The 69,635-nt window shown below is 67.4% G+C and overlaps 1 protein-coding gene across 4 annotated transcripts; it reads right to left on the bottom strand.

Moving 5' to 3' along the window:
* Positions 1 to 30,334: 30,334 nt before the first annotated feature.
* Positions 30,335 to 68,286, bottom strand: NFAT5 (nuclear factor of activated T cells 5). 4 transcript variants are annotated; one of them, XM_048515610.1, is made up of 12 exons: positions 54,089 to 54,215; positions 48,613 to 48,725; positions 44,650 to 44,711; positions 43,608 to 44,190; positions 38,712 to 38,904; positions 37,407 to 37,597; positions 34,775 to 34,947; positions 33,918 to 34,052; positions 33,747 to 33,799; positions 32,254 to 32,386; positions 31,348 to 31,428; positions 30,335 to 30,615 (listed from the first exon to the last, which is right to left on the bottom strand). In XM_048515610.1, the coding sequence occupies exons 4-12, from the start codon at positions 44,159 to 44,161 to the stop codon at positions 30,350 to 30,352; spliced, it is 1,779 nt and encodes a 592-aa protein (XP_048371567.1). In that variant the 5' UTR covers positions 44,162 to 44,190; positions 44,650 to 44,711; positions 48,613 to 48,725; positions 54,089 to 54,215; the 3' UTR covers positions 30,335 to 30,349. The 4 variants fall into 4 exon arrangements, with proteins under 4 accessions (XP_048371567.1, XP_048371565.1, XP_048371566.1 ...); XM_048515608.1 differs by lacking the exons at positions 44,650 to 44,711; positions 48,613 to 48,725 and adding an exon at positions 67,951 to 68,286 and having other exon boundaries at positions 31,348 to 31,425; positions 54,089 to 54,214; XM_048515609.1 differs by lacking the exon at positions 48,613 to 48,725 and having other exon boundaries at positions 54,089 to 54,217.
* Between the last annotated feature and the right edge of the window lie 1,349 nt (positions 68,287 to 69,635).

Here is a 69,635-nt window from a genome sequence, read left to right as displayed (position 1 = left end):
CCCCCCCCCCCCCACCCCCCCCCCCCCCCACCCCCCCCCCCCCCCACCCCCCCCCCCCCCCACCCCCCCCCCCCCCCACCCCCCCCCCCCCCCACCCCCCCCCCCCCCCACCCCCCCCCCCCCCCACCCCCCCCCCCCCCCACCCCCCCCCCCCCCCACCCCCCCCCCCCCCCACCCCCCCCCCCCCCCACCCCCCCCCCCCCCCACCCCCCCCCCCCCCCACCCCCCCCCCCCCCCACCCCCCCCCCCCCCCACCCCCCCCCCCCCCCACCCCCCCCCCCCCCCACCCCCCCCCCCCCCCACCCCCCCCCCCCCCCACCCCCCCCCCCCCCCACCCCCCCCCCCCCCCACCCCCCCCCCCCCCCACCCCCCCCCCCCCCCACCCCCCCCCCCCCCCACCCCCCCCCCCCCCCACCCCCCCCCCCCCCCACCCCCCCCCCCCCCCACCCCCCCCCCCCCCCACCCCCCCCCCCCCCCACCCCCCCCCCCCCCCACCCCCCCCCCCCCCCACCCCCCCCCCCCCCCACCCCCCCCCCCCCCCACCCCCCCCCCCCCCCACCCCCCCCCCCCCCCACCCCCCCCCCCCCCCACCCCCCCCCCCCCCCACCCCCCCCCCCCCCCACCCCCCCCCCCCCCCACCCCCCCCCCCCCCCACCCCCCCCCCCCCCCACCCCCCCCCCCCCCCACCCCCCCCCCCCCCCACCCCCCCCCCCCCCCACCCCCCCCCCCCCCCACCCCCCCCCCCCCCCACCCCCCCCCCCCCCCACCCCCCCCCCCCCCCACCCCCCCCCCCCCCCACCCCCCCCCCCCCCCACCCCCCCCCCCCCCCACCCCCCCCCCCCCCCACCCCCCCCCCCCCCCACCCCCCCCCCCCCCCACCCCCCCCCCCCCCCACCCCCCCCCCCCCCCACCCCCCCCCCCCCCCACCCCCCCCCCCCCCCACCCCCCCCCCCCCCCACCCCCCCCCCCCCCCACCCCCCCCCCCCCCCACCCCCCCCCCCCCCCACCCCCCCCCCCCCCCACCCCCCCCCCCCCCCACCCCCCCCCCCCCCCACCCCCCCCCCCCCCCACCCCCCCCCCCCCCCACCCCCCCCCCCCCCCACCCCCCCCCCCCCCCACCCCCCCCCCCCCCCACCCCCCCCCCCCCCCACCCCCCCCCCCCCCCACCCCCCCCCCCCCCCACCCCCCCCCCCCCCCACCCCCCCCCCCCCCCACCCCCCCCCCCCCCCACCCCCCCCCCCCCCCACCCCCCCCCCCCCCCACCCCCCCCCCCCCCCACCCCCCCCCCCCCCCACCCCCCCCCCCCCCCACCCCCCCCCCCCCCCACCCCCCCCCCCCCCCACCCCCCCCCCCCCCCACCCCCCCCCCCCCCCACCCCCCCCCCCCCCCACCCCCCCCCCCCCCCACCCCCCCCCCCCCCCACCCCCCCCCCCCCCCACCCCCCCCCCCCCCCACCCCCCCCCCCCCCCACCCCCCCCCCCCCCCACCCCCCCCCCCCCCCACCCCCCCCCCCCCCCACCCCCCCCCCCCCCCACCCCCCCCCCCCCCCACCCCCCCCCCCCCCCACCCCCCCCCCCCCCCACCCCCCCCCCCCCCCACCCCCCCCCCCCCCCACCCCCCCCCCCCCCCACCCCCCCCCCCCCCCACCCCCCCCCCCCCCCACCCCCCCCCCCCCCCACCCCCCCCCCCCCCCACCCCCCCCCCCCCCCACCCCCCCCCCCCCCCACCCCCCCCCCCCCCCACCCCCCCCCCCCCCCACCCCCCCCCCCCCCCACCCCCCCCCCCCCCCACCCCCCCCCCCCCCCACCCCCCCCCCCCCCCACCCCCCCCCCCCCCCACCCCCCCCCCCCCCCACCCCCCCCCCCCCCCACCCCCCCCCCCCCCCACCCCCCCCCCCCCCCACCCCCCCCCCCCCCCACCCCCCCCCCCCCCCACCCCCCCCCCCCCCCACCCCCCCCCCCCCCCACCCCCCCCCCCCCCCACCCCCCCCCCCCCCCACCCCCCCCCCCCCCCACCCCCCCCCCCCCCCACCCCCCCCCCCCCCCACCCCCCCCCCCCCCCACCCCCCCCCCCCCCCACCCCCCCCCCCCCCCACCCCCCCCCCCCCCCACCCCCCCCCCCCCCCACCCCCCCCCCCCCCCACCCCCCCCCCCCCCCACCCCCCCCCCCCCCCACCCCCCCCCCCCCCCACCCCCCCCCCCCCCCACCCCCCCCCCCCCCCACCCCCCCCCCCCCCCACCCCCCCCCCCCCCCACCCCCCCCCCCCCCCACCCCCCCCCCCCCCCACCCCCCCCCCCCCCCACCCCCCCCCCCCCCCACCCCCCCCCCCCCCCACCCCCCCCCCCCCCCACCCCCCCCCCCCCCCACCCCCCCCCCCCCCCACCCCCCCCCCCCCCCACCCCCCCCCCCCCCCACCCCCCCCCCCCCCCACCCCCCCCCCCCCCCACCCCCCCCCCCCCCCACCCCCCCCCCCCCCCACCCCCCCCCCCCCCCACCCCCCCCCCCCCCCACCCCCCCCCCCCCCCACCCCCCCCCCCCCCCACCCCCCCCCCCCCCCACCCCCCCCCCCCCCCACCCCCCCCCCCCCCCACCCCCCCCCCCCCCCACCCCCCCCCCCCCCCACCCCCCCCCCCCCCCACCCCCCCCCCCCCCCACCCCCCCCCCCCCCCACCCCCCCCCCCCCCCACCCCCCCCCCCCCCCACCCCCCCCCCCCCCCACCCCCCCCCCCCCCCACCCCCCCCCCCCCCCACCCCCCCCCCCCCCCACCCCCCCCCCCCCCCACCCCCCCCCCCCCCCACCCCCCCCCCCCCCCACCCCCCCCCCCCCCCACCCCCCCCCCCCCCCACCCCCCCCCCCCCCCACCCCCCCCCCCCCCCACCCCCCCCCCCCCCCACCCCCCCCCCCCCCCACCCCCCCCCCCCCCCACCCCCCCCCCCCCCCACCCCCCCCCCCCCCCACCCCCCCCCCCCCCCACCCCCCCCCCCCCCCACCCCCCCCCCCCCCCACCCCCCCCCCCCCCCACCCCCCCCCCCCCCCACCCCCCCCCCCCCCCACCCCCCCCCCCCCCCACCCCCCCCCCCCCCCACCCCCCCCCCCCCCCACCCCCCCCCCCCCCCACCCCCCCCCCCCCCCACCCCCCCCCCCCCCCACCCCCCCCCCCCCCCACCCCCCCCCCCCCCCACCCCCCCCCCCCCCCACCCCCCCCCCCCCCCACCCCCCCCCCCCCCCACCCCCCCCCCCCCCCACCCCCCCCCCCCCCCACCCCCCCCCCCCCCCACCCCCCCCCCCCCCCACCCCCCCCCCCCCCCACCCCCCCCCCCCCCCACCCCCCCCCCCCCCCACCCCCCCCCCCCCCCACCCCCCCCCCCCCCCACCCCCCCCCCCCCCCACCCCCCCCCCCCCCCACCCCCCCCCCCCCCCACCCCCCCCCCCCCCCACCCCCCCCCCCCCCCACCCCCCCCCCCCCCCACCCCCCCCCCCCCCCACCCCCCCCCCCCCCCACCCCCCCCCCCCCCCACCCCCCCCCCCCCCCACCCCCCCCCCCCCCCACCCCCCCCCCCCCCCACCCCCCCCCCCCCCCACCCCCCCCCCCCCCCACCCCCCCCCCCCCCCACCCCCCCCCCCCCCCACCCCCCCCCCCCCCCACCCCCCCCCCCCCCCACCCCCCCCCCCCCCCACCCCCCCCCCCCCCCACCCCCCCCCCCCCCCACCCCCCCCCCCCCCCACCCCCCCCCCCCCCCACCCCCCCCCCCCCCCACCCCCCCCCCCCCCCACCCCCCCCCCCCCCCACCCCCCCCCCCCCCCACCCCCCCCCCCCCCCACCCCCCCCCCCCCCCACCCCCCCCCCCCCCCACCCCCCCCCCCCCCCACCCCCCCCCCCCCCCACCCCCCCCCCCCCCCACCCCCCCCCCCCCCCACCCCCCCCCCCCCCCACCCCCCCCCCCCCCCACCCCCCCCCCCCCCCACCCCCCCCCCCCCCCACCCCCCCCCCCCCCCACCCCCCCCCCCCCCCACCCCCCCCCCCCCCCACCCCCCCCCCCCCCCACCCCCCCCCCCCCCCACCCCCCCCCCCCCCCACCCCCCCCCCCCCCCACCCCCCCCCCCCCCCACCCCCCCCCCCCCCCACCCCCCCCCCCCCCCACCCCCCCCCCCCCCCACCCCCCCCCCCCCCCACCCCCCCCCCCCCCCACCCCCCCCCCCCCCCACCCCCCCCCCCCCCCACCCCCCCCCCCCCCCACCCCCCCCCCCCCCCACCCCCCCCCCCCCCCACCCCCCCCCCCCCCCACCCCCCCCCCCCCCCACCCCCCCCCCCCCCCACCCCCCCCCCCCCCCACCCCCCCCCCCCCCCACCCCCCCCCCCCCCCACCCCCCCCCCCCCCCACCCCCCCCCCCCCCCACCCCCCCCCCCCCCCACCCCCCCCCCCCCCCACCCCCCCCCCCCCCCACCCCCCCCCCCCCCCACCCCCCCCCCCCCCCACCCCCCCCCCCCCCCACCCCCCCCCCCCCCCACCCCCCCCCCCCCCCACCCCCCCCCCCCCCCACCCCCCCCCCCCCCCACCCCCCCCCCCCCCCACCCCCCCCCCCCCCCACCCCCCCCCCCCCCCACCCCCCCCCCCCCCCACCCCCCCCCCCCCCCACCCCCCCCCCCCCCCACCCCCCCCCCCCCCCACCCCCCCCCCCCCCCACCCCCCCCCCCCCCCACCCCCCCCCCCCCCCACCCCCCCCCCCCCCCACCCCCCCCCCCCCCCACCCCCCCCCCCCCCCACCCCCCCCCCCCCCCACCCCCCCCCCCCCCCACCCCCCCCCCCCCCCACCCCCCCCCCCCCCCACCCCCCCCCCCCCCCACCCCCCCCCCCCCCCACCCCCCCCCCCCCCCACCCCCCCCCCCCCCCACCCCCCCCCCCCCCCACCCCCCCCCCCCCCCACCCCCCCCCCCCCCCACCCCCCCCCCCCCCCACCCCCCCCCCCCCCCACCCCCCCCCCCCCCCACCCCCCCCCCCCCCCACCCCCCCCCCCCCCCACCCCCCCCCCCCCCCACCCCCCCCCCCCCCCACCCCCCCCCCCCCCCACCCCCCCCCCCCCCCACCCCCCCCCCCCCCCACCCCCCCCCCCCCCCACCCCCCCCCCCCCCCACCCCCCCCCCCCCCCACCCCCCCCCCCCCCCACCCCCCCCCCCCCCCACCCCCCCCCCCCCCCACCCCCCCCCCCCCCCACCCCCCCCCCCCCCCACCCCCCCCCCCCCCCACCCCCCCCCCCCCCCACCCCCCCCCCCCCCCACCCCCCCCCCCCCCCACCCCCCCCCCCCCCCACCCCCCCCCCCCCCCACCCCCCCCCCCCCCCACCCCCCCCCCCCCCCACCCCCCCCCCCCCCCACCCCCCCCCCCCCCCACCCCCCCCCCCCCCCACCCCCCCCCCCCCCCACCCCCCCCCCCCCCCACCCCCCCCCCCCCCCACCCCCCCCCCCCCCCACCCCCCCCCCCCCCCACCCCCCCCCCCCCCCACCCCCCCCCCCCCCCACCCCCCCCCCCCCCCACCCCCCCCCCCCCCCACCCCCCCCCCCCCCCACCCCCCCCCCCCCCCACCCCCCCCCCCCCCCACCCCCCCCCCCCCCCACCCCCCCCCCCCCCCACCCCCCCCCCCCCCCACCCCCCCCCCCCCCCACCCCCCCCCCCCCCCACCCCCCCCCCCCCCCACCCCCCCCCCCCCCCACCCCCCCCCCCCCCCACCCCCCCCCCCCCCCACCCCCCCCCCCCCCCACCCCCCCCCCCCCCCACCCCCCCCCCCCCCCACCCCCCCCCCCCCCCACCCCCCCCCCCCCCCACCCCCCCCCCCCCCCACCCCCCCCCCCCCCCACCCCCCCCCCCCCCCACCCCCCCCCCCCCCCACCCCCCCCCCCCCCCACCCCCCCCCCCCCCCACCCCCCCCCCCCCCCACCCCCCCCCCCCCCCACCCCCCCCCCCCCCCACCCCCCCCCCCCCCCACCCCCCCCCCCCCCCACCCCCCCCCCCCCCCACCCCCCCCCCCCCCCACCCCCCCCCCCCCCCACCCCCCCCCCCCCCCACCCCCCCCCCCCCCCACCCCCCCCCCCCCCCACCCCCCCCCCCCCCCACCCCCCCCCCCCCCCACCCCCCCCCCCCCCCACCCCCCCCCCCCCCCACCCCCCCCCCCCCCCACCCCCCCCCCCCCCCACCCCCCCCCCCCCCCACCCCCCCCCCCCCCCACCCCCCCCCCCCCCCACCCCCCCCCCCCCCCACCCCCCCCCCCCCCCACCCCCCCCCCCCCCCACCCCCCCCCCCCCCCACCCCCCCCCCCCCCCACCCCCCCCCCCCCCCACCCCCCCCCCCCCCCACCCCCCCCCCCCCCCACCCCCCCCCCCCCCCACCCCCCCCCCCCCCCACCCCCCCCCCCCCCCACCCCCCCCCCCCCCCACCCCCCCCCCCCCCCACCCCCCCCCCCCCCCACCCCCCCCCCCCCCCACCCCCCCCCCCCCCCACCCCCCCCCCCCCCCACCCCCCCCCCCCCCCACCCCCCCCCCCCCCCACCCCCCCCCCCCCCCACCCCCCCCCCCCCCCACCCCCCCCCCCCCCCACCCCCCCCCCCCCCCACCCCCCCCCCCCCCCACCCCCCCCCCCCCCCACCCCCCCCCCCCCCCACCCCCCCCCCCCCCCACCCCCCCCCCCCCCCACCCCCCCCCCCCCCCACCCCCCCCCCCCCCCACCCCCCCCCCCCCCCACCCCCCCCCCCCCCCACCCCCCCCCCCCCCCACCCCCCCCCCCCCCCACCCCCCCCCCCCCCCACCCCCCCCCCCCCCCACCCCCCCCCCCCCCCACCCCCCCCCCCCCCCACCCCCCCCCCCCCCCACCCCCCCCCCCCCCCACCCCCCCCCCCCCCCACCCCCCCCCCCCCCCACCCCCCCCCCCCCCCACCCCCCCCCCCCCCCACCCCCCCCCCCCCCCACCCCCCCCCCCCCCCACCCCCCCCCCCCCCCACCCCCCCCCCCCCCCACCCCCCCCCCCCCCCACCCCCCCCCCCCCCCACCCCCCCCCCCCCCCACCCCCCCCCCCCCCCACCCCCCCCCCCCCCCACCCCCCCCCCCCCCCACCCCCCCCCCCCCCCACCCCCCCCCCCCCCCACCCCCCCCCCCCCCCACCCCCCCCCCCCCCCACCCCCCCCCCCCCCCACCCCCCCCCCCCCCCACCCCCCCCCCCCCCCACCCCCCCCCCCCCCCACCCCCCCCCCCCCCCACCCCCCCCCCCCCCCACCCCCCCCCCCCCCCACCCCCCCCCCCCCCCACCCCCCCCCCCCCCCACCCCCCCCCCCCCCCACCCCCCCCCCCCCCCACCCCCCCCCCCCCCCACCCCCCCCCCCCCCCACCCCCCCCCCCCCCCACCCCCCCCCCCCCCCACCCCCCCCCCCCCCCACCCCCCCCCCCCCCCACCCCCCCCCCCCCCCACCCCCCCCCCCCCCCACCCCCCCCCCCCCCCACCCCCCCCCCCCCCCACCCCCCCCCCCCCCCACCCCCCCCCCCCCCCACCCCCCCCCCCCCCCACCCCCCCCCCCCCCCACCCCCCCCCCCCCCCACCCCCCCCCCCCCCCACCCCCCCCCCCCCCCACCCCCCCCCCCCCCCACCCCCCCCCCCCCCCACCCCCCCCCCCCCCCACCCCCCCCCCCCCCCACCCCCCCCCCCCCCCACCCCCCCCCCCCCCCACCCCCCCCCCCCCCCACCCCCCCCCCCCCCCACCCCCCCCCCCCCCCACCCCCCCCCCCCCCCACCCCCCCCCCCCCCCACCCCCCCCCCCCCCCACCCCCCCCCCCCCCCACCCCCCCCCCCCCCCACCCCCCCCCCCCCCCACCCCCCCCCCCCCCCACCCCCCCCCCCCCCCACCCCCCCCCCCCCCCACCCCCCCCCCCCCCCACCCCCCCCCCCCCCCACCCCCCCCCCCCCCCACCCCCCCCCCCCCCCACCCCCCCCCCCCCCCACCCCCCCCCCCCCCCACCCCCCCCCCCCCCCACCCCCCCCCCCCCCCACCCCCCCCCCCCCCCACCCCCCCCCCCCCCCACCCCCCCCCCCCCCCACCCCCCCCCCCCCCCACCCCCCCCCCCCCCCACCCCCCCCCCCCCCCACCCCCCCCCCCCCCCACCCCCCCCCCCCCCCACCCCCCCCCCCCCCCACCCCCCCCCCCCCCCACCCCCCCCCCCCCCCACCCCCCCCCCCCCCCACCCCCCCCCCCCCCCACCCCCCCCCCCCCCCACCCCCCCCCCCCCCCACCCCCCCCCCCCCCCACCCCCCCCCCCCCCCACCCCCCCCCCCCCCCACCCCCCCCCCCCCCCACCCCCCCCCCCCCCCACCCCCCCCCCCCCCCACCCCCCCCCCCCCCCACCCCCCCCCCCCCCCACCCCCCCCCCCCCCCACCCCCCCCCCCCCCCACCCCCCCCCCCCCCCACCCCCCCCCCCCCCCACCCCCCCCCCCCCCCACCCCCCCCCCCCCCCACCCCCCCCCCCCCCCACCCCCCCCCCCCCCCACCCCCCCCCCCCCCCACCCCCCCCCCCCCCCACCCCCCCCCCCCCCCACCCCCCCCCCCCCCCACCCCCCCCCCCCCCCACCCCCCCCCCCCCCCACCCCCCCCCCCCCCCACCCCCCCCCCCCCCCACCCCCCCCCCCCCCCACCCCCCCCCCCCCCCACCCCCCCCCCCCCCCACCCCCCCCCCCCCCCACCCCCCCCCCCCCCCACCCCCCCCCCCCCCCACCCCCCCCCCCCCCCACCCCCCCCCCCCCCCACCCCCCCCCCCCCCCACCCCCCCCCCCCCCCACCCCCCCCCCCCCCCACCCCCCCCCCCCCCCACCCCCCCCCCCCCCCACCCCCCCCCCCCCCCACCCCCCCCCCCCCCCACCCCCCCCCCCCCCCACCCCCCCCCCCCCCCACCCCCCCCCCCCCCCACCCCCCCCCCCCCCCACCCCCCCCCCCCCCCACCCCCCCCCCCCCCCACCCCCCCCCCCCCCCACCCCCCCCCCCCCCCACCCCCCCCCCCCCCCACCCCCCCCCCCCCCCACCCCCCCCCCCCCCCACCCCCCCCCCCCCCCACCCCCCCCCCCCCCCACCCCCCCCCCCCCCCACCCCCCCCCCCCCCCACCCCCCCCCCCCCCCACCCCCCCCCCCCCCCACCCCCCCCCCCCCCCACCCCCCCCCCCCCCCACCCCCCCCCCCCCCCACCCCCCCCCCCCCCCACCCCCCCCCCCCCCCACCCCCCCCCCCCCCCACCCCCCCCCCCCCCCACCCCCCCCCCCCCCCACCCCCCCCCCCCCCCACCCCCCCCCCCCCCCACCCCCCCCCCCCCCCACCCCCCCCCCCCCCCACCCCCCCCCCCCCCCACCCCCCCCCCCCCCCACCCCCCCCCCCCCCCACCCCCCCCCCCCCCCACCCCCCCCCCCCCCCACCCCCCCCCCCCCCCACCCCCCCCCCCCCCCACCCCCCCCCCCCCCCACCCCCCCCCCCCCCCACCCCCCCCCCCCCCCACCCCCCCCCCCCCCCACCCCCCCCCCCCCCCACCCCCCCCCCCCCCCACCCCCCCCCCCCCCCACCCCCCCCCCCCCCCACCCCCCCCCCCCCCCACCCCCCCCCCCCCCCACCCCCCCCCCCCCCCACCCCCCCCCCCCCCCACCCCCCCCCCCCCCCACCCCCCCCCCCCCCCACCCCCCCCCCCCCCCACCCCCCCCCCCCCCCACCCCCCCCCCCCCCCACCCCCCCCCCCCCCCACCCCCCCCCCCCCCCACCCCCCCCCCCCCCCACCCCCCCCCCCCCCCACCCCCCCCCCCCCCCACCCCCCCCCCCCCCCACCCCCCCCCCCCCCCACCCCCCCCCCCCCCCACCCCCCCCCCCCCCCACCCCCCCCCCCCCCCACCCCCCCCCCCCCCCACCCCCCCCCCCCCCCACCCCCCCCCCCCCCCACCCCCCCCCCCCCCCACCCCCCCCCCCCCCCACCCCCCCCCCCCCCCACCCCCCCCCCCCCCCACCCCCCCCCCCCCCCACCCCCCCCCCCCCCCACCCCCCCCCCCCCCCACCCCCCCCCCCCCCCACCCCCCCCCCCCCCCACCCCCCCCCCCCCCCACCCCCCCCCCCCCCCACCCCCCCCCCCCCCCACCCCCCCCCCCCCCCACCCCCCCCCCCCCCCACCCCCCCCCCCCCCCACCCCCCCCCCCCCCCACCCCCCCCCCCCCCCACCCCCCCCCCCCCCCACCCCCCCCCCCCCCCACCCCCCCCCCCCCCCACCCCCCCCCCCCCCCACCCCCCCCCCCCCCCACCCCCCCCCCCCCCCACCCCCCCCCCCCCCCACCCCCCCCCCCCCCCACCCCCCCCCCCCCCCACCCCCCCCCCCCCCCACCCCCCCCCCCCCCCACCCCCCCCCCCCCCCACCCCCCCCCCCCCCCACCCCCCCCCCCCCCCACCCCCCCCCCCCCCCACCCCCCCCCCCCCCCACCCCCCCCCCCCCCCACCCCCCCCCCCCCCCACCCCCCCCCCCCCCCACCCCCCCCCCCCCCCACCCCCCCCCCCCCCCACCCCCCCCCCCCCCCACCCCCCCCCCCCCCCACCCCCCCCCCCCCCCACCCCCCCCCCCCCCCACCCCCCCCCCCCCCCACCCCCCCCCCCCCCCACCCCCCCCCCCCCCCACCCCCCCCCCCCCCCACCCCCCCCCCCCCCCACCCCCCCCCCCCCCCACCCCCCCCCCCCCCCACCCCCCCCCCCCCCCACCCCCCCCCCCCCCCACCCCCCCCCCCCCCCACCCCCCCCCCCCCCCACCCCCCCCCCCCCCCACCCCCCCCCCCCCCCACCCCCCCCCCCCCCCACCCCCCCCCCCCCCCACCCCCCCCCCCCCCCACCCCCCCCCCCCCCCACCCCCCCCCCCCCCCACCCCCCCCCCCCCCCACCCCCCCCCCCCCCCACCCCCCCCCCCCCCCACCCCCCCCCCCCCCCACCCCCCCCCCCCCCCACCCCCCCCCCCCCCCACCCCCCCCCCCCCCCACCCCCCCCCCCCCCCACCCCCCCCCCCCCCCACCCCCCCCCCCCCCCACCCCCCCCCCCCCCCACCCCCCCCCCCCCCCACCCCCCCCCCCCCCCACCCCCCCCCCCCCCCACCCCCCCCCCCCCCCACCCCCCCCCCCCCCCACCCCCCCCCCCCCCCACCCCCCCCCCCCCCCACCCCCCCCCCCCCCCACCCCCCCCCCCCCCCACCCCCCCCCCCCCCCACCCCCCCCCCCCCCCACCCCCCCCCCCCCCCACCCCCCCCCCCCCCCACCCCCCCCCCCCCCCACCCCCCCCCCCCCCCACCCCCCCCCCCCCCCACCCCCCCCCCCCCCCACCCCCCCCCCCCCCCACCCCCCCCCCCCCCCACCCCCCCCCCCCCCCACCCCCCCCCCCCCCCACCCCCCCCCCCCCCCACCCCCCCCCCCCCCCACCCCCCCCCCCCCCCACCCCCCCCCCCCCCCACCCCCCCCCCCCCCCACCCCCCCCCCCCCCCACCCCCCCCCCCCCCCACCCCCCCCCCCCCCCACCCCCCCCCCCCCCCACCCCCCCCCCCCCCCACCCCCCCCCCCCCCCACCCCCCCCCCCCCCCACCCCCCCCCCCCCCCACCCCCCCCCCCCCCCACCCCCCCCCCCCCCCACCCCCCCCCCCCCCCACCCCCCCCCCCCCCCACCCCCCCCCCCCCCCACCCCCCCCCCCCCCCACCCCCCCCCCCCCCCACCCCCCCCCCCCCCCACCCCCCCCCCCCCCCACCCCCCCCCCCCCCCACCCCCCCCCCCCCCCACCCCCCCCCCCCCCCACCCCCCCCCCCCCCCACCCCCCCCCCCCCCCACCCCCCCCCCCCCCCACCCCCCCCCCCCCCCACCCCCCCCCCCCCCCACCCCCCCCCCCCCCCACCCCCCCCCCCCCCCACCCCCCCCCCCCCCCACCCCCCCCCCCCCCCACCCCCCCCCCCCCCCACCCCCCCCCCCCCCCACCCCCCCCCCCCCCCACCCCCCCCCCCCCCCACCCCCCCCCCCCCCCACCCCCCCCCCCCCCCACCCCCCCCCCCCCCCACCCCCCCCCCCCCCCACCCCCCCCCCCCCCCACCCCCCCCCCCCCCCACCCCCCCCCCCCCCCACCCCCCCCCCCCCCCACCCCCCCCCCCCCCCACCCCCCCCCCCCCCCACCCCCCCCCCCCCCCACCCCCCCCCCCCCCCACCCCCCCCCCCCCCCACCCCCCCCCCCCCCCACCCCCCCCCCCCCCCACCCCCCCCCCCCCCCACCCCCCCCCCCCCCCACCCCCCCCCCCCCCCACCCCCCCCCCCCCCCACCCCCCCCCCCCCCCACCCCCCCCCCCCCCCACCCCCCCCCCCCCCCACCCCCCCCCCCCCCCACCCCCCCCCCCCCCCACCCCCCCCCCCCCCCACCCCCCCCCCCCCCCACCCCCCCCCCCCCCCACCCCCCCCCCCCCCCACCCCCCCCCCCCCCCACCCCCCCCCCCCCCCACCCCCCCCCCCCCCCACCCCCCCCCCCCCCCACCCCCCCCCCCCCCCACCCCCCCCCCCCCCCACCCCCCCCCCCCCCCACCCCCCCCCCCCCCCACCCCCCCCCCCCCCCACCCCCCCCCCCCCCCACCCCCCCCCCCCCCCACCCCCCCCCCCCCCCACCCCCCCCCCCCCCCACCCCCCCCCCCCCCCACCCCCCCCCCCCCCCACCCCCCCCCCCCCCCACCCCCCCCCCCCCCCACCCCCCCCCCCCCCCACCCCCCCCCCCCCCCACCCCCCCCCCCCCCCACCCCCCCCCCCCCCCACCCCCCCCCCCCCCCACCCCCCCCCCCCCCCACCCCCCCCCCCCCCCACCCCCCCCCCCCCCCACCCCCCCCCCCCCCCACCCCCCCCCCCCCCCACCCCCCCCCCCCCCCACCCCCCCCCCCCCCCACCCCCCCCCCCCCCCACCCCCCCCCCCCCCCACCCCCCCCCCCCCCCACCCCCCCCCCCCCCCACCCCCCCCCCCCCCCACCCCCCCCCCCCCCCACCCCCCCCCCCCCCCACCCCCCCCCCCCCCCACCCCCCCCCCCCCCCACCCCCCCCCCCCCCCACCCCCCCCCCCCCCCACCCCCCCCCCCCCCCACCCCCCCCCCCCCCCACCCCCCCCCCCCCCCACCCCCCCCCCCCCCCACCCCCCCCCCCCCCCACCCCCCCCCCCCCCCACCCCCCCCCCCCCCCACCCCCCCCCCCCCCCACCCCCCCCCCCCCCCACCCCCCCCCCCCCCCACCCCCCCCCCCCCCCACCCCCCCCCCCCCCCACCCCCCCCCCCCCCCACCCCCCCCCCCCCCCACCCCCCCCCCCCCCCACCCCCCCCCCCCCCCACCCCCCCCCCCCCCCACCCCCCCCCCCCCCCACCCCCCCCCCCCCCCACCCCCCCCCCCCCCCACCCCCCCCCCCCCCCACCCCCCCCCCCCCCCACCCCCCCCCCCCCCCACCCCCCCCCCCCCCCACCCCCCCCCCCCCCCACCCCCCCCCCCCCCCACCCCCCCCCCCCCCCACCCCCCCCCCCCCCCACCCCCCCCCCCCCCCACCCCCCCCCCCCCCCACCCCCCCCCCCCCCCACCCCCCCCCCCCCCCACCCCCCCCCCCCCCCACCCCCCCCCCCCCCCACCCCCCCCCCCCCCCACCCCCCCCCCCCCCCACCCCCCCCCCCCCCCACCCCCCCCCCCCCCCACCCCCCCCCCCCCCCACCCCCCCCCCCCCCCACCCCCCCCCCCCCCCACCCCCCCCCCCCCCCACCCCCCCCCCCCCCCACCCCCCCCCCCCCCCACCCCCCCCCCCCCCCACCCCCCCCCCCCCCCACCCCCCCCCCCCCCCACCCCCCCCCCCCCCCACCCCCCCCCCCCCCCACCCCCCCCCCCCCCCACCCCCCCCCCCCCCCACCCCCCCCCCCCCCCACCCCCCCCCCCCCCCACCCCCCCCCCCCCCCACCCCCCCCCCCCCCCACCCCCCCCCCCCCCCACCCCCCCCCCCCCCCACCCCCCCCCCCCCCCACCCCCCCCCCCCCCCACCCCCCCCCCCCCCCACCCCCCCCCCCCCCCACCCCCCCCCCCCCCCACCCCCCCCCCCCCCCACCCCCCCCCCCCCCCACCCCCCCCCCCCCCCACCCCCCCCCCCCCCCACCCCCCCCCCCCCCCACCCCCCCCCCCCCCCACCCCCCCCCCCCCCCACCCCCCCCCCCCCCCACCCCCCCCCCCCCCCACCCCCCCCCCCCCCCACCCCCCCCCCCCCCCACCCCCCCCCCCCCCCACCCCCCCCCCCCCCCACCCCCCCCCCCCCCCACCCCCCCCCCCCCCCACCCCCCCCCCCCCCCACCCCCCCCCCCCCCCACCCCCCCCCCCCCCCACCCCCCCCCCCCCCCACCCCCCCCCCCCCCCACCCCCCCCCCCCCCCACCCCCCCCCCCCCCCACCCCCCCCCCCCCCCACCCCCCCCCCCCCCCACCCCCCCCCCCCCCCACCCCCCCCCCCCCCCACCCCCCCCCCCCCCCACCCCCCCCCCCCCCCACCCCCCCCCCCCCCCACCCCCCCCCCCCCCCACCCCCCCCCCCCCCCACCCCCCCCCCCCCCCACCCCCCCCCCCCCCCACCCCCCCCCCCCCCCACCCCCCCCCCCCCCCACCCCCCCCCCCCCCCACCCCCCCCCCCCCCCACCCCCCCCCCCCCCCACCCCCCCCCCCCCCCACCCCCCCCCCCCCCCACCCCCCCCCCCCCCCACCCCCCCCCCCCCCCACCCCCCCCCCCCCCCACCCCCCCCCCCCCCCACCCCCCCCCCCCCCCACCCCCCCCCCCCCCCACCCCCCCCCCCCCCCACCCCCCCCCCCCCCCACCCCCCCCCCCCCCCACCCCCCCCCCCCCCCACCCCCCCCCCCCCCCACCCCCCCCCCCCCCCACCCCCCCCCCCCCCCACCCCCCCCCCCCCCCACCCCCCCCCCCCCCCACCCCCCCCCCCCCCCACCCCCCCCCCCCCCCACCCCCCCCCCCCCCCACCCCCCCCCCCCCCCACCCCCCCCCCCCCCCACCCCCCCCCCCCCCCACCCCCCCCCCCCCCCACCCCCCCCCCCCCCCACCCCCCCCCCCCCCCACCCCCCCCCCCCCCCACCCCCCCCCCCCCCCACCCCCCCCCCCCCCCACCCCCCCCCCCCCCCACCCCCCCCCCCCCCCACCCCCCCCCCCCCCCACCCCCCCCCCCCCCCACCCCCCCCCCCCCCCACCCCCCCCCCCCCCCACCCCCCCCCCCCCCCACCCCCCCCCCCCCCCACCCCCCCCCCCCCCCACCCCCCCCCCCCCCCACCCCCCCCCCCCCCCACCCCCCCCCCCCCCCACCCCCCCCCCCCCCCACCCCCCCCCCCCCCCACCCCCCCCCCCCCCCACCCCCCCCCCCCCCCACCCCCCCCCCCCCCCACCCCCCCCCCCCCCCACCCCCCCCCCCCCCCACCCCCCCCCCCCCCCACCCCCCCCCCCCCCCACCCCCCCCCCCCCCCACCCCCCCCCCCCCCCACCCCCCCCCCCCCCCACCCCCCCCCCCCCCCACCCCCCCCCCCCCCCACCCCCCCCCCCCCCCACCCCCCCCCCCCCCCACCCCCCCCCCCCCCCACCCCCCCCCCCCCCCACCCCCCCCCCCCCCCACCCCCCCCCCCCCCCACCCCCCCCCCCCCCCACCCCCCCCCCCCCCCACCCCCCCCCCCCCCCACCCCCCCCCCCCCCCACCCCCCCCCCCCCCCACCCCCCCCCCCCCCCACCCCCCCCCCCCCCCACCCCCCCCCCCCCCCACCCCCCCCCCCCCCCACCCCCCCCCCCCCCCACCCCCCCCCCCCCCCACCCCCCCCCCCCCCCACCCCCCCCCCCCCCCACCCCCCCCCCCCCCCACCCCCCCCCCCCCCCACCCCCCCCCCCCCCCACCCCCCCCCCCCCCCACCCCCCCCCCCCCCCACCCCCCCCCCCCCCCACCCCCCCCCCCCCCCACCCCCCCCCCCCCCCACCCCCCCCCCCCCCCACCCCCCCCCCCCCCCACCCCCCCCCCCCCCCACCCCCCCCCCCCCCCACCCCCCCCCCCCCCCACCCCCCCCCCCCCCCACCCCCCCCCCCCCCCACCCCCCCCCCCCCCCACCCCCCCCCCCCCCCACCCCCCCCCCCCCCCACCCCCCCCCCCCCCCACCCCCCCCCCCCCCCACCCCCCCCCCCCCCCACCCCCCCCCCCCCCCACCCCCCCCCCCCCCCACCCCCCCCCCCCCCCACCCCCCCCCCCCCCCACCCCCCCCCCCCCCCACCCCCCCCCCCCCCCACCCCCCCCCCCCCCCACCCCCCCCCCCCCCCACCCCCCCCCCCCCCCACCCCCCCCCCCCCCCACCCCCCCCCCCCCCCACCCCCCCCCCCCCCCACCCCCCCCCCCCCCCACCCCCCCCCCCCCCCACCCCCCCCCCCCCCCACCCCCCCCCCCCCCCACCCCCCCCCCCCCCCACCCCCCCCCCCCCCCACCCCCCCCCCCCCCCACCCCCCCCCCCCCCCACCCCCCCCCCCCCCCACCCCCCCCCCCCCCCACCCCCCCCCCCCCCCACCCCCCCCCCCCCCCACCCCCCCCCCCCCCCACCCCCCCCCCCCCCCACCCCCCCCCCCCCCCACCCCCCCCCCCCCCCACCCCCCCCCCCCCCCACCCCCCCCCCCCCCCACCCCCCCCCCCCCCCACCCCCCCCCCCCCCCACCCCCCCCCCCCCCCACCCCCCCCCCCCCCCACCCCCCCCCCCCCCCACCCCCCCCCCCCCCCACCCCCCCCCCCCCCCACCCCCCCCCCCCCCCACCCCCCCCCCCCCCCACCCCCCCCCCCCCCCACCCCCCCCCCCCCCCACCCCCCCCCCCCCCCACCCCCCCCCCCCCCCACCCCCCCCCCCCCCCACCCCCCCCCCCCCCCACCCCCCCCCCCCCCCACCCCCCCCCCCCCCCACCCCCCCCCCCCCCCACCCCCCCCCCCCCCCACCCCCCCCCCCCCCCACCCCCCCCCCCCCCCACCCCCCCCCCCCCCCACCCCCCCCCCCCCCCACCCCCCCCCCCCCCCACCCCCCCCCCCCCCCACCCCCCCCCCCCCCCACCCCCCCCCCCCCCCACCCCCCCCCCCCCCCACCCCCCCCCCCCCCCACCCCCCCCCCCCCCCACCCCCCCCCCCCCCCACCCCCCCCCCCCCCCACCCCCCCCCCCCCCCACCCCCCCCCCCCCCCACCCCCCCCCCCCCCCACCCCCCCCCCCCCCCACCCCCCCCCCCCCCCACCCCCCCCCCCCCCCACCCCCCCCCCCCCCCACCCCCCCCCCCCCCCACCCCCCCCCCCCCCCACCCCCCCCCCCCCCCACCCCCCCCCCCCCCCACCCCCCCCCCCCCCCACCCCCCCCCCCCCCCACCCCCCCCCCCCCCCACCCCCCCCCCCCCCCACCCCCCCCCCCCCCCACCCCCCCCCCCCCCCACCCCCCCCCCCCCCCACCCCCCCCCCCCCCCACCCCCCCCCCCCCCCACCCCCCCCCCCCCCCACCCCCCCCCCCCCCCACCCCCCCCCCCCCCCACCCCCCCCCCCCCCCACCCCCCCCCCCCCCCACCCCCCCCCCCCCCCACCCCCCCCCCCCCCCACCCCCCCCCCCCCCCACCCCCCCCCCCCCCCACCCCCCCCCCCCCCCACCCCCCCCCCCCCCCACCCCCCCCCCCCCCCACCCCCCCCCCCCCCCACCCCCCCCCCCCCCCACCCCCCCCCCCCCCCACCCCCCCCCCCCCCCACCCCCCCCCCCCCCCACCCCCCCCCCCCCCCACCCCCCCCCCCCCCCACCCCCCCCCCCCCCCACCCCCCCCCCCCCCCACCCCCCCCCCCCCCCACCCCCCCCCCCCCCCACCCCCCCCCCCCCCCACCCCCCCCCCCCCCCACCCCCCCCCCCCCCCACCCCCCCCCCCCCCCACCCCCCCCCCCCCCCACCCCCCCCCCCCCCCACCCCCCCCCCCCCCCACCCCCCCCCCCCCCCACCCCCCCCCCCCCCCACCCCCCCCCCCCCCCACCCCCCCCCCCCCCCACCCCCCCCCCCCCCCACCCCCCCCCCCCCCCACCCCCCCCCCCCCCCACCCCCCCCCCCCCCCACCCCCCCCCCCCCCCACCCCCCCCCCCCCCCACCCCCCCCCCCCCCCACCCCCCCCCCCCCCCACCCCCCCCCCCCCCCACCCCCCCCCCCCCCCACCCCCCCCCCCCCCCACCCCCCCCCCCCCCCACCCCCCCCCCCCCCCACCCCCCCCCCCCCCCACCCCCCCCCCCCCCCACCCCCCCCCCCCCCCACCCCCCCCCCCCCCCACCCCCCCCCCCCCCCACCCCCCCCCCCCCCCACCCCCCCCCCCCCCCACCCCCCCCCCCCCCCACCCCCCCCCCCCCCCACCCCCCCCCCCCCCCACCCCCCCCCCCCCCCACCCCCCCCCCCCCCCACCCCCCCCCCCCCCCACCCCCCCCCCCCCCCACCCCCCCCCCCCCCCACCCCCCCCCCCCCCCACCCCCCCCCCCCCCCACCCCCCCCCCCCCCCACCCCCCCCCCCCCCCACCCCCCCCCCCCCCCACCCCCCCCCCCCCCCACCCCCCCCCCCCCCCACCCCCCCCCCCCCCCACCCCCCCCCCCCCCCACCCCCCCCCCCCCCCACCCCCCCCCCCCCCCACCCCCCCCCCCCCCCACCCCCCCCCCCCCCCACCCCCCCCCCCCCCCACCCCCCCCCCCCCCCACCCCCCCCCCCCCCCACCCCCCCCCCCCCCCACCCCCCCCCCCCCCCACCCCCCCCCCCCCCCACCCCCCCCCCCCCCCACCCCCCCCCCCCCCCACCCCCCCCCCCCCCCACCCCCCCCCCCCCCCACCCCCCCCCCCCCCCACCCCCCCCCCCCCCCACCCCCCCCCCCCCCCACCCCCCCCCCCCCCCACCCCCCCCCCCCCCCACCCCCCCCCCCCCCCACCCCCCCCCCCCCCCACCCCCCCCCCCCCCCACCCCCCCCCCCCCCCACCCCCCCCCCCCCCCACCCCCCCCCCCCCCCACCCCCCCCCCCCCCCACCCCCCCCCCCCCCCACCCCCCCCCCCCCCCACCCCCCCCCCCCCCCACCCCCCCCCCCCCCCACCCCCCCCCCCCCCCACCCCCCCCCCCCCCCACCCCCCCCCCCCCCCACCCCCCCCCCCCCCCACCCCCCCCCCCCCCCACCCCCCCCCCCCCCCACCCCCCCCCCCCCCCACCCCCCCCCCCCCCCACCCCCCCCCCCCCCCACCCCCCCCCCCCCCCACCCCCCCCCCCCCCCACCCCCCCCCCCCCCCACCCCCCCCCCCCCCCACCCCCCCCCCCCCCCACCCCCCCCCCCCCCCACCCCCCCCCCCCCCCACCCCCCCCCCCCCCCACCCCCCCCCCCCCCCACCCCCCCCCCCCCCCACCCCCCCCCCCCCCCACCCCCCCCCCCCCCCACCCCCCCCCCCCCCCACCCCCCCCCCCCCCCACCCCCCCCCCCCCCCACCCCCCCCCCCCCCCACCCCCCCCCCCCCCCACCCCCCCCCCCCCCCACCCCCCCCCCCCCCCACCCCCCCCCCCCCCCACCCCCCCCCCCCCCCACCCCCCCCCCCCCCCACCCCCCCCCCCCCCCACCCCCCCCCCCCCCCACCCCCCCCCCCCCCCACCCCCCCCCCCCCCCACCCCCCCCCCCCCCCACCCCCCCCCCCCCCCACCCCCCCCCCCCCCCACCCCCCCCCCCCCCCACCCCCCCCCCCCCCCACCCCCCCCCCCCCCCACCCCCCCCCCCCCCCACCCCCCCCCCCCCCCACCCCCCCCCCCCCCCACCCCCCCCCCCCCCCACCCCCCCCCCCCCCCACCCCCCCCCCCCCCCACCCCCCCCCCCCCCCACCCCCCCCCCCCCCCACCCCCCCCCCCCCCCACCCCCCCCCCCCCCCACCCCCCCCCCCCCCCACCCCCCCCCCCCCCCACCCCCCCCCCCCCCCACCCCCCCCCCCCCCCACCCCCCCCCCCCCCCACCCCCCCCCCCCCCCACCCCCCCCCCCCCCCACCCCCCCCCCCCCCCACCCCCCCCCCCCCCCACCCCCCCCCCCCCCCACCCCCCCCCCCCCCCACCCCCCCCCCCCCCCACCCCCCCCCCCCCCCACCCCCCCCCCCCCCCACCCCCCCCCCCCCCCACCCCCCCCCCCCCCCACCCCCCCCCCCCCCCACCCCCCCCCCCCCCCACCCCCCCCCCCCCCCACCCCCCCCCCCCCCCACCCCCCCCCCCCCCCACCCCCCCCCCCCCCCACCCCCCCCCCCCCCCACCCCCCCCCCCCCCCACCCCCCCCCCCCCCCACCCCCCCCCCCCCCCACCCCCCCCCCCCCCCACCCCCCCCCCCCCCCACCCCCCCCCCCCCCCACCCCCCCCCCCCCCCACCCCCCCCCCCCCCCACCCCCCCCCCCCCCCACCCCCCCCCCCCCCCACCCCCCCCCCCCCCCACCCCCCCCCCCCCCCACCCCCCCCCCCCCCCACCCCCCCCCCCCCCCACCCCCCCCCCCCCCCACCCCCCCCCCCCCCCACCCCCCCCCCCCCCCACCCCCCCCCCCCCCCACCCCCCCCCCCCCCCACCCCCCCCCCCCCCCACCCCCCCCCCCCCCCACCCCCCCCCCCCCCCACCCCCCCCCCCCCCCACCCCCCCCCCCCCCCACCCCCCCCCCCCCCCACCCCCCCCCCCCCCCACCCCCCCCCCCCCCCACCCCCCCCCCCCCCCACCCCCCCCCCCCCCCACCCCCCCCCCCCCCCACCCCCCCCCCCCCCCACCCCCCCCCCCCCCCACCCCCCCCCCCCCCCACCCCCCCCCCCCCCCACCCCCCCCCCCCCCCACCCCCCCCCCCCCCCACCCCCCCCCCCCCCCACCCCCCCCCCCCCCCACCCCCCCCCCCCCCCACCCCCCCCCCCCCCCACCCCCCCCCCCCCCCACCCCCCCCCCCCCCCACCCCCCCCCCCCCCCACCCCCCCCCCCCCCCACCCCCCCCCCCCCCCACCCCCCCCCCCCCCCACCCCCCCCCCCCCCCACCCCCCCCCCCCCCCACCCCCCCCCCCCCCCACCCCCCCCCCCCCCCACCCCCCCCCCCCCCCACCCCCCCCCCCCCCCACCCCCCCCCCCCCCCACCCCCCCCCCCCCCCACCCCCCCCCCCCCCCACCCCCCCCCCCCCCCACCCCCCCCCCCCCCCACCCCCCCCCCCCCCCACCCCCCCCCCCCCCCACCCCCCCCCCCCCCCACCCCCCCCCCCCCCCACCCCCCCCCCCCCCCACCCCCCCCCCCCCCCACCCCCCCCCCCCCCCACCCCCCCCCCCCCCCACCCCCCCCCCCCCCCACCCCCCCCCCCCCCCACCCCCCCCCCCCCCCACCCCCCCCCCCCCCCACCCCCCCCCCCCCCCACCCCCCCCCCCCCCCACCCCCCCCCCCCCCCACCCCCCCCCCCCCCCACCCCCCCCCCCCCCCACCCCCCCCCCCCCCCACCCCCCCCCCCCCCCACCCCCCCCCCCCCCCACCCCCCCCCCCCCCCACCCCCCCCCCCCCCCACCCCCCCCCCCCCCCACCCCCCCCCCCCCCCACCCCCCCCCCCCCCCACCCCCCCCCCCCCCCACCCCCCCCCCCCCCCACCCCCCCCCCCCCCCACCCCCCCCCCCCCCCACCCCCCCCCCCCCCCACCCCCCCCCCCCCCCACCCCCCCCCCCCCCCACCCCCCCCCCCCCCCACCCCCCCCCCCCCCCACCCCCCCCCCCCCCCACCCCCCCCCCCCCCCACCCCCCCCCCCCCCCACCCCCCCCCCCCCCCACCCCCCCCCCCCCCCACCCCCCCCCCCCCCCACCCCCCCCCCCCCCCACCCCCCCCCCCCCCCACCCCCCCCCCCCCCCACCCCCCCCCCCCCCCACCCCCCCCCCCCCCCACCCCCCCCCCCCCCCACCCCCCCCCCCCCCCACCCCCCCCCCCCCCCACCCCCCCCCCCCCCCACCCCCCCCCCCCCCCACCCCCCCCCCCCCCCACCCCCCCCCCCCCCCACCCCCCCCCCCCCCCACCCCCCCCCCCCCCCACCCCCCCCCCCCCCCACCCCCCCCCCCCCCCACCCCCCCCCCCCCCCACCCCCCCCCCCCCCCACCCCCCCCCCCCCCCACCCCCCCCCCCCCCCACCCCCCCCCCCCCCCACCCCCCCCCCCCCCCACCCCCCCCCCCCCCCACCCCCCCCCCCCCCCACCCCCCCCCCCCCCCACCCCCCCCCCCCCCCACCCCCCCCCCCCCCCACCCCCCCCCCCCCCCACCCCCCCCCCCCCCCACCCCCCCCCCCCCCCACCCCCCCCCCCCCCCACCCCCCCCCCCCCCCACCCCCCCCCCCCCCCACCCCCCCCCCCCCCCACCCCCCCCCCCCCCCACCCCCCCCCCCCCCCACCCCCCCCCCCCCCCACCCCCCCCCCCCCCCACCCCCCCCCCCCCCCACCCCCCCCCCCCCCCACCCCCCCCCCCCCCCACCCCCCCCCCCCCCCACCCCCCCCCCCCCCCACCCCCCCCCCCCCCCACCCCCCCCCCCCCCCACCCCCCCCCCCCCCCACCCCCCCCCCCCCCCACCCCCCCCCCCCCCCACCCCCCCCCCCCCCCACCCCCCCCCCCCCCCACCCCCCCCCCCCCCCACCCCCCCCCCCCCCCACCCCCCCCCCCCCCCACCCCCCCCCCCCCCCACCCCCCCCCCCCCCCACCCCCCCCCCCCCCCACCCCCCCCCCCCCCCACCCCCCCCCCCCCCCACCCCCCCCCCCCCCCACCCCCCCCCCCCCCCACCCCCCCCCCCCCCCACCCCCCCCCCCCCCCACCCCCCCCCCCCCCCACCCCCCCCCCCCCCCACCCCCCCCCCCCCCCACCCCCCCCCCCCCCCACCCCCCCCCCCCCCCACCCCCCCCCCCCCCCACCCCCCCCCCCCCCCACCCCCCCCCCCCCCCACCCCCCCCCCCCCCCACCCCCCCCCCCCCCCACCCCCCCCCCCCCCCACCCCCCCCCCCCCCCACCCCCCCCCCCCCCCACCCCCCCCCCCCCCCACCCCCCCCCCCCCCCACCCCCCCCCCCCCCCACCCCCCCCCCCCCCCACCCCCCCCCCCCCCCACCCCCCCCCCCCCCCACCCCCCCCCCCCCCCACCCCCCCCCCCCCCCACCCCCCCCCCCCCCCACCCCCCCCCCCCCCCACCCCCCCCCCCCCCCACCCCCCCCCCCCCCCACCCCCCCCCCCCCCCACCCCCCCCCCCCCCCACCCCCCCCCCCCCCCACCCCCCCCCCCCCCCACCCCCCCCCCCCCCCACCCCCCCCCCCCCCCACCCCCCCCCCCCCCCACCCCCCCCCCCCCCCACCCCCCCCCCCCCCCACCCCCCCCCCCCCCCACCCCCCCCCCCCCCCACCCCCCCCCCCCCCCACCCCCCCCCCCCCCCACCCCCCCCCCCCCCCACCCCCCCCCCCCCCCACCCCCCCCCCCCCCCACCCCCCCCCCCCCCCACCCCCCCCCCCCCCCACCCCCCCCCCCCCCCACCCCCCCCCCCCCCCACCCCCCCCCCCCCCCACCCCCCCCCCCCCCCACCCCCCCCCCCCCCCACCCCCCCCCCCCCCCACCCCCCCCCCCCCCCACCCCCCCCCCCCCCCACCCCCCCCCCCCCCCACCCCCCCCCCCCCCCACCCCCCCCCCCCCCCACCCCCCCCCCCCCCCACCCCCCCCCCCCCCCACCCCCCCCCCCCCCCACCCCCCCCCCCCCCCACCCCCCCCCCCCCCCACCCCCCCCCCCCCCCACCCCCCCCCCCCCCCACCCCCCCCCCCCCCCACCCCCCCCCCCCCCCACCCCCCCCCCCCCCCACCCCCCCCCCCCCCCACCCCCCCCCCCCCCCACCCCCCCCCCCCCCCACCCCCCCCCCCCCCCACCCCCCCCCCCCCCCACCCCCCCCCCCCCCCACCCCCCCCCCCCCCCACCCCCCCCCCCCCCCACCCCCCCCCCCCCCCACCCCCCCCCCCCCCCACCCCCCCCCCCCCCCACCCCCCCCCCCCCCCACCCCCCCCCCCCCCCACCCCCCCCCCCCCCCACCCCCCCCCCCCCCCACCCCCCCCCCCCCCCACCCCCCCCCCCCCCCACCCCCCCCCCCCCCCACCCCCCCCCCCCCCCACCCCCCCCCCCCCCCACCCCCCCCCCCCCCCACCCCCCCCCCCCCCCACCCCCCCCCCCCCCCACCCCCCCCCCCCCCCACCCCCCCCCCCCCCCACCCCCCCCCCCCCCCACCCCCCCCCCCCCCCACCCCCCCCCCCCCCCACCCCCCCCCCCCCCCACCCCCCCCCCCCCCCACCCCCCCCCCCCCCCACCCCCCCCCCCCCCCACCCCCCCCCCCCCCCACCCCCCCCCCCCCCCACCCCCCCCCCCCCCCACCCCCCCCCCCCCCCACCCCCCCCCCCCCCCACCCCCCCCCCCCCCCACCCCCCCCCCCCCCCACCCCCCCCCCCCCCCACCCCCCCCCCCCCCCACCCCCCCCCCCCCCCACCCCCCCCCCCCCCCACCCCCCCCCCCCCCCACCCCCCCCCCCCCCCACCCCCCCCCCCCCCCACCCCCCCCCCCCCCCACCCCCCCCCCCCCCCACCCCCCCCCCCCCCCACCCCCCCCCCCCCCCACCCCCCCCCCCCCCCACCCCCCCCCCCCCCCACCCCCCCCCCCCCCCACCCCCCCCCCCCCCCACCCCCCCCCCCCCCCACCCCCCCCCCCCCCCACCCCCCCCCCCCCCCACCCCCCCCCCCCCCCACCCCCCCCCCCCCCCACCCCCCCCCCCCCCCACCCCCCCCCCCCCCCACCCCCCCCCCCCCCCACCCCCCCCCCCCCCCACCCCCCCCCCCCCCCACCCCCCCCCCCCCCCACCCCCCCCCCCCCCCACCCCCCCCCCCCCCCACCCCCCCCCCCCCCCACCCCCCCCCCCCCCCACCCCCCCCCCCCCCCACCCCCCCCCCCCCCCACCCCCCCCCCCCCCCACCCCCCCCCCCCCCCACCCCCCCCCCCCCCCACCCCCCCCCCCCCCCACCCCCCCCCCCCCCCACCCCCCCCCCCCCCCACCCCCCCCCCCCCCCACCCCCCCCCCCCCCCACCCCCCCCCCCCCCCACCCCCCCCCCCCCCCACCCCCCCCCCCCCCCACCCCCCCCCCCCCCCACCCCCCCCCCCCCCCACCCCCCCCCCCCCCCACCCCCCCCCCCCCCCACCCCCCCCCCCCCCCACCCCCCCCCCCCCCCACCCCCCCCCCCCCCCACCCCCCCCCCCCCCCACCCCCCCCCCCCCCCACCCCCCCCCCCCCCCACCCCCCCCCCCCCCCACCCCCCCCCCCCCCCACCCCCCCCCCCCCCCACCCCCCCCCCCCCCCACCCCCCCCCCCCCCCACCCCCCCCCCCCCCCACCCCCCCCCCCCCCCACCCCCCCCCCCCCCCACCCCCCCCCCCCCCCACCCCCCCCCCCCCCCACCCCCCCCCCCCCCCACCCCCCCCCCCCCCCACCCCCCCCCCCCCCCACCCCCCCCCCCCCCCACCCCCCCCCCCCCCCACCCCCCCCCCCCCCCACCCCCCCCCCCCCCCACCCCCCCCCCCCCCCACCCCCCCCCCCCCCCACCCCCCCCCCCCCCCACCCCCCCCCCCCCCCACCCCCCCCCCCCCCCACCCCCCCCCCCCCCCACCCCCCCCCCCCCCCACCCCCCCCCCCCCCCACCCCCCCCCCCCCCCACCCCCCCCCCCCCCCACCCCCCCCCCCCCCCACCCCCCCCCCCCCCCACCCCCCCCCCCCCCCACCCCCCCCCCCCCCCACCCCCCCCCCCCCCCACCCCCCCCCCCCCCCACCCCCCCCCCCCCCCACCCCCCCCCCCCCCCACCCCCCCCCCCCCCCACCCCCCCCCCCCCCCACCCCCCCCCCCCCCCACCCCCCCCCCCCCCCACCCCCCCCCCCCCCCACCCCCCCCCCCCCCCACCCCCCCCCCCCCCCACCCCCCCCCCCCCCCACCCCCCCCCCCCCCCACCCCCCCCCCCCCCCACCCCCCCCCCCCCCCACCCCCCCCCCCCCCCACCCCCCCCCCCCCCCACCCCCCCCCCCCCCCACCCCCCCCCCCCCCCACCCCCCCCCCCCCCCACCCCCCCCCCCCCCCACCCCCCCCCCCCCCCACCCCCCCCCCCCCCCACCCCCCCCCCCCCCCACCCCCCCCCCCCCCCACCCCCCCCCCCCCCCACCCCCCCCCCCCCCCACCCCCCCCCCCCCCCACCCCCCCCCCCCCCCACCCCCCCCCCCCCCCACCCCCCCCCCCCCCCACCCCCCCCCCCCCCCACCCCCCCCCCCCCCCACCCCCCCCCCCCCCCACCCCCCCCCCCCCCCACCCCCCCCCCCCCCCACCCCCCCCCCCCCCCACCCCCCCCCCCCCCCACCCCCCCCCCCCCCCACCCCCCCCCCCCCCCACCCCCCCCCCCCCCCACCCCCCCCCCCCCCCACCCCCCCCCCCCCCCACCCCCCCCCCCCCCCACCCCCCCCCCCCCCCACCCCCCCCCCCCCCCACCCCCCCCCCCCCCCACCCCCCCCCCCCCCCACCCCCCCCCCCCCCCACCCCCCCCCCCCCCCACCCCCCCCCCCCCCCACCCCCCCCCCCCCCCACCCCCCCCCCCCCCCACCCCCCCCCCCCCCCACCCCCCCCCCCCCCCACCCCCCCCCCCCCCCACCCCCCCCCCCCCCCACCCCCCCCCCCCCCCACCCCCCCCCCCCCCCACCCCCCCCCCCCCCCACCCCCCCCCCCCCCCACCCCCCCCCCCCCCCACCCCCCCCCCCCCCCACCCCCCCCCCCCCCCACCCCCCCCCCCCCCCACCCCCCCCCCCCCCCACCCCCCCCCCCCCCCACCCCCCCCCCCCCCCACCCCCCCCCCCCCCCACCCCCCCCCCCCCCCACCCCCCCCCCCCCCCACCCCCCCCCCCCCCCACCCCCCCCCCCCCCCACCCCCCCCCCCCCCCACCCCCCCCCCCCCCCACCCCCCCCCCCCCCCACCCCCCCCCCCCCCCACCCCCCCCCCCCCCCACCCCCCCCCCCCCCCACCCCCCCCCCCCCCCACCCCCCCCCCCCCCCACCCCCCCCCCCCCCCACCCCCCCCCCCCCCCACCCCCCCCCCCCCCCACCCCCCCCCCCCCCCACCCCCCCCCCCCCCCACCCCCCCCCCCCCCCACCCCCCCCCCCCCCCACCCCCCCCCCCCCCCACCCCCCCCCCCCCCCACCCCCCCCCCCCCCCACCCCCCCCCCCCCCCACCCCCCCCCCCCCCCACCCCCCCCCCCCCCCACCCCCCCCCCCCCCCACCCCCCCCCCCCCCCACCCCCCCCCCCCCCCACCCCCCCCCCCCCCCACCCCCCCCCCCCCCCACCCCCCCCCCCCCCCACCCCCCCCCCCCCCCACCCCCCCCCCCCCCCACCCCCCCCCCCCCCCACCCCCCCCCCCCCCCACCCCCCCCCCCCCCCACCCCCCCCCCCCCCCACCCCCCCCCCCCCCCACCCCCCCCCCCCCCCACCCCCCCCCCCCCCCACCCCCCCCCCCCCCCACCCCCCCCCCCCCCCACCCCCCCCCCCCCCCACCCCCCCCCCCCCCCACCCCCCCCCCCCCCCACCCCCCCCCCCCCCCACCCCCCCCCCCCCCCACCCCCCCCCCCCCCCACCCCCCCCCCCCCCCACCCCCCCCCCCCCCCACCCCCCCCCCCCCCCACCCCCCCCCCCCCCCACCCCCCCCCCCCCCCACCCCCCCCCCCCCCCACCCCCCCCCCCCCCCACCCCCCCCCCCCCCCACCCCCCCCCCCCCCCACCCCCCCCCCCCCCCACCCCCCCCCCCCCCCACCCCCCCCCCCCCCCACCCCCCCCCCCCCCCACCCCCCCCCCCCCCCACCCCCCCCCCCCCCCACCCCCCCCCCCCCCCACCCCCCCCCCCCCCCACCCCCCCCCCCCCCCACCCCCCCCCCCCCCCACCCCCCCCCCCCCCCACCCCCCCCCCCCCCCACCCCCCCCCCCCCCCACCCCCCCCCCCCCCCACCCCCCCCCCCCCCCACCCCCCCCCCCCCCCACCCCCCCCCCCCCCCACCCCCCCCCCCCCCCACCCCCCCCCCCCCCCACCCCCCCCCCCCCCCACCCCCCCCCCCCCCCACCCCCCCCCCCCCCCACCCCCCCCCCCCCCCACCCCCCCCCCCCCCCACCCCCCCCCCCCCCCACCCCCCCCCCCCCCCACCCCCCCCCCCCCCCACCCCCCCCCCCCCCCACCCCCCCCCCCCCCCACCCCCCCCCCCCCCCACCCCCCCCCCCCCCCACCCCCCCCCCCCCCCACCCCCCCCCCCCCCCACCCCCCCCCCCCCCCACCCCCCCCCCCCCCCACCCCCCCCCCCCCCCACCCCCCCCCCCCCCCACCCCCCCCCCCCCCCACCCCCCCCCCCCCCCACCCCCCCCCCCCCCCACCCCCCCCCCCCCCCACCCCCCCCCCCCCCCACCCCCCCCCCCCCCCACCCCCCCCCCCCCCCACCCCCCCCCCCCCCCACCCCCCCCCCCCCCCACCCCCCCCCCCCCCCACCCCCCCCCCCCCCCACCCCCCCCCCCCCCCACCCCCCCCCCCCCCCACCCCCCCCCCCCCCCACCCCCCCCCCCCCCCACCCCCCCCCCCCCCCACCCCACAACCCCCCCCCGCACCCCCCCCCCCCCCCCCCCCCCGCCCCCCACACCCCCCGCCCCCCCCACCCCCCCCCCCCCCCCCCCCCCCCCCCCCCCCCCCCCCCCCCCCCACACCCCCCCACCCCCCCACCCCCCCCCCCCCCCACCCCCCCCCCCCTCCTCCTCCCCCGCCTCCCCCCCCTCCCCCCCCACCACCCCCCCCCCCCTCCCCCTCCCCCCCCCCCCCCCCCCTCTCCCTCTCCACCCCCCCCCCATCTCTTTAGTCTCTGCGCCTAGTAGACTAAATCAGTGGGCCCATCCTCCAAGAACCTCTCTCACCCAGGTTTAAAACAATCTATGTTTCATGGCCATCGCTAAGTCCAGTAGCAGTGACTCCTACAGTTCAGCAACCCATTGAGCTAAGATGCATCTCCTACCGTTTTTCTCAACATGCTGCCCACCAGCCCCAAGTTCCAGTCTAAGCTCTCCAGCCCCTCCAGGAGTAAGCCTGAGCAAGGCCATCCAGGAAGCCTCAGCAAGCCTGTCAGTGACCAGGTGCTTTAGAGGTCGCTCGTTCAGAGGCTGCCCTACGTCAGAAGCCACTTGACAACACACCCTTCACTCTGGGAACCACGGAATAGGATTCCCTATCAAACCCCCACCCCCACCCCCATACTTGTCTTTTTTCTAAACAGTCAAGTCCTAGACACTTCAGAATTCCCTCATATGAACAGTGACCCCCCCGCCCCACTTATTACTTCTCCATCTTTGCTCATTGCTAACTCCAGATAACTTCTTCACAAATTAAATAGTCCCAGTACTGATCCTGCAGAACCCTGCTGCTCACATTTTTATGTTGCGAGAACCAGTTCCTGTTGTTTAGAGAGGACCTGTCCTCTTCTCCCAGGACTGCTAAGCTTTCTCAGGCAGCTCTGGTGCGGTATCTTGTCAAAAGCCCCATGGAAGTCCAATGATATGATGCCTACTGGACTGCCCTTATGAACCTGTTAAACAGGCTGTTATTCACTGGTTGGTGATGCAGGATTTCCTTTCCAGACACATGCTGATTTTCCCTCAGCAGGTTTGGTTCCTAATATGCTTAGGAACTGTTTTTTTTAATAACAGTTTTTAGTAATTTACCCAGAGCAGTTAAGCGAACTGGTCTGTGATTCCCTGGATCTCCTCAGGACCCTTTTTTAAAGAATCAGTGCGAATTTGCTAATTTCCAGTTGTTGCGGACAGAGGCTGATTTAAGTGACAAGTTACATATACTGATCAGTAGATTAAATTTTCCATATCTGAGTTTCTTTGAGAACCCTTGGGTGTACGCCAGATTGGCCTGGAAACTTCAGTTCTAGAATTTCATCTCGGCCACCTCAATTTTTCCTAATTCTTCACTCGCACCAAAAACAGTGGCACTGACGCAGGTAGAGTGGCCCACATTTTCTGCAGTGAAAACCGGCATAAGCCATTCATTCAGTTTCTCTGCCATCTCACCAACCTTCCCAAACCAATCCTCCCACCCCTTTGCCATTAAATGGCCCAACCAACTTCCTAGCTGATTTCCTGCTCCTGATACATTTGAAGAAATGCTTATTGCTTTTAGCAGGCCACACTTCAGGCTGTCTTATATCTTGTTTTGCCAGCTGGCATTTGTTTCACATGCACTTGTTGGTATTGTACCCAATGAAAACATGAGAAGGCAGAGGCATCCTTCAGAGACAGTCCCACTGGTACCTTAAAGACTGGAGGAGCCTGTTTCTCAGCTGCAAGTTCCATTGGAGCAGCTTCCTCACTCTTGATGATGCTGCTTGGCCTGAGTGGAGTTATCAAGGCACTGGGAAGAATGTTCACCGTCTCCAAGTTACAGCCACTGGTATTCACTGCAGTTTAAAAACAACAACAATAACAACAACAACCACCACAATGAGCTGCCATCCAGATCACGAGAAGCCATGACAGGGATAGGTAAGTACTGCTAAACGTCCATAGCTTTGTACTGTCCCACTAAACTGTGGCCCCTTCCGCAAACGCAAAATAATGCGTTTTCAAACCACTTTCACAACTGTTTGCAAGTGGATTTTGCCATCCTGCACAGCTTCAAAGAGCACTGAAAGCAGTTTGAAAGTGCATTATTCTGCATGTGCGGAATGAGCCTGTGTGTCAGTAAACCAGCTCTTTTTAGGAAGCACTGTATTTTCATATGACTTCTCACACCAAGGGATGTGAAGTGACCATGTGCAAAGGGAAGGAGTAAAGGAGCCAGTAGCATTTCCAGGAATCCTTCACTTTGCTCAGGAGTCTGCCAGTGGCGACTGGTCCCAGTGACTGGAGGGAACCCTCATGGTCAGACTTCTGAAGACCATCAAGGGGCTGCCTCGGCCTCCATGCCTGGATCGTTGGCAACTACACGGGACAGGATGTTGGGACAGATGGACCCCTGGCCTCATCTAGCGCGGCACCCCTGATGTTCTTACGAGCCAACGCCAACAGCACTGGCATTTCATTGTGGTGGACGGAGGACAAAAACAAATGGAAATATGGGCCTGACTTGGGAGCGGGATGAAACCGCCCCCTGAAAGTGCTTAGGAACCTGACTGCTACACATCAGATACCTTTGGCAGCTTCATCAAAAGAGCAGGGCTGCACCGGGGTGGCCATCTCCTGCTTCACATTAACGTTCAGAGCACCACCTGCCGATGCAAGAAAAGACATCCCCAACTTGCAAAACAGATATGAAGCAAAAGGTGAAACCTTTCAAAAGCCTGCCCACCCCTCCCTTCAGACCCTCACCCCCACCCCCACGGATAATAAGCACTTGCAAACATTAAGCGAATGCCAGGGCCAAGATTTGGCTCTGACAGCAGGCAAGCAAGGCCTCTTTCCTCCAAGGACCAAAGGGCAGCCTTCTTTGGGTGAGGCCTGTCCAACAGCACCCTCCAGGCAGCAACTGTAGAGGCACAGTCAATGCTGACGGCTCCTCCCAGAGATGCATCCATTAAGTAGAAGTTTTTCTCCCTCTGCCGTAAGACTAGAACCTGGGACCATTCCTTGAAGCTGAAGGGCAGAGATACAGAACAGAAAAGAGGAGGCAATTCTTCACACAGAGCATGGCTAACACTGTGCCACTCCCTACCACAGGCTGTGATGATGGCTGCTAACTTGGAAGGCATTAAAGGGGAGTGGACAAAACTTGTGGGAGATGGGGCTAATCGATGGCTACTAGTCATGATAGCTACTAATCACAATGGGTATCTATCTCCTCTAGTACCACAGGCAGTAAAGGTTCTACATATCAGTTGCTAGGAGGTTCGGGCAGGAGGAGGTGTTGCCATCAAACTGCCTCCTCGTGTAAGGCTTCCCTAAGGGGGGGCAAAGCTGCTGTGGGAATGAGAATGCTTGAGGGACTTGATTCACCCAAGGACTCTTCCTCGATAATGCCTCCACAGAAGCCAGGGAGAGAAAAGCTATCCAGAAATACTGGCCAAGGCCTCCTCTACAAGGTGAGTCTTTTTCCATACCTGTGTCTGGAGTGTACGTAAATGGCTGTATGTCATGCGATCTCCCCGCATTGGTCACCACATAGATCCCCACAGAAACAGGTGCAGTTATTTGCTGGTCATGATATGGTGGCACCTTCACTATTACGTGATTCTGTACCCAGAAAAAGAGTTTCATTAAAGAACAATCTGAAGAGCCAAAGAAATGCAACCACAAGATTGAGAAGACCCCTGAGAGATCTGTCCAGAACCAGAAGAACAGGCCCAAGGGTCCAGAGGGGAGGGCTCTGTCAAAACTCCTGTTTCCCTCTTTGTTTATTTTCTGTGACTTTGTTTATTTTCTGTGACTCTGTTTATTTTCTGTGACTTTGTTTATTTTCTGTGATTTATTTTATGTTTCCCTACAGTGATGACGTAGCAACAACTGAAAGAAGAAAGAAAACTAACCACCTGTTTTTAAATAAAACTTAGCTATAGGGTTAAGGTTTAATAAATAGAACAGAATAAAGTTTGGAATTCGTGATAAGCAACTAGTTGCTTTATAAAGAAATCTGAAGATGGGGAAGTCATGGGGAGGGGGGGTTAGGTGCAGGGGGTAGAAGAGGAATAGCAGGCTTTTGTACTACCCGCAGTAAGTTAAATTTGTATTTTAAAAACTTGTTATGCTTTGTTTTTTTTATAGTAAGTCCCTCGACTACTATATTTTAGGGGAGGGAACAGTATTGAAGGAAATAGTGACAAAACATTAGAAGTTATAACTGATAAAGATAATGTATTCCGATGTCTTAGTCCAGACTTACTGGCAGCATGTCGCCAATGAACAAGAGGACTCCTTGATCGTTTTTTTTTCCTATACTCTCTTTTCTTTTTCTTCTGTTTTATTATGGTCTATTGGGGGGGATATTTGAAAATGTTTAACACCTCTTCTATTTTCAATATTATGTAACCTATGTGATACATGATTGTTTTATATAATGGTGAAAATCAATAAAAATATTAAATACAAAAAAAACTCCTGTTCCCTCCAGCCTTCCGGCAGCTGGCTCTCTGGAGCAGTGTCTGCTTTGCCTGCTCTTCTTTTCCCTGCCTTCGCCACTTCCCCCACTCTACAGCATGGGTGCACACACCACAAGACATCCAGCCTGGTGCACTGATGAGAACTGGGAAAGCCCAGGTTTGAGTCCCCACTCTACCACGGGCATTTGCTGGATGACCTTGGGTCAGCCACAGAACCAGCCTCCAGCCACAGCTTGGAAGCAAGAGGAAAAGGCTCTCGGCAAAGCAAGAGGCGTGGAAGAAGAGAGTGGTGGCAGAGGAGGCAGACAGAGAAAACAGCCAACCACACGAAGAGAGCTTTAGGAATAAATCAATCTTTTATCTCAAAAAAATCTCCAATCTGGGGATTTCTGAAAACCTTCCAGATATCTGTCAACAGGATTCTTTTAATCAATCTGCAAATACATTCAGGAGCAGAAACAACACTTCATCCCAAGCACACGCTAAGCAGCCAATACCTGATGGAAGAGCTCCATGTCAATCTCTGCTTCTGCTTTCCAAGAGTTTTCATCTGATTGGAAGGAAAGAGAAAAGACTAATCATCTCTCTCCACTGCTCAGGCAGCAGCAGGGAGACCCAGCAAACTCTCTGGCTGGCCCCGCCCCGCTCTCCTCTCTCTGGGGACTCACCAGATACGTTCTCCTGGAAGATCACTTTTGTTCCCTTCAGAAAGTTCTTGCCAATCAGGAAGACTTCCTCTTCCCCCTTCACGCAACAGGTATGCAGGCTTTTCTTTAGGATCTCTGGCACACCTGCTGGTTGAGCTGTCAGGTGAAAAGCGAGGTGCCTCAGACAAGGACCGGGAAGCAGGGAGACACGCACAAAGGCCCTGCTTTGGGCATCCCCACCAGCTGAGATTAGGCGGGCGGCAACTGGGAGAGGTCTTCTGGTCATGGCGCCCAAACTCTGGAACTCTCTCCCTAGGGAGATTTGCCTGTCCCCTTCTGCCGCCATGTTCCCCCAGCAGTGAACATCCTCTTCATGCTCTCTCCATCCTAATCAATACTATGTTTTTTCATTGTTTATAAACGGCTAGCTGCCCTGGCAGTGCTTGTTAGGGTGGAAAGGTAGGATACAAATGCTGATCATAATGTTGCTTACAAGAAAAATAGGATTTTACAGATCAAATTGCAAGCATTAAATTTAATTGGGGGGGCTGTGTGTGCATATACATTAAAAACAATAAACTTTATGTAAAACTTTACATCACGTTAGCAGCACAGTGTCTGAAAAGTCATTCTGCGTGCCTTCGTGTAAGATAAAAAAACTGACACTTTTAAAAAAATGAGCTTGAGAGATCTGTGCCAAAATCTCTACCAACATTTATTCAGCTCTGTGCTTGATGCCTCCAGGCTGCCTCCTCCTCTGCCTCAAGCTGCATAACGGGACAAAACTGAAACAGCAAACTGTTTGTGAAGGTGCTTGTCTGCGGCTGGCACTGCAGCCCCGCCCACCCGCCCTGACGGCTGCTTCTGCTGCTACTTACTGCACAGAATTGGGGAGGACGGCGTCTGCAGGGTCAGAGTGGAGCCATCTTTCCGAGGGATGCTGAGCCGGAACACCAGCCTGGCCCGAGTGCTCTTCTTCTTGGAGCCTGCGAGGCCTATCCGCGCTTCCACGTCGGCATTCCTCAGCTTCAGGATTCCCACGCAGTCGACCCTGGCAACACAACGGAAGAGGAACTTCTTGCCAGTTCCAAAAAAAAGAAAGGCTCCTTTTTCTCCAGACACAGCTTGGCTGCTGGCACACTGAGCGACAGTTGTTGCCAAAAAGGCAATCAAGACAGCCACCAAAAGCCACCTGGGCTCTGTGGGCTGCAACAGCTATTTTCAGAGAAACGGCAGGAGACAGAAGGGAGGGAGGGAGGGAGGGAGGGAGGGAGGGAGGGAGGGAGGGAGCGAGAAGGAAGGAAGGAAGGAAGGAAGGAAGGAAGGAAGGAAGGAAGGAAGGAAGGAAGGAAGGAAGGAAGGAAGGAAGGAAGGAAGGAAGGAAGGAAGGAAGGAAGGAAGGAAGGAAGAAGGAAGGAAGGAAGGAAGGAAGGAGGGAGGGAGGGAGGGAGGAGGGAGGAGGGAGGGAGGGAGGGAGGGAGGGAGGGAGGGAGGGAGCGAGAAGGAAGGAAGGAAGGAAGGAAGGAAGGAAGGAAGGAAGGAAGGAAGGAAGGAAGGAAGGAAGGAAGGAAGGAAGGAAGGAAGATGGAGCGAGGGAGCGAGGAAGGAAGGAAGGAAGGAAGGAAGGAAGGAAGGAAGGAAGGAAGGAAGGAAGGAAGGAAGGAAGGAAGGAAGGAAGGAAGGAAGGAAGGGAGGGAGGGAGGGAGGGAGGGAGCGAGCCCTGGGACAGGTCACCAGGAATGCAGGGAAAGGGGATGGTAGCCAATTATTTTGCACATCAACCACTCTGGGCAAAATGGACATTCAGAAACTTAGACTTTAGAAGCAGCAAATCCAGAATTGACTGACCTCAATCTAGACAACATCTTGCAGCGGAAGAGAGCTTTCCTGCCTCCCCCTTCCCATTCATCTCCATGAAATGCTGGTCTTGTGGAAAAGGGGAAATAGGTGGGAACTGCCCCTTCCCTTCCTAGTCTGGATCCAACCCCGTGACTTCTGCAAACTTAGCTGTTCCCATCCAATGAGCCTCCAAGAATTTTTGCCCAAAGAACAGCAGGAGGCTTTTATCATATTGCAAATAGCAGATTTCTTTGGCAATGATGATAGTGTAAGAGAAGAACATTTCAACTGGGTGCCACTGACTTGCAGCTGGTATGGATAAACACAAGAGCCAGGACCAGAGAATTCTAAACTACAGCCAAGAACAAGCAGCCTGCTGTATTTTCTGACCGCTACTGCCTCTCAAAATTAAAATCCACTTCACCCTACAAGTCAAGAGCAACAATATCAGTAATAAAATACCAAAATACTGCTGATGCAGATATTCAGGGCCTGAGAGAATTGTGGACAAAATGCCGACTACTTCCTTTCTTGCCCTCAACAGTAGCTCACAAAAAAAGCCATCTTCCGAAAAAGCAAAAGTGGGCAGCGACACTTCAGGCCCAACTGACACATCAGTGGTGCACCTGAAGGGACTGAGACAACGGACCCGGATAGCAGGTGCCAGACGAAGAGTCAACTGGGCAGGGCAGCTCTGCTGGCTGAATGCTCACCACGGCAGCAACCAGTCAGGGCTCCAGGACAGCTTTGCATCTCTGATCCATGAAGCAAATGCAGGAAGCCATAAACACTCAACAATGTCTACATGGCCTATTCATCAACAGGCCAGATTCCCCTTGCCAAACCAACCTGTCCACATTCTGTCAACATCCTTCTTCACCTCCCTCTCACCCAGAGGGATGTGCAGAGTTCCAGTATGACACTCTGCGGATCTCACCATGTTGGGAGAAGGAGGATGGCTATAGAGAAGCAGGAAAGACAAGGCTGCTTTGTTTCCTGTGCTCCCTAAGCACCTCCCAAAAAAGCTTCCCAGCATCTGCCTTCAGCCAACAGGACACACAAGTAATAAATGCAAACAAAAATGCAAACTGCACCTAGGCCTGCAGGCCCACAGTTAAAGCAGAGAACAGGCTGGGTCATCGGTGAAGCAGAAAGAATTGTAAAGAATTCTAAAGAGTACACTCAATTCAAGATCCACAGGGGAGGGGATCCTGCACAAAACCTGCATGAATGGAAGGAGTTCCATCACAGAGGGAAACTTCTACACCTTCCCACTCTGGAGGCCACTTCAACCCCCGCCTCATAGCAGCATGAAGGAGGAGTGGGTGGTCTGTGGGGAAAACTGGCACACACCCCTTCTGTCGGCAGAAACCTCCCTGCTGGATTGAACCTCTCAGTTGGAACCCCAAGTCCAGAGGGAGGTGAACACAGGTCTCTTCGTTCAATACAGGTCCCCCCTCTCTAGATCCCAGGGGCAGAAATGCAGACGGAGCCAAACTCCAGACTGATTAGATGAGACGCACCACCACTTCTAGAACTGCTAGAAAGGAACTTGGAGTTGTTGGCCTTCAATTTCTACATATGTTCAATATCCCTCAGATGCTGTGCCTGTTAAAATGTATGTCTCCAGCTGGGAATATCTGCAAATAATAAAGTGAATAAAAGACTTACGCCAGGGTCATGTTGTTGTTTGGATCCAGGCCCACTTCAATGACAGTGGTGCCCTCGATGTCCACTTCCTTGCAAGGTGTGGTGTTTCGACCTGTTACTCGGCAGGCCTGATAGAATCCATGAGGCTTCACCCGGCCAGAGTCATTCCCTACAAACACCTGCAGGGTCACAGCCTCATTATGCCCTTCCAGCTGGAACAAGAGAGCAGGCAGGCAAGGGTGAACAGATGGAAAACAGGCAACAAGGCACATCTGCAGAAGGCTCACTAGTCTGAGCAGAACATCAACTGGTGTTGGCAGCCAGTTATGCTTACAAAGTATTCCTCTTTTCGCTATGAAGAGTCCCACTTACGTTAACGGAAGGTAATCTCAGCCAACTACACACAATACCGCACTTATATTTTTCAGACAGACAGAAGCCAGTACTCCTGTTTCTTACACTAAAATCCTCTCATTGCAACATCTGTATTTCAGTAACATGCCTAAAGTCTTTGGGAAATGCCAGTGCTTTTAGAACTGCAACGTGCAGATGTCTTTTTCAGCAAGCAGCCATGGCTCCACTAGGCAACAAGCCTGTCACAAGCAGTTAATAGTTTTTACAAGAATTCTTTACAGAATCTATGTGTCTTTGAGCCATTTAATTTCCACTGCAGTATTCAGCAACACACCTGCTGAGCTGCAGGATTTCCCAGAACTGCACAATTTAAGTGTTCTTAATCCAAAAAGGAACCTGCACCAGACTGTACTATATGATGCATGCAACAGCCACAAACATTCCTGTCCCACTGGGGAACAGGACAGCTGCATGACTGGGCTGAAAGCCCCCCCCCCCCGAATTCTGCCCCATTTCCAAACTAAAATAATTTTTTACAATGTCGGCTTCACAGGCAGGGAGTCCTGTTCAGCACTGGCAATCACCGCCTGAGGACGGAGAGGGTGGGGGAAGAAACTCGCCTGGTTCTCTGTGCATTCATTGCAGTGCTGCAGGATGACAGCAGTGAGGGCTCTATATTTAACACACCTTCCACCCACCCAGCAAGAAAGGTTTCTCTGTCTGGCTCAGAGAAACAGCCAGTTCTCTGCTTCACTCCAAACAACAAAATAGCCACATCCCCGAGAAATTCAGAACTGTGTACACAAGTCCCAGACCGGTGCCATTTAAAACTCAGACTGGAAACTGCACGATGAGAGGCCCGCTCAGAGCAAGAGGGGAAGGCAAGTGGGCCCAGGAAGGGCCCGGCCACTTGTTCCCCCCAAATGGCAACCTGCGTGTGGCTCTGCCCCCTCCCCTCCCCCTCTGCCATACCTTGATAGTGGGGAACCCTTGCTGTGTGCGGTCTTTCACTGAGCCTCGGCTGCCCTCGGTCAGGTAGCGAGCTCGGTGTTGGGTCTCTGGCTGCACGAGGATCTTCAGCTCCTTGCCCTCGCTTTTAGAAGGGTACTGACCACAGAGCATAGGGCTCTTCTTCCCTCCGGCCGCTTTTGCCGCTTCTGGTGTCCTGAGGAGTCAAAACAAACTGTTGGTCGTGTTGCCAGAGGCTTCCCTTCAAAGACAACCAAAGCCCAAAGGGCAGGGCATGAAGCAGGGACACCACTGATTCCTCCTGAATCACACAACAGCCCCGTTATGGGCAAGGAGGCATCTGGAGAAGAAGTGAAGATTCTCGCACCCTCCCCGTGAAAAGTTACCCTGAACATCAAAAGAGATGACAGCTTCCGCTTCAGCACTAGGGTTGTGTGTGTGTTGAACAGTTATAAGAAGAGGAAGGTACACACCTACATAGCCAGCAATGCCAACATAAACCCAGCCACTTGAGAAGAGATGAGGCAGCCATCTCAAAGCTTCTCCTTAACTGTGGCCAGCTGAAGCAAATACTGGCTATTAAATATTTGCCACTGGGAAACTTTTCAGGATATCATCTCCAAAAAAATGTCATATTACCTAAATACAGACCACTAGGCCAAACTCTCACTTTATATGCAAGCCGCCAAACCTTGTTAACTAAGGTGCAACACAAACCAACAGTTTTGAAAAGGATACAGCTGAGCCACAAGAATAGAAGAGTTTTGCATTTCTACCCCACCTTTCTCTCCTGTAAGGAGACTCAAGGTGGCTTACAAGCTCCTTTTCCCTTCCTCTCCCTGCAACAGACACCTTGTGAGGGAGATGGGGCTGAGAGAGTTCTCAGAGAACTGTGATTAGCCCAAGGTCACCCAGCAGGAATGTAGGAGTGCGGAAACACATCTGGTTCACCAGATAAGCCTGTGCTGCTCAGGTGGAGGAGTGGGGAATCAAGCCCAGTTCTCCAGATTAGAATCCACCTGCTCTTCACCACTACACCATGCGGGCTCTCCTTTACACTCCTTTAACAGGCACATATTAAACCAGGGGTGGGCAATTATTTTTTCCATGGGGCCGCATAAGAAACAGAAAATACTGTGGAGGGCCGGGCCAAAAGGCTGAACTCAATTCTGCATAATAGGGGCTGATAAGTGCCAGACAGGTGCACAGATCAACTTGGATCAGTGGCAACAGTTCTGCATGCAACACTATTTGGCACAAAGAACCCTCAGTCAGTGCTTAAATCCTACTGCTGCATAGTTGCTTTCCTCCCTACTCCAAGCAAGTGGGGAGACTTAAGTCTTCTGTGGGTCCTACTTTTTTTTTCATCGACTCTCTATATTTGGAGCCCCGCAGAAGCAGGCAAGCTACAACCGCTTCTGCGCGGCTGTTCCTGTAAAGGCAGGGGACGAGGCCTTTGAAAGCCCCCTGCTGGCATAACCGCTTCATGGGTTAAAGGAGGATCACCTGGTAGCCACCGCGAAGGGGAAGGTGGTTAATGAGCAGCTGTTCTAAACAGGTCCTCTTAGGCCAGGGCCAAGTCTGTCATAAGGGCCAGTCAGGGTCATCCGGCGGGCCGGATGTGGCCCCCGGGCTGTATAATGCCCAGGTCTGCATTAAACTGTGACATTGCATCACTGCCACTGCAACTTGCCTCTTTAAAATCAATATTAATAAAGGGCTGAAAGGTCATTTTCATCCCAAGATGAAAAACCAATGTTTTGGATCTCGTTCCATTGGTTCAGAGGGAATAATTCACTTTTCTCCATTCAGCCTGGCCTTTTCAGACACAAATCAACCAGAGTCCTGCCTAGATCTCAGCAATGAACAAATTCCGCATGGCATCCGAGGTGGAACAGGCACTTCTGGTGCCAAAAGGGAAAGCAGCCTCATGCCTGTTTCCCGCTTCTGGCCTTGCAACAGTTCACATTCACAGATACTTGATGGTGGCTCTCTGGGGAAGGGGCTGATTCATTGGCCTGCAGAACCACTTCACTGCAGCTGGCGTGCCTGATTTCACCAAAGCTCAGGTTCTGGCCAGCAGGTCTCTGGAGAGGCAGCAAATACATTTTGTAAACAAACCAAAATGATGATGCTTCAAAGCTACACTGCACAGTCAGCTTTCTTAATGAAAACGTCTATGACGAAAAATGCTCTTTTGGGATATCCTAAGGGACAGGCAGCCCCTTTCTCGGCCATCCAGACCCGCAGAGGACGAGCAGGGCCTAGGGAAAGCTGATGCGCACAGAGGCAGTCTATACAGTTGGCCTTCCTGACCACCCACACCCAAGGCAAGGCTTGTGCCAGATGCCACGGGGGCACACTTCTTCTTGTGCATGCAGCATCAGGGCATGGGAAGCCCTAAGCCAATTCTCATGATCAGACACTGTGTCAGGACCTCTCAGTGTCTCTGGGTCTATGAACAGAGCCAGAGGGGCTCAAGACCAGGCCCTTAGCAGAAAAGGGACCAGAAGTAATTAAGATGGGTGTGTTTCCACAGCTGTTTCCAGCAATGGACTTCTTCACAGATCTGCCGATGGAAGACTACACTCCAGAAACTGCCCGGGGTCCCAGCAGGTTTTCGGGAATGGCCTATTTCTGCGTGAACCAATGCACTGCACTATTTCGAACCTGACACTTCACAAAACATAAATATCCTCCAGTTGCTTAAAGGCACCACAAAAAATTAAACTCCTGCTACCAGAAAGACTTTTAGCCATTTCTATTTGAACTGTATTTGGGCATTTTTAAAAGCAATACATATTTCAGGACTTCCTCTGTCTGCAGGCTCCAAGCACAGTTCTGGAATATCTCTGGGCAATTCCATGCAGCCTTGTCTTGAAGGCCTGCAAACTGAATACACACTGCAAGGAAGACAGCTTTGACAAGGGATTATCATTTGATGCATACAATCCACACTAGCTATAAATGAACCACAGCAGCTACTGCAAAACACACTGCTGGGTGGCATGTTGTGTGTGAACTCCCCACTAAAGGGCCTCTTATCAAATAAGCTGCCTCTTTTTATTGCCATGAAACCCAGAATCATGCCTTCAGCAGCCAAAGGTGCATGCCGCACCTTGTGCCTTCCATGGTTGCATCTGAAGAGTTATTTACAAGGATTCCAGATCTCAGTCCTGATTTAACACACAGCAACTCAACTGGCCAGTGCACAAATGCTGACAGATAACCAGGTGTTGAGACCCAGGTGTACATAAAAAGCCCTGAAGCTCACTGGGTAGACCCTGAGCAAGTTGTTGTCTCTAGGCCCTGTGGCATTGCAAGGTGCTGAGGCTATATCACAGCCTCAGCATCCTTGTGAAGGGGTGGAAGGCTTCACAAACACAACACACCAATCTAGCTCTCAATCCCCGCAGCCAGTGTGCTGCCTTGCATTAACTGATACCAGAGGAATGTGACTGTGAAACTTTCAGAGACTCCTCACAGCTGCTAGGGGAGACTGCATGCAACTCCAGTCATCACAAATGGAACTCACAGCCTGTAAACTCCACCCAGCTTTTCTATCTGATTTTGGGTACAAGTTTGGCGATGCTGGGCAATTTGGAAATCTGCAGGACAAGCATAAAACATGTATTGCGGTTCCCGTGGTGCCTGGGGATAACACAGACCAGAGGCTGCAGGTGGTGCTACCTCCATTCTATCCCAAAACATCCTTTAGCAGCATCAAGAAAGCCACTCTGGAATTTCTTGTAATCCCCCTCAAGTAAAGTCCTATTCTAAGTATAGAACTGGAACAAGATGGGAACATATGTGGAACGCTCTTGCCCTTCTGATAGGAAGTTCATCTTCCCCAGACAGTTTCATATTCACCAGCCCAAGGATGAATATGAGAACGTTTAAAAGCCACACAGAACATGTAAAGGATGTCCATCACCTGAGAAGGAGGCACAACACAAGGGCTGTATGCAGCCAGCAGACTGGAGCTGGATCCAAAAGTTCTGCAGGGCAAGCAGAGGTAGACACTTCTGTTCACGCAGAGCCTTTTGTGAAATCACCCACATATGCAGCCTCCCCAAAGCCATCAGAAGTCTCTGGAACCAGTTTTGGGGTTTGGGGGGTGGGGGTGGCAGAGCTGCAAATGAGGGGAGGGGGAAAACAGCACACATGCAGAAAAGCATCTTTGGCTTATGCAGTGGGATCACCTTTGATTCAAACCCTTATCTGTAAATGGAGGTGCACTTACGTGAAGAGTCTGCAGTGGGAGAGATGAGGAACCACCACCCAGGCATCACCACAAACGACACACACACATGCACACAACCGAGAAGCACACAGCGAAATAGGATTAGAGGTTTATTTTTGAAAAAATCAAATACAGAACTGAAGTGACATGGAACACAAATTTGGTTCAGCACATCTTAACATTTTAGTAAGTGTTAATATAACAGGATCAAAATCAGCTGTCTTTAATTGATGGAGAGAGTGATACAGAAGTAGGCGAAGCATAGACTTAGATCCTCACAAACAGCTTTGTTTGGCACTGCTGAGGAGGAAGGCACGGAGGAGCTGATCTCACCTTTGGGGATTATGTTTTTAACAAGGTTTTCACTGAAAACCCTTCCTATTCACTAACCAGGTTCCAAAGGAAAGTGCTAGACAACTTTTCCAGGACTTGTGACTTCAACGGCTGCTAAAATGGCCCACTCTTATGCCACAAAACTGTACCTTGAATTTTAGCACAAGAAACCACAGGACATAAGTGCCCACACTGGATCTCCCAACACTTCTGAGAGACAACTCAAGCTGAACACTACAGAAAAGTCAAGGTAATGTTTTAATGGGTGTGTGTTTTTTTTCAAAAAAAATTATGTTGACAGAACTTAAAAGGCAGATACCAACCCATTTCCAGCTTTCAGGTTGCTTTTGCTGTCCGTGCTGAGCTGAGAAAGGACATAGTGGGGCGCTTTGGCACTGTCAGCATCAAAGATATCCATGGTCGACTCTTCACAGTCTCGGCGTTTGATCCCCGGCCTCTGCTTTGGATTTCTCTTTCGTGATTTACGTGGCACCTCAGTGTTATCGTTGTAGGAACTGGTGCTCATGTTGCTGAAGTTGGAGGGGGAGTCCTCCACCCACATGCTGCAGCTCTGCTCAGACTCCAGTCCGCACCCCTCATCCTGGCAGGACATCCGACTGTTGTCCAGCAAGTCTTCTGGTGGTGGCGAGATGTACAAGACTGTGTGCCTCTTCGGTGTGGACTGTGGTGGTTGCTGCTGCTGCTGCTGCTGCTGCTGGGCTGTGTTATTGGTTAACTGCTTGTCACTTACCCCTCGGTTACTTACCCCCATGGCTGAGGAGCAGCTCTCCACTTGCATAGCTTTGCTGTCAGTGATTGAGGTAGAGTAAATGGTGGGGCTGGAAGAGGTGGCAAAGGAGCTGCAAGCGCCGCCCATGGAGGAAGAGGAGGGAGCTGAAGAGGCATCTGCGGTGTACAATTCAGAAGTAAATACAGGGCACCCGATCTCAACTGCGCTGGCTATAGCAGTCCCTTTGAAACAATGCGATTGGTCAACTGATTTTTTTCCCCCAAAATGAATATTTGGAATTTGGCTGGTTTGGAATTTAAGCACTTCAAGCAACACAAGGCTTAAGCAACAAAGAAGTATTCAGGAAGTGTCCAAAGGGTACTTCCATTTTCACAAGTGTGTGCGGCAGTCAGACTTTTTAACACTTCCTTTAAGTCATAAAAAGACTGCAAGCAAAGGAGGTCACTTTCGTTGCCTTGGCAGGACTGAGAAAGTTCAAGCCATTTTGATCTAAACTCCCAGCGCAAGATGGAGGATGCTCGTAGGCCACATTCAACGCCAATCATTCAGCATTTGAATTTTTTGAAAAAAGTGGGACTGTGCTTAGCCACAAAATATTAAAATAAGTTTCTAACCTATGAAGCAGAGAACTACAGGTCATTTTTAATGCAGACACTCCCTGCTTCAGAGGCAAATCCTGGAATAAAAATACGAGAAAATAAATGAGAAAAGAGCTGCTGATTATTCCAGATATCAATTATTAAATAAGAAATAAAATATAAAAGTAACTTAACTGTAACAAAATGGAACTGGTAACAATCACTGTTACATGGCCTTTGTACAAGTTGCATTGGCTCAGATTTTAAATCAGAGCATGCTAGGCACTCAAAGTTAAAGAGGCAGTTATGCCCTGCCCTCCTAGGAACATGATAGTTGGGCTTCGTAAAGACATGGTGAGCAAGCTATGCCTGAGTGCAGTGGGGCTCCCGCAGTGAGCAGGCTGGAGCAACTGAGACGGGAGAGCTGCCCAGGACAGCAGCAGTGAGAAGGATTTCTTTAAAACAGCACAGGCAAGGAAGATACAAAAGGGTTAACCATCCGCTGAGCCTTCAAAGAACGGTTTTGATTCCAGCAGACTGTGGAATTCCTGCCTGGCACACTTTGGATTTGTCCCAAAACACAAAAACAAAAATGGCATTAATGGGCTAACTTGAGATAGTCATCTGTCCTTGAATCATGTGCTAACTAGCAGCCGTTTTCTTTGTTAAAGATGGAAGGTTGAATCTGCTGGAGAGCGCAAACAAGTGTTTCAACAGTTCTGTGAAAGAAGTACTCTGAGGGTGGCACTAATTTTGGAGCATAAAACCTCAATTCTTTATTTTGGCCAATGAAGACCATTGCAGATTTTGTTTGTTCTTCTAAATGGACTGAGTGGGCAACTGGCAGGCCCTCCTCACAGCCTGCCATCTTGGCTGAATAAAAGTGTTATCATTGCAGTAGAAAACACCAGAAATGTAGACCAAGACCAAAGCACACTGGCCTTCTGCTTCGTTTTAGATGCACAAGTGCCAGAAGAAAATTCATACCGGCACGCTGTCCCACACCCCATGTCCAACCAATCTCTGCAATGATCTAGAGCCATTGAGTGATACCAGTTCCATTTTCTAAGTTTGTTCCCTAGCAAATGCAGTGGCTGAAACTGGAAGATTCAGTCACTCAAAGCTGTATTTTAATTTAAAAAAAAAACACTTTTCAAATTCTTTTTGTATCATGCATTAATGCAGTGCTTTAGATGTAAAAGTCGCTCATTTCAGTGACTATGCAGATTTGCTGATTTGCAGCCACTTTGAATTAAACAGATTGCTACTGGACATTTGGTTTCATTAAAACAGCGCTGGTTTTCATTCAGTTTGTAAACTCTTACCCACGCAGAAACACCAGTATGCAGCTTGCATACCTTAGGTTGCAGCTTTGGTCCTGCATCCTTGATAGTTCCCCAGCGCATGCATTGCACCTCCTAAGGTATTTCCCCTCTCTAGGACCAATCCCCCAAGAGGAGACCGCATGCTGAACATTCCCACCTCGGATTTCTGTCCCAGACAAAGATGACAACAAAATGGCCATGCAAGCTGGAAGACTGCCCATCTTCAGGCCAGGTGCAAACAGCTCATCCGCGGAGCCTGTGACCAGCCTGCTATTCTGGCAAAAGTTTCCTTCAGCAAAGACAACAGGCTGAACATTGTGCTGGTTCTGGCAAAGAAGCAACCATGCATCCATCCAAAGTGGAATGATTTCCACCAGTCCATATTATGGTGGGTATGCCCAGCAGGAAGAATTTTGGGGACAAGATGTTATCCAAAAGCCAATGATTGCTTTGATAGAATAAAAAAACAACATTCCCTCTGAAATGGCTGCACGAGGATCTCAGAGAGACTGGCCCTTCTGCTCTAACACAGGTCCTCAGGACCCGACTCTTCTATCCCCAGCCCTGAGCGCCAAGGCAGATCAGGGCCACGTAGGCAAGGGCTGGGTTTACTCCACAGTCACAGCCGTGTCAAGTCAGACAGACACTTGAGGCTTTGGATGCTTCAAGCAAAGTTTAGCTGAACCAACTGAGCAGGGGAAGCAGCGAGTGAGCATCATGAACGATAACCGAGAGCTGTCTTGTCCTACAGTGGGAAGACTGTCTCCTCTCGAGGCTGAATGAGGCTCAGTCAGAGAAGGAGGCGGAGCATCACGAGATTAACCAGGCAATTTGGATGCTATGCGAATGAAGCGTGATACCGAAGAGTTCAAAATGTAACGGCCGGCTCTTGGCTGATCTCGCAGCACTATGAAGCAGCCTTGGACCAACTTTAAGAAAACATCCTAAATTGGCCCAAATTTAGAGAGCTCAGAGGCCAATTCTCACCCCCCTCCCCACCCCCCAAAAGGCAGCCATTGAGAAGTGAGCTTAAGAACAATCAGCCTAAAGACTGGTCATTTCACTGGGCAACACACAGTCCTCCCAGTCAAAGCCATTCCCGGTCCCCCTTTTCGCTCTAGAATGCAAGTTCTCCTCTAAGACTCCAGGGACGGCTCAAGAAGCACAAATTTCTGAGTTGGGGGAAGGTTGCATAATTTGCCTGCATTTTGTGAAACACACGAGCGAACACAAATAAGGGCTGGTTACATCTCGAAGCCCTTCTACACATAAACACACAAAGCTGACTTCAACGGACCCAGGCCACTGGTCCAGCCAAGCCAGTCCTGTCTACTCTGGCTGGCAGCAGCTGGCTCTCCGGGGTCTTTCACATTCCTCTGACCTGATCGTTTAAAAATGGCAACTCCTGAGCCCTGGGGCCTTCTGCCTGTCAGCTGAGTGCTCTTCTTCTGACCCACAGCCCTTCCCTATTTTAGAATTACAACCACCTGCCAAAAATGTTTTCATGTGCCTCCTGGAGCATGGCAACAAAACTGCAAGACACAATATCTGTGCATTTTATAATTAATTCGTGGAAGATCCAAGTGAGAGAGACCACATTGGAAGAAAAAGCCCTTGGAGTTCCAGTGCCTTCCCACATACCAATGTGAAATAGAATGTGCACTTCAGTGGTGCTCAGCAAATTCAGTACCTTACTGACACTCTCCAGATTATTCATCTGCTGCAGTTCTCTAGCTTAGAAACTGAAAAACCCAAAGCTGAGCAGCACACCCCAACGCCCAGACTTCTCTGCAAAACGCAGCAGCGCACGGAGCATTGGAGTTCACCTCACTTGGCAAGGGTGCCAGCTCAAGTTTGTACTCACAACCTCCCCACAGGGCCAAAAGCAGCTTGAACCTAAATGACCTTTCCCTGTTTCCTGCCAGCAAAGTGGAATTCTTTGGAGCCTCCCCATCCGCAATTGGAATCAGGGGCTGAGAAGTAGGCCCAATTAGCTGCTCCAGCTACCAGCCAACGCTGCAAGCCCTTTGAAAAATGCTTTGTCCTTCGCCCCTCAACTGCTAGTCAAACAGATTCACCGTCTTTAGGCGGAGGCTGATGGAAGAGGAGTCCAGCAGGGGCCCAAAGATTCTCAAACTGAATGAGCATCAGTCTAGTGTTGAAAAAGCAGCTGGCAACTCCCTTCAACATAAGATGTCTCCACGTGCAGAGGCGCCTGTCAGGCTCCTAAGCATTTGGACCTCAACTAAGCCCAAGCAGCTGATGGGAGAGCCCGCTGCTTTCCAGAACCCAAGCAGGCCCATGCCATATGCTGTTCAGGAAAGAGAATGGAGAACATGAGCTTCCAGCCACAAAGGGGGTCTGCTTTCACTGTTGCCTAGAGCTTATCTGTCGATCAGTTCTGTGGGACCAGTGGACACAGAGAGGCTGCCTGAAGTCAGCTGTGGTGTTTTCAAGGGCAGATGTGTGAACTTTAGTAGTACAAAGTGGCTGCAAACCTGCTTTCAACACCTTACATGCCAGCTTTGGCTTTCTACTTTTCTTCAGCTTCATTTATTGACGTAAAGTCAAAAGCTTTACAAGAGTTTAACTTCAATCAGTCAATCCACTATTTAGAAAGAACAAAAACAAAAAGAAAGAAAAGAGACTTAAGAAGTCTGAAAACGAGACCGACCTACACCCTGGGTGAGATTGGATGGGTTAAGTGTCTCTGGCACTATTTCTCTTCACTACTGACAGACACTGTCACACAACCCACCACACGATGCCTGCCTCTGAGTGGCGGAGCTAGAATGCAAGTCAAGTGTATTAATAGAGAAAACAACCAGCATCCCAGGACATATTATTAAGCAATCCACATTACTTTTACACATTCAAGACAAAGTCAATGGAGGCTGGTTACTGACATTAAACCCCAAACATTTAAACTTTCCCATTACATTCACATGCCTTTAAGATAAAAAGTGGAGGGTTCAGTCTGCTCTGACAGGCAGAACATCCATCATTTCAACACTCATATTTACAGATGCACAAGTGGTTATTTCTTACCTGGAATTTTTGTTAGGCAATTCGTATTCACCAATTCACACTAGAACAGGGGTAGGGAACCTGCGGCTCTCCAGATGTTCAGGAATTACAATTCCCATCAGCCCCTGCCAGCATGGCCAATTGGCCATGCTGACGAAGTATGGACCCTGAGCTTGGGACTTCGAAAGGTCAGCCACTCAAGAGTGACAATTTTCTACAGCCAATGAGCAAGCTGGAATTCTGAATCCTCTCCCATACTTTCTACCCTGGCGCTTTTCCTGACAGAAGGGAGGTGACTTCTACTGTGACGTCTTAACTGATGCCTCTTTCTCAGGCCCACTAAGCCTTCCAAAACTGCTACCCTGAGCTGGGAAGAGGAATATTCATTTTCAAACTATCACAGAAATGCATAATCAGTACAAAACATAAACTCCTCTTCCGTAAGGGCAGACTGACAGGTAGCAAAGTGATCCAAAACAGCTGCTCCCATAACAAATGTGTTTGGTTTACAAGCTTTGGGACATTTTAACTAAAATATGCCAGTAAAAAAGAAGAAATAACAGTTGTACTAGATAAGAACAGAGGTACACTGGCTCCTTGAAGGCCATCTTTCCCTCACTGAATCTGGGAGACAGAACAAGTAGCTAAAATTTCTGTTACAGTTTGCAAACGTTCTGTATGTTACCCACCAAATCAGGCAGATAAAGAAGTCGCCTAAACACCTGGGCTTGCCTCTCTGATAACTGGCGCTCCAATGCAAGCCCACGTACTCACGAGGTACCTTCAACCTGTATTCCTCCCAAGCTTGAAAGAAGTAACTTCATTCCCTGAAAAACACCTGCACTCTACTCTGTACATCCTCCGTGATCTTAATAAAGTTAACTCAATTTGCCACTTTGTTAATTCAGAAGAGCATGAAATTATCAGATTAATCTCAGTGACTCTTTGGCAGCAAGGGCTGAACTCAGCCAAGGACACATTAACCATTTTCATCTTTGAAACATTTTATCCCAAATCAGAGCAAAAAAAAAAAGGTCCAGGTCTTAAACAGATAATCCAAGGAAGGTTAGACATATCTCTGCTCTTATAGGTGGGCATAAAGTGAAAGCCATTTCAATCTCTTTCATATATTCAGTGTCCAAAAAGCTACTTATCCATACCATGACAGAAATGAATATTTCTGATTAGAAGACTGGCTAAAAGAAGCCTTGGATTCAGAAATAAATTTCACTTCACTGCAGACCTAGAATATGTCAAGGCCGTAATAAAAATTAAAGCTGCACCTAATCATCCATTTCCACTGCTAAGCAGGCTAAAGAGAACAAAAGCAGGCTGCCTCTGGCCTTTCCTCCACCTTCCAAAGTTATGGCCTCTCTTTAAAGACAGATGTGCGCAACAGGTTTAAGAGACTTGCTGCAGTGCCATAAAGTTTTACATCCAACAGTGAAATATTTGTGCGGCAGGTTGGAGGAAGGTCACTCCTTTCACCCACACTTTCATAGGATTTTCTCACCCTCTTTGCCTCTCCTCTCAGGACTCTGTCAGCCCCACCTACCTTGCAAGGAAAGGCCACTTTGAGTCTCCATAGAAAGGGCATCAAAAACCAACTCTTGTTCTTCCTACAGAACAGGTCACAACTGCCAAGAGCTCTCCCTTCTCTGAGGTGCTGGGCAGAGGGAGACAGCGGACACAAAACACACCAACTTCTGAACTCCTGCACCTTTTGGCAAGGCGCTGAACTGCACAGGGCAAGGGCTTCGGAGACAAAGATGTTTCCTCTGAACATGCACCCACTGGTGTTACGGAGGCCTCCTCAGCTTCAGGAAGCTATCATCTTTTACTCCCCCCATGAAGGCTGGAAAAGAAGCGGAGGGAGCTACCTGAGAATTCCAGATTGCCAGTTGGCTGACTTGTAAAGAAACCCCTTGTCTGAATGGATGAACAAGAAGCAGACCTTTTATATTAAAATAATCAAATGTGCTCTTGAAAGACCAATTATCAAGACTCCACCTTAAAATTTTTAGACTGATTTGCAAATTGGAAGCATTAATAGCTGAACATTAATAGCAGAACTAGCAGTCTGTTCCTGCCAGCCCTTATACTTGAACTCAGCCAATCCCATTCCTCCAGAAATCTGAAGTTAAGTGCAGCAAACCCTCCTGTAACCCATGTATGGGTGTCCCAAAACCTCAGATCAAAACACTGAGACTGACTGGGGGCCATCTGATTTTCAGCCTGTGGCACAGGAAGTTAAGTTTAAAATAAGGAAGACCACTAAAGGCAACTAATTCGGTGAGCTTAAACAAGGGAGGGGGATTTTTTGTGTGGTACTGGACACAGAACACCACCATAGCTCTGCGGTCAACTTTTTAAAAGGTAGCTTAAAGAGATAAAGTTGGGGTCCTTCTATCATCAGTAAGACTTATTTCAAGACAAGCAAGATGAGACACGACAGGTTTACACAAAACAAATCATGAGATTTGTTTTTAAGACACACAGGAACCTGCTCCTACAACTCTGAATGGCCCAAGGTCACCTTCTCCTCCCAATCATATGACACTATAAACAACTGAAACCTCTCCTTTTGCCTGAAAGAAGGACCAGAAGCAGCAGCAGTGGAGTTGGGGGGGCAGGGGAAGAATGTCTGACTCTCAGCCCATTTACTGAAAACTATTCTGCCTCTGAGTCTTGACCCCTGGCTCCCTTGGGAGAATGTCACCCAGCAGGTTATTTCTCCTGGAGACATGACCAGGTGGAGCACCTCTGCACTGAGGCAATGTGGTCACTCCAGGGTCAACTGTGTTAGAGAAGCTCCCCTGTGCTTCCCACTCCAGCCTTAAGGAACTGGTCCAGTGGAGAAGACCATCTACAGAGAACTGGGCAAGCAGCCACCACAGCCACCTCTGCTAGCCGGCCAAGCTGCTTCTTTACTGTGCTGGGAGGCACATAGCCAGGCACATTTGAATGCGAATAGCTACCCACCCCCTTCCCCTGAGGAAGCAACCAACAGGAGGATGGCATGCACAGTATGCTGACAAGCCAGCGAAGGTCACACTGTATTCAAGAACTGAGGAGGCTCATATTGCAGTTCAGTCACTAGCCAGGGACTGGATCACACCACGCTCCCCTGTTCAGCTTGGATGTGCCATGGCTCAGGCCTTTTGCCTGTGGTTTGCTGTGCCCTCGCCTCCTGCTCTAGTATGCTCTCTGAAACCACAGTTATTTCTATAAGGCTATCAACTGCCCTCCACACCCCGACGAGGCAGCAAGGCAAGAGAGATGACTCTCCAGCTGCACTTCAAGCTGATCTATGAGAAGGTTCCCTAAAAACCCACCTCTGTATTTTTCAAAGAGGTTCCCCCCACAATGGCTCACCAACCTCCTCAGCATCCAAATGAAGCCCATCATGGAAGCTGCAAGCACATACAAGCAACCTCACACATAATATCTCATTTCATTCCCTGCAGTTTTAATCCTGCTCGCTTCTTTCTGCATATTCTGTTCTGCACATGAACGTTAACGCTGCAATTTTCCAGGAAGCCCATAGTGATGCAACTGGCCCCTGTGTAAAGGACACAAGCAGAGACTCTATGGTGCCTGGACCCAGTCCTCCTGCCATTCAAATGGACCAAGGTCACCCTCGAAGCTCACACTTCTATGGAACGTGACTGCGATAGGAACATGAACCACATCAGAAATTTTATAGGATACAAATCATGGCAATCGCAGAAAAAAATTTTTTTGAGAGGGGAGGAGTTTCTTTAAGATGAGCTAAATAAATATTTACAACATATTACTATGTTGACAAGAACGCGCTAGCAGAAAATTGGCTAGCAGAAAATTAATATTGTCCTGAAACACTCTTGTCGCTACTAAACCTACTGCTTTTCCATCTTAGCAGAACTCTACATGTTCAGTTTTTGAAAGGAAGTGGATTGACTGTCAAGCAATTAAAACTGCCCAGAAGTCACAGACATTCAGTTCTCCTTATCAAGAACTTCAAATGCATGAAAATGACATCAAAATACAGAAGCCAGTAGGTACATTCTATCTGTGGATTTAAAAGATTGCTCATTTTCCAAAACATCATTTAAATGAAGTAGACGTTTACGTGTAAAAATAATTGATGCTGCTTCAGATCTTCCATAACACAATTAAATCCACAGATTTCATTAGGAAAAGTCTGAAAACACATCAACATTGAGCAGTGTTGCAAAGTTTCTACACTAAGCTGACATCCTGCACTCTCAAACCAAGTGGCAGTTTTTCTACAGAACCCCTTCTTCCGAAATCACTTGGTTCAGCTCCTCCCTACAGGACAAACCTGAGGGGCTTGACAAAGCCTAGCAGCTGGGGTCATTTATGTAATTGTGGTCCAGAAGGGGAAGACCCCCAACATTCATCTAAGAACCAGAATACTCCAGAGATAAACACAAAAGCTTTCCAGATCCACATCCAATGCTGATAGGACTCTGAAGTCACCTGACCAAATCAGCCTAGGCTCACAGGAGGATCATAAGCTGCCCACATTTTTAAAGGGTTGGGGGAAAACTTATAATAAGCCGCACTACACTGGAAGAGTTATCTCAAGTGAACGACTCAACAGGATTCAACTGAACCTTTAGTCTGCAAATCTAGCCAACATCAATTGTCCCTTTATATACTATTTAAGTAACTAAGGGATCATACACCAATGTAAATTTGCCACAAAATCTTTGTAGATGAATGATATTTGTTTTCCTGTAATATAAGAGAAACTAAAAACCAAAACACTACTGCACATTCTATTTTCTGTTTTAGCCTACAAAGCAGTATTGGCTAACATATTCTAAACCAGTTCTAATTTGGAAGCCATCACAACCTAAAAGAATATATGTAAGGAGTCAACCACCGTCACAAGAACATAAGTATGTAACAAGAGCAGAGTGGAATGCAAAGATCCCGCATGCATTGGTATTATGCACCACCCCACAAATGTTCCAGGTGGAATAGATGACAATTCACCCGTCTCTAATCTTTTCCTTGAGATTTTGAAAAAACTGCAAACTTTTCCAGCACTGCTCATGTTGTTGATAATATTAATATGCACTTACAGCATAATCTGACCAAAGAGAGGTACTTACCAGCAGCAACTACACCTGGAGGAGGCGAACCTGCCTCACCACCACTTGTCTGACTCATGGATGCTACTGAAAGTTCTCTGGAGGGTGGTAGCTGCAACTCCTTTGGGAGAAGGTCATAGACAGATTCTGAAAGGGGAAAAGAAAAATATGTTTAAGAACCAATGGCTCCATATAGCACATGATGCCAGGAATCTCTGTGAAGTGAAATCCAGGACACAGAAGATGGCTTAAACCCACACACACACACACACCAGTGAAACAATGCTGCACATCTCTGCATGGGGGATAAGGACACAGAGGAAATCTGGCTGCTAGAGACAATGTCAGAAAACTAAACCATGCAATCCGTATCTTTAAGAAATATCACAAGTCTGTCTCGACCATAATAATAATATCAGTAAGGCTTTGGACGTGTTTCTTGAACAGCATATCCACCCACACTGCAAACCAGGCTTTGTAACATGTGTTAGATTATTTAAAATGTATTTAAAATACTTTTATGCTATCTCAACAAAAATATCCCAAGGTGTCCTACAAAAAACACAAAAAAATACTAAGCTGAAACTTGAGAGGACAAGAAAGCCAATGATTTCAACACAATAAAATAAAACACTGATTTAAATAAGATTTTAAAAGGTTTGTAATGCATTATTCAAGTGAAATTTACAGTATAAACACACTGGACAAATAACTGTACATTTTATCTATGACCCAGTATCAAAAATACTAAATTCTAGACTTAACATTAAAAAAAGCTGGGGCGGGAGGTGGGGGAGGGAGAGAAATATCTGACCTCTAAAGCTAAGCACTATGCATACAATGCAATAGGTCAAGTATGGGATATATGACTGTATTCCAAATGAGGCTGGACCAGAAAGGCATTACCACACTGGCCCTTTTATTTCCAGTTCCTTCCCTAAAATCTCCACCAGCACAGTGAGGGACTCCCAGCTGCAGAAGCCCATTTCCAGCCACTGAAGTCCTACCTGAAAGCTCCATCACCACCACAACTAGAATAAGGTTCCAAGAAAGTTCAAATCCCAATTCCAGAATCTCTTTCTCTCAGCACAGGAACCTATAAATAGCACTATTACTCACGTCCCTGCCAGATTACAATCTGTAGTAAACATAGCCTACATTAGCAACTTCATCAACGTCATTTAACTAGGCTTTCCTGCCATGCAAGATTTCAGGCTCGCTTTTGGTATCCTGGCACAGGACAGCACTATTTCACTATTGGTTTGTCTCTCAAATTACGTAACTATGGACTATCAACCAAATTCGGTCATATATTGTCCCTGTTACTAATGATACACAAATGTCCTTTAATAATAACTCCTTACTATGATACCTACAGCCAAGGAGGTTCTTTGTCCACTTAACCTATGAAGCAGTTGCAAAGACCCAAATCAAAAGCTTAATATATTATCAAAGGCTTTCACAGCGGGCATCAACGGGCTTTTGTGGGCCGTGTGGCCATGGTTTGGTAGTTTTTCTCCTAACATTTTGCCTGCATCCACAGCTGGCATCTATGTCATAGGCTCATTCCGCAAATGCAAAATAATGCACTTTCAAACTGCTTTCAGCGCTCTTTGAAGCTGTGCGGAATGGCAAAATCCACTTGCAAACAGTTGTGAAAGTGGTTTGAAAACGCATTATTTTGCGTGTGCGGAAGGGGCCATAGTGTCAATAGTGTCATAGTAAGATGAAATTCTCTTCGTGGCACTCCATCTTACTGTGACATGCCTCTGAAAATGCCAGCTGTGGATGCAGGCAAAATGTTAGAGGGAAAAACGATTAGACCATGGCTGTAACAGCTCAGAAAACCTACAAAAGCCCAAAACTTAATGACAGCCAAATCTGCCCATTCTGAAATTATCCAGTCCTTTCTCAATAAAAAGAATCATCATCTATTGAGCCAGAGAGAGGATGGATATTGTATCTATTCTACGGTCACTTTGATTAGTTTCTGGATTCAATTCAAGGTAGCCAGCAAAGCCCTTCATGGTCCAGGACCACCTCTCTCAACATGCTCTGCCTTCTGAGTGTGCCGTGCTACGAAGTGGGTGGGCAGGCTGCTGCTTGCACTCAAGGATTCTCTGTGGTGGCTCCACTTGGAGGAATAGCCTGCCTGACAAGTCAGAAAGGTTCTCACCCTCCTGCTGTGCTGCAGCAGTTAAGGCAGAACTATTCCAGAGGACGCCTGGTCTCCTTAGACGCCGGTTCCCGTTTTTCCACCTCATTGGAACTGTTTGAAATTGTGCCTTCAAGACTTCCCACTCATCATGCACTCCTTCTCTTTTAGTATTTTTCAGCATGGATTCACACCCAGTGGTCTCCTAAATTTACTGAAATCAGCTACGCGTGGCATCCCCTTTCCACTGAATAACAAACTCCAGGAGAACATGGTCCTGTCACTCCCACCTAAGGATCCTACCACTTCCACCCCGATAACCAGTTGGGAGCAGATCGAAAATTGCTGGTTGCTGGTTGGGAGCAGATCGAAAATAGCCAGTGCTCTTGTTGTCTCTTCCCCTTCTGAGCCGGGAAATTGTCTGCAAGGCAAGTGAGGAATCTGTTGGATCTTATACTCTTGGCAGAGTTTGATTCCCAACAAGTATCAGGATTCATTCTATAGATCTTACATTCTATGTATATTTCGTTACCTCCTCAAACAGTGCATCAGTATACAAGGGGGGAAAGCTAGAAATTCATTCTGACACTACACAGCTATAGTGTCAATTTAACTTAATTAATTTAAAATACATTTCCACAATTTAAACTAGCAAAAATGCATCAGGTCGGCTTTCTTTTTCTTTAACGGAAGAATGTTCAAATTCTTCAAATACAAAAGAACAGCCAAGACTGAATCTGCAAAATCCTAGTTAATCCAGCTGCTTCAACTTTATTAAGAGGTTTACACCTTAAATGGTTTTGTGGTAGACCCAAACAAAATTCAGGGGACACGGTGGTTCTGTCCTGCACAGTAGAAGACAGACTTTCTGCCTCAGAGTTCATAGTGAAAAAGAAACAACGACGACACCATTATTATCAGCAATTCATGCCCCATCTTTGCAACCTTATTTTGGCAAGCATTCTGTTCAGGCATTTTGCAACACTTTCCAGTGAAACATTCAATTACATAGTGACAGTCCTCTAATACATACCACAAGAAATACAGAATATGTGGGAGATAATAAGAGAGTCAGTGTAATGTAGTGATTGAGACCAGTGGACACTTAATCTGAAGAACTGGGTTCAATTCCCACTTCTCCTGAGCCCCTTGGGGGAGGGCGGTATAAAAATGTAATGAAATAAATAAATAATAAATACATGAGATAAATAAATAAAGCCAGCTGGGTGACCTTGGACCAATTATAGTTCTCTCAGAACTCTCTCAGCCCACGCAGAGGCAGGAAGTGGCAAATTACCTCCAAACTTCTCTTCCAGAAGAGCTGGTTTTTATACTTAACTTTTCTTCCTCTTCCCTATCTATCCCCAGAACAGACACCTTATGAGGTAAGTGGGGCAGAGAAAGTCTGGAGAGAATTGTGACTGGCCCAAGGCCACCTAGCAGGCTTCATGTGGAGGAGTGGGGAAACAAATCCAGTTCACCAGATTAGAGTTTACTGCTGTAAACCACTACACTCCACTGGCTATCTTGCCTTTAAAACCCTACAGGGTCATCCTACGTCAGCTGTGACTTGATGGAACTTTGTACCACCACCACAGGCACCAAATGCCAACTTATAAGCAATATACTAGTTTTTAAAATGTATTTCGTTTGTTTCCCATCTTTCTCCCCCAAGTGCCTGACACTGCTCTCCTTTTCTCCATTTAATTCTCACAACAAGCAGGTAAACCTGTAAAGCAGGTTAGGCTGAGAGTGTGAGACTGGCCCCAAGTCTCACCCAGCAAGCTTCCATATCAGTGGGGGTTCGAATCTGAGACTCCAAGATCCTAGTCTAACTGCTACATCATGATTGTTCTCCACAAATATTTCAATGCCGTATGCAAAGCGGATAAAGGAAACTTAACAGCTTTTTACTTGCAAATAAAATCACTAAGGAAAGTTAGTACCTCATCTGACTGGCAGCAACAGTTTATAAACTACTGAACTCAAGAGTCAATTGATCTTAGTTTCTTAGGTAACTGCAGGAGTTACAAAAGCTTGCTGACAGAAGTATCCCAATACACTCAAGTCTAGAATATGTCTTGAAAGAATCTACAACAATTGAATTTCAGGGGTGATCCTATGATTCTCAGGAACCTGGAGAGTTTGTCACTAACTCCTTCCAAAAACACTGTGGCCATCTTCCTTCTCAGATTTAAAACCAGTCACTGTCTTTCTTCAAGATCTGATTAATTTTGTCACCCCAAGGTTGCTCCACCCTTTTGCTACCCGGAACAGGAGGACCCTGTTAATTCTCACCGATCTCTCAGCAACTTGTGGCATCATGTACCTTGTTATCTTCCTGGAAAGGCTTTCCTGAAGGTAGTTGGAGGTCATGCACTGCAATCCTTTTGCAAGGGCAGGACCCATGCAGTGGTTAAAGAAGATGCCTGCCCCGCCCCCCGCCCCAGGTTCTGCAAAGCTCTATTTTCTCTAATGTTTTTTGTCATCTACATGTCAACCACCAGGGGCAGGCTGTCAGGAGGCTTGGGGCTAGGGTCCATGCCGACTGCCAGCTCTACTGCTTGCTTTTATTATACCCCTGAAAGTAAGACGTAACGAAGTTTTTGTTTGGAAGCATGCCCAACGAACAGAACACAGAAAAATAAGACATCCCCTGAAAATAAGACATAGCGCATCTTTGGGAGCAAAAATTAATATAAGACACTGTCTTATTTTCGGGGAAACACGGTACCACACCAGGGCCCAAAGGCAGTGGTGGGTCAGATGAGGAAATATCGACAGGAACGTAATCCAGACGAGACAGGAGTACTTTTGGAAAATGGTTCCACTGATCCAAGGCATGATACTCACCTAGATCAGGCTGAACTTCCTGTGAAGAAAGACTCAGGTTAGCAGTTTGAGAGCACTCGTGGACAAACCTTGCTGTTGAATTTCTAGGATGCAGTTGGCAGCCACAGGAGTCTTTTATCATCTTTGATCAGTTCGTAAAATGTGCCCAAGCTTTGACCTCAGCACAGCAACAAATACTCTGGCAACGTTTAGACTGGACGCCTACAATGCACTCTGTACAGGTCTATGCTAGGAAAATTCTTAGAAATGTTCAGTTAGTCTCAACTGCAGATTATCTGATTCCCTTGGACAAATTGCTGTGACCATACTACATTTTGGTCTAACTCAAATGGCTTCCAGTTTGTTCCAGACCCAGTGCAAAGAGCTGGTTTTTAGTTTTAAATCTCAGAACCAGAACTGCATTCTTTATCATTAACCTACAGATACACCAAGATCATCAGGTAAACTAGTTTGGTGTATACCTGTTCTAGAGGTTCAGCAAATGGCAACACCTTGGATATTTCCAAGGGAAGCAGTGGAACACTGCACGTGTGTGCAGGCATACACACACACTCCAAAGGAAAGTGTCCAACACCTTCCCTCTTGGCTTTCAGAACAGTAAAACTCTTCCACTCTCATTCAGTTGACCAACGGTCTGACTGTCTGGCAAAATGATTTGAATCTTGTTGCTGGTTAATACTTTTGTCAGTATTTGTTTTCTCTCATGCAACTTCATACTACCACCTCCTGCAAGTTTTATTTGATTTTATAGTACTTTCAGGTGCCCCAGAGCACTTTGGTGCCAAAAAGAAGCAATAATTCAATAAAATAAATAAACAAATGAATGAATGAATACAGCTGGACCGCATCCAAAAATTACTTGGACTAAGGCTACGTTACCAACTGAATCAGTATCCCTCAGAATTGTGTGAATTTCCCTAATTGAAAATACCCAAATCTATACAAACTGAAGTAGGACTGCTCAAATAACTACAGGTTTAAAACCAAAGATTCCTAACTAAAATATGCAGTAGCGTTCAAGATTGTGCATATGTCAAATCTGTTTTACAAAACTGCAAATGAAAGACACTTCAAAGTCATCTTGAAGTAACAGACTTATGTCAAGACCATTCTTAAAAACCTGGGTCGCTCCCACTTTCTAAAAATATACAAGCAGGTGCCAAGAAAAGTGCTAGTGGATGCCCCAGCACCATGGGACCCATGTTGGGGACCCCGGTGCAGATTAATAGCTTGTACTTTGAATCACCCCTTTGTAGAAAGTGTAAAGTCAATCATAATGCAAACTACTTACATAGTTCATCAGTTTCTACAACTACAGCCAAGATGGACGGGTTCCAATCATGGCACTCTCTTTTCCTGGCTTCCTGCCACATCCCTTTGACTCTTCTCAGAAACATGCAGCCCTCTGCTATATTAACGACCAAGACCATATTACCAAACAAATTATTAATTGCTTAAAAGTTTACAGCTTTCTGCAATCTACCAAATGAATTACTAGTTACTTCAATAACATTTCAGTTTTAAACGACGGTTGATTTGAAGACAAAAAGAGCTCTGAGGTATCTTTAACAGGATCACTGTGTACGATGCTTGATCTGCAGTCTCTGATGAAGCTGATGCTAGTCAACTAAAACTGGTGCCACAGCTTCAAAGCTGTAGAATGACAAAACATTCTTCTGCTCTACTGGAACAGACTAACAGGGTGCCCCTTGGGCTGGGAACTGTATCCTGCTTGAAAAAGCGTTGCTGATGTTTACCGCCATCCTTCCACACTCCCCCTCTAGTACACAACACGAGGAAGCCCTTCTAGTTCATGCAGGTGAACACTGAGTTTCTGAAGAGAGGAAGACTATAGCTTAAACTGCTTTGTAGTACTTTCAGAAATTACCTTTAGGTGCAAGTTTTCCACAATAAATATTGTTTTGTTCACTATTATAGCAACATGCCTTAAATAATAATGAACAGTGCTTTTCCTTCTGGGAAATGGGGAAAGTTTTTTAAATTAAAGCAAACAATGTTGTTTAGAAAGCACGTAATTTACACATTTTCAAATTAGTCAGTTGACTCCTAAATCTCTTCCGTAAAACAGCCCAAGGTGACAGTTTTGCTTCCAGTGTTGTTCAACTGCCTTTGATGGCAAAATAAGTGCAACACAATCGCGAAGAGGCTTATGTGCAGACAGCTGAAGCATACAAGTCATTGTGGTTTTAAATATTCATCAAACATTTAAAAACGTATGTAAGTGACACTTATGTTTACTCAGCATATTCCATTTGGGCAATATCTGCTATCGTGCATTCAGAAGTATGTCTAAAAACAAATCCAATTTAGATTAACCTTCTTTGTTGGGTTAGTGTGGCCTAGTATTTCATTATCTACAGGTACCATTTATTTGGAATTTGTGATATCCGTTATTGGTTCACGCTAGGAATATATTTCAACCCAAAATGTATTTACCACTATTAAATATTCTGCAAAGATGTCTCCTACACAAAGATTGTTGTTTGTACAAAATGAGACTAAAACATTGTTGGGGGGGGGAGGGGAGATCTTCAAACCAGAAAGCTCAGGCTGGCGCTATCTGTTCACTAGCAGAGAATCAGACACACAATGCCCTCTACCCAAGCCAGGTTCTCTGTTCCCCTGCCTGTGGGTCAGGAGATTATCAGAGATGAGGCATTTTCAGCAGTGGTGCCTCACCTGCAGAGCACACTTTCTCCTGAGGCTTGGATGGCACCTACCTGACTCTCTTTCAGGTACCAGGCCAAAGCATCTCTTTTTACCCAAGTTTTTTAATGTAGGGGTTTAAATTTATTTTAATAGTCCGCTTGTAGCCTGAGATCTGTTTTACAATATTCATTTTAAGCTCCTAAATCTTTTATGCAGTTTTTATGCTGTGGCTGGGCTTCCAATAGTTTGTTAATTTTTAACAATTTTATCTTGTTTATATTTTATGCCACAAGCTGCCTCAAGCAGGTTCTCTGCAGAGGTGACACAGGAATTTTCTGAAATAAAACAATCTCACAAACAAAACGCAGAACAGCTAAATCACAGTCACATACCCATATTTCAGTAAATTAACAACTCCAGCTGAAATCCTAGAGTGCCTGGGACTTCACTGCTAACTGGTCTGGTGATAACTCTTGTATGTTCACAGAGTTTTATGGATCATGGCACTTGGTAAATATATTGGGAGTTGTTAGGTTTTAACTACAGGTTTAAGGACTTTTGATGTCTACTTTACTTTGTGTAGAAATCAGGGTTAAGAATCTGAAAGACTTCTTTGAAAGGGGCTATGATTCTCCTGGGGAATTTAAAGAGAAGAACCACTGAAGAACAAGGAATTGCAATGTATTGTTGAAGGCTTTCATGGCCGGACTCAACTGGTTGTTGTGTGGCCATGGCTGGTAGATTTTGTTCCTAACGTTTTGCATACATCTGTGGCCGGCATCTTCAGAGGTATATCACAGAGAGAAGTGTGTTACACACTAGAGGGACTTGGGCGACTGGACACAGTGTGCAGCACACTTCTCTCTGTGATACACCTCTGAAGATGCCAGCCAGAGATTCAAGTGACACGTTAGGAACAAGATCCACCAGACCACGGCCACACAGCCCGGAAAACCCACAACCACCAAGGAATTGCAAGCTTAAGATAAGATGAAACTGCACGTTAGGCTCTGCAGGTCAGTCCCCGAAGGAATGGGGGGGAGGGGGGGTGTCAGAATGTTTCCCTGTCATAATATTGCTCGGAAGGTGTACTGTTAAGACTCAGCGGATGGAAGAAGGCTTCACCTGTTCATCTTCAGTATCCTTCATGGTGATGCACAAAAAAGAGCACCGCGGAGCAGTGCAGGCCAGGGCTACCCAGCAGTGAGCCACTCACACAAGGTCCTCCTCTGATGCCCGGTGGGAGGCTGCCCTCCAGGCCACTGGGGGTGACCGCGCCGGCGGCCAGGCAGGCACACGAGTCCGGCCTTGGACCAGCGGAGACCCCCCACCCCCACCCCCGTTGCCGAGTTGGCAGCGCCCGGGCCGGGGGGAGGGGGAGGGGGAGGGCGGCCTCGGCCACAGCACAAAAACAGCCCACCCCCGCCCGCCCGCCCGCCCGCCCGCCCGCCGCCGCCTCGCAGGCGCCTCACCTGGCCACGCGCGGTCAAGGGGCCGCGGCCAACGCTCCACTCCCGGGCGGGGCCTCCTCGCTCCCCCCCCCGCCCGCTCTTCCCCGGCCCTGTCCCTCCCCAGACCCTCCCGCGCCGCCCGCCAGGCCTCCGGGCTCCGCTAGGCCGCAGGAGGGGCGCCGGCGCTGACAAGGCCCGGAAGGCGCCGTCCGAGGGGGGCGTGGAGGCAGGCCCGGCGCTGAAGGGGGCCCGTGGATTGCCCCTCCCCTCACACCCCCCCCCCCGCTCACCCTTGGCGTAGAGGGACTTGGGCGACTCGAGGTCGAGGTCGGCGCTGAGGAGAGAGATGAAGTCCGAGGGCATCGCAGCGGGGCGGGGGGGGACGGGGGGGCGCTGAGGGGGCGGGGCTGCGCTCTCGCGGAGGGGGGGGGGCGGGCCCGGGTCCTCTTCAGCCGCCGCTCCTGACGGGACTCTGGTGGCTGCCGCCCAGTGGGACCGTCCCCTCGCCACTGCCACCGCGCATGCGCCGCCCGGCGGACTCGGGGAACGGGCAGCGGGGGAGTCACAACCTCGAAGGCGACCCAAAGGCAGCGGGAATGCGGAGCATGCGCAGACACGACACGGCGCGAGGGGGAGAAAGTGCACCCGTGGGCCGGCGCCGTGCGCATGCGCCACTCGTGACGGGCCGCTCGGCCGCCTAATCGTCCCCAGTGGTCAGGCGCCCATCACGCATGCGCAGGGCAGGCGGAGCGAGAAATCGCCTGAAGCGGGGCGGGGGGCGGGGCTCGACGGGCTGCAGCCGATGCGAGGGACGGACGTGGGAGGGAGGGGGGGGCTCCAGGGTCTAGGGCCGCCCGCCCTGCCTCCCCAGAACGGCTGCCCGAGAGTGCAAGCAAGCTGACCCCCCACCGTGGGAAAGACCCCAGCATTGCTATGGAGCGGGGGGGCACCTCTGCCTCCGCCGGCCGGGGGAGCAGCAGAACAATCACTTTTTGGAACTCCAGTTCTACAGGGGCTGGTGCTGCGATTCGTTGTCTCGAGCCGTTCCCCTGGCCTTCGGGGGAAAGGTCAGCGTCCCCCCCCCCGCCTGAATCTCCGCGTTTCTGCACGTGTTCCCCTCCTGCTCATTCGACCTGCCTCCGGGCCGACCTTCTCCTCCCTTGTGGCCATTTCGGTTGCCCTTTGCGCGAGTGTCCCCCGTCCCTGGCCTGGATGGCTCCTTCTTGAGCCTGGATAAACACAAGTCATTTTGCAGCTCTCCCTTTTATACAGTCGACTAATGTGTTCTCCGACTCACAATAAAACTGGTTGTTGTGGGGTTTCCGAGCTGTGTGACCGTGGATACACCTCTGAAGATGCCAGCCACAGATGCAGGTGAAACGTTAGGAACAAGATCTACCAGGCCATGGCCACACAGCCCAGAAAACCCTCAATAACCGGTTGAATCTGGCCATGAAAGCCTTTGATAATACCCAATGAAATGGTTTTGTTTTTGTTTTGCAATTTCTGACAATAATAGAATTGAAACCACTTTATTTTGAAAGGTTGTGGAAATATTCAGTTGTTACAAATGCTGGAGTCATGGCAATTAGATGCTTTTACATGGTCATAGGCTGGTCCCGCTCCCCACCCCCAGATTCACTGGCCCAAACCCCCAAATATAAGGGGGGCATTATCCCATGGCATTCAGTCGGGGTGACCAAGATTGGGCCTCCAGACACTCACTTGTAGGCATTTAGAGCCCCAAAGGAGTCTGAGTGGCCTTTGAGAGGCAGGCAGGTGACCGTTCCCTAGCTGGGAGTTCCAAGAGAGGCATGTCTGCCTTACCCAGAAACGGCAGGTTCCCACTCTGCAACAGGAGGTACCAATTAACTTTTAAAGGCAGCTTTCACTTTAATCAAAGAATATGAATGGTTGGGAAAAAAACATGCAGTAGGAATCACTCGAAGGGAGGTGGGATATTAAACTGATGGGTGTAGAAAGGTGAACTTTGCTTAGGGCTACAGTGCCCACAATCACAACCCCCGCTTTTTGGAGCAGCAGAAAAGCCCTCCGGCCAGGAGAAGCCAGCGGGGGGAAAGGTGCTTGAGCAGGTGCTTCCCTGATGGGTCACGCTGTCATCACAAGCCCCAGGGAAGTCCTGGCTTATTTTCCAATGACCCTTCGGAAAAAGCAGTCAGAAAATAGAGTGTCAACAGATCAGAGGTCACCCCAACACTTCCTGCCTAGCTGCAAAGGATGGTGGGACTTTGCTTGTCCGCTGTCTCCCTCTGCCCAGCACCTCAGAGAAGGGAGAGCTCTTGGCAGGCAATGCCCAAGTCAGCTCTGCCGTGATGCAGCCTTCCCCCCTCCCACCCCCAGCCGCTGGGAAGCCGGGTGGTGACACAGCTGCTGAACACACCAGTCCCTCGAGCACCACAAAGAGCTGAGTGGATCAGACCCCTGCGAATCCTCCAGCCCTCCTAGGCCCAGCTGCGCTGCAGATCCTGGAGGGAGCAGAAAGAGGGACCTTCCTGCTGAACTGTTTGTTCCCAGAGACGCTGTGGGCCCTTCTGTCCACAGAGAACAGGCCTCACCCTGCCATTGTGATCCCCATTCAGCTCACACAGCCTTGGAGCCTGGGGCAGAACTTCACCAGGCAGTGGGGTGAACGTGCCACGCCAGGCAAGGAGCCCTTTGAGCACCTAGCCAGCAGCCGCCGGCCCCCTCCCCTGCTCAGGGAGGTCCAAAAGGGCCTTTGGCCACCTTGGGTGCCTTTTGCCCTTGCTTTTCCCATCAGTCCATCTTGGTCAACTGAACGCGCAAGGCTTGCTGCAGGAAACAGAGCCCACGGACCACCAGGCCAGGCCTTATCCTGCGGGGTGTCACGAACAGCCTGCCATATCTCCTGGCCGGGAGGCAGGATCCTCTTCCCCCCTCCCTCTTCATCACTGTGGCTGTACTCTCCCCCCCCCCCTTGCACTTTTGCTTCCCAGGCCAGGCCTTATCCGCTCATGAGACCCCTGCTGTGGTAGTTCTGGCAGCCCCGGGGGACGTGGGAGTGGCGGGGTGCCATCCCCGCTGGAGAACTGGTGGTCAGGGGCGATGTTGTGTGATGCTGGGGCACGAAGTGGAGTGTAACGGAGGGCGCTTTGTTGCTTATGCTCTAGTTCTGGCAACAGCAGCCTGAACGCTTATTTCCGATGCTATTTCAGAACAAAGGACTCATCGGAACACAGAGCCTCGTTGCTGACCAGTCCAGGGGTGAGGCGCAGGCATCGGCCCCGGTGCCATTTCACCCTCTGAAGGCAGCTGCTCGCAGCCTCCCCCAAACCGCACGCTCTTCCCAGAGCCCTCCCACAACAGCAGCCACATCCTTGACGAGCAGGCCTGGCCTGGCCCCCGGATCGAGGCCTCCCAGTGCGGACGCATAATCCCATCCAAAGGAGGTGCATCGTTCTCTCCTGGTACAAAGACAGCTTAAGTATTTCCGGAGCCTGATCCCTTCTCTGCTGGCTGGCTGGGGTTGCTTGCCCAAGACTCCGGCTGCACAGCCAGGTGTGTTTCTAGGTCAAGGAATGCAGGCCGGACAGAATACCCAAAGTACAAGGGACCTAGCAGAGCTGCGACGATGGTGGGGGCAGATGGCGGATCTCAGGCAAGGAGAGGGCCTCTGCTCCAAGACACCTGGCCTTTACAGCATGCAGCTTTGCAGCACCAGTCCTTGAAACATGTGCCGGCCTCTGCTGGAGACCTCTGTGCCGCCTGCCAAGCACAGGAGCCCTCCTCACTCCAGTTCCCTGCCTCCCCCCACCCCCCACCCTGAAAGCGCAAGCCAGCCTGTGGACTGTCCCCTGTGGCTCTGCCGCCTCCTCTGGGTGCCAGAGCGATGGAGCAGGCGCCAGGGCCCCATCCCTCACCCCCACTACCTTCAAGAGCCCTGTCACATGAAAGAGACGGGGGGGGGGGGGTTAAGTCTGGGACTGCACACAGTTTTGTCATGACCCCCACGGTCCCATCCCCCACACTACCGGGAAGTCAAGTTAGTGGGATACCAGCCTTCCTCCAAGGAGCATGGGTTACCAGCCTTCCTCCAAGGGGGGGTTACTTGGTTTTCTCCTCCCCGTTTCATTCCTTCCCCCCTGGTGTGAAAGAGGTTAAGCTAAAAGTGACGGCTTAAGAGCACTGCCCGGCAGAGCAGGGACTGGAGCGCAGGACTGCCCCAACCTCGACTGCCACCCTACCCACCACACCCCCCATTCCCTCACCAGGGTGGCCAAGGAACGCACCCCCCCGCTCTCATGTCGTCGTCCTCCTTAGGATTAGCCTGAGGGAAAGAAGGTGCAGCAGGGGCAACCCACCTCGTTCTGCTGCAATCTTTAAACCAGCCTTGTCAGGCAGGCCTCTGTTATTCTCCCCCATATTACACGTCGGGGACTGAGGCTAGGAGAGGGCAGCTTGCCCAGGACTCCTTGGAGAGGACCTCCCCTTCAGCTGCCTCTCGCCGCCCATCTGCTGCACAGCACGAGCGAGCAGCCCCCCCACCCCCACCCCGCCAGCCCGGAGATGGTGTCGTCGAGCCAGGGCAATTGCAGCGCAGCGCCGCCATACCGAGCGCCGGAGGCACCAGCGGGCCGGTGGGCTGCCGGAGTCCTGGGGGCCGTCGTCGGCCCTGCTCCTTCCCGCCAGAGCGCCGAGCCGCCGCCACCCTCGGAGCGCTCCGCCGGCCGCCCCGTGCTCCAGCCCCCCACTCGGGCCGCCGTCTGGGGGCCTACCTGGCCCGGCCGCTGTCCCCCGCCAGACGCACAGCGCCGCCGCCGCCGCCGCACCCCGGGCGCCCTCCGCCGCGGCCAGCCTGGAGCGCATGGCTGCCGTCCCCCTCGCGCCGCCGCCGCCGCCGCCGCCGTCCCAGCAGGGGCTCCCGGCTGCGGGGGTGTCAGCGGCTGGGGGGCGGCCCTCGCCTGCTCTTCCTCTGGCCCGGCCGCCGGGGGGCCGTCGAAGTCCCCGGGGAGGAGCTGCCCTCGGGACCTCCCTCCCCTGCTGCTGCGGGCTTCGGGCAGGGCAGGTCGGGGGGGGGGGGGCGCGAGAGCCACGCTCAGCCCTGGGACACCTCCCTTCAGGCCCCCCCCCCCGCACGGGCGCCAACCTCCGAGGGGGGGGGCTGACCTCCGTGGATAGCCCTGGAGGGCGGAGTCGGGGAGGCCCCACGGAGTCGGGGAGGCTCCACGGAGGCCCCTCCCGTCCGCCAGCCTCGCCCAGCGCACGTCGCACCCCGGAGTTGGGAACCCCGAGGGCCAACTTCGCGGTGGCCGCGTTGACACCGGAGGGAGAGGGGCCCACTCGCCGGCAATGCCTGCAATGCTGGATTTCTGCTTGCGGGGAGTTCGGAACATAGGGGCACCGGTCCATCCCCCGGCCTTGCTCCTCGGGCCGCTTTAAAGCTGCTCAGGCTGTCCCTTGGGGTGGGGCCATGCAAAGGGTTTGCACCTGGCATGCCAAAGGCCCCCTGGATTCAGGCCCCTGCCCGGCCGATTACAAGGATTGGGTTCAAGGTGAACCTCTGCCTGGACCTTGGAGAGCCCGGGGAACTGCCGATGGCCTGGCTTTGGAGAAGGGCACTTCCTGCGATTGAGCCGCCTGGTCGAGAATAAAAGCACAGCCCCCTCCCCTTGCCCGCCAGCTGCTGCCCCACGGTTCTTCCCTTGCGAGGCTAGCAGCTCCTGCAGAGAAGCTGCCCCACACCAAGGGGCAGGCCAGTGGTGGGGTTCAGCAGGTTCACACCACTTCAGCAGAACCAGTTGTTACATTATTTGAATCCCACCACTGGGGCAGACCCCCCCCCCAGCCCCTCTTGGAAGCCCCCCAGAGCCCGGACTCGGGGAAGGAGCTCAGGTAGCCGCCAACTCCGCTCTGTCCAGATGTCTTAGCAGCTGGTGCTTCTTACACCCATCCATGGGGCAATTGTGCCTCCCAAAGACAAAGGGCCTCCAAGCCAGGGAGGAAACCTTCTGCCCTTCCCCCACCCCCCAAATCCCACTGGTTGGTGGCCAAGGAGGTGGCGCCGGGGAAGCCCGAACTGGCCCAGAAAGGCCACCCTCCCCCTAGTGTTGACACCTGGCACTCAGAGGCCCAGGACCTCTACCTGTGCCCGGCCGTTCACTGCCCACCTTCCCCATCCCCTCCCAAAGCCCCTTTCCCACAGAAGAACCCTGGAGGGCCATCCTGTTCACAAACAAGGAAAGACTGCACACACACACACGCACACACACACACACACACACCAGTTGCTTAAAGTAGGCAGGGGAGACCAACTGGTTTAGTGGTAGCTCCCTTGTATTCTTATGACCACCCCCCCTACCCCCAAAAAAGCAGGGCTCTTCCTCCAGTCCCCCACGGCCAGTCGTTCACTCACAAAGCAAGGGTGGCAGCTGGCACTGAGCAAACCTCTGGGGAAAAGACC

The sequence above is a fragment of the Sphaerodactylus townsendi genome, linkage group LG14, assembly GCF_021028975.2.
Source record: "Sphaerodactylus townsendi isolate TG3544 linkage group LG14, MPM_Stown_v2.3, whole genome shotgun sequence".
Classification (NCBI taxonomy): domain Eukaryota; kingdom Metazoa; phylum Chordata; class Lepidosauria; order Squamata; family Sphaerodactylidae; genus Sphaerodactylus; species Sphaerodactylus townsendi.
The sequence above is the reverse complement of the archived record's forward strand: the minus strand, read 5'-3'. Positions and strand labels throughout refer to the sequence as shown.

What these genes read in the sequence shown, in the direction of transcription:
- NFAT5 (XM_048515608.1), bottom strand. Translation starts at nt 68,041, where the DNA reads ATGCGCTCCAGGCTGGCCGCGGCGGAGGGCGCCCGGGGTGCGGCGGCG. An exon ending in AACAACAACATGACCCTGGC is followed by an intron (nt 34,948 to 37,406) that starts GTAAGTCTTTTA and finishes TTGTGTTGCCAG; the next exon opens with GGTCGACTGCGTGGGAATCC. An exon ending in TTTTGATGAAGCTGCCAAAG is followed by an intron (nt 30,616 to 31,347) that starts GTATCTGATGTG and finishes TTTAAACTGCAG; the next exon opens with TGAATACCAGTGGCTGTAAC.